The sequence below is a fragment of the Falco rusticolus genome, chromosome 4 (genome assembly GCF_015220075.1).
Source record: "Falco rusticolus isolate bFalRus1 chromosome 4, bFalRus1.pri, whole genome shotgun sequence".
Taxonomy (NCBI): Eukaryota; Metazoa; Chordata; class Aves; order Falconiformes; family Falconidae; genus Falco; species Falco rusticolus.
The window spans coordinates 22,555,761-22,627,849 of record NC_051190.1 but is presented as its reverse complement, the minus strand read 5'-3'; the positions used below and the strand labels follow the sequence as shown (position 1 = coordinate 22,627,849).

The 72,089-nt window shown below is 41.5% G+C and overlaps 1 long non-coding RNA gene across 1 annotated transcript; it reads right to left on the bottom strand.

Annotated features, from left to right (window-relative positions):
- Window positions 1-50,651: 50,651 nt before the first annotated feature.
- Window positions 50,652-53,695, bottom strand: LOC119147633. Its single transcript, XR_005104095.1, has 3 exons — window positions 53,485-53,695; window positions 51,503-51,610; window positions 50,652-51,396 (listed from the first exon to the last, which is right to left on the bottom strand). It is a non-coding gene; the product is annotated as an uncharacterized LOC119147633 (long non-coding RNA).
- Window positions 53,696-72,089: the final 18,394 nt, after the last annotated feature.

Below are 72,089 nucleotides of genomic sequence, written 5' to 3'. Positions count from 1 at the left end.
TGACTAACAGCCAAAATATTCAGTGACATGTTTTCAGAGTCAGGGTTACCAAAAGGAAAAGCCAACGACCGGCAAGCTAAAACAATGCAGATAGTGTGACCAGCACATGCCTCTGCCAGCATCAGCTGATGGGGCTGTGTGGGTTTGGCACAGCGCTCTGCTGCAGTCGCAGTAAGTCACGGCAGCTGTAGTTAGATGTCAGACCAGAACACCACCAAAATTCCTACAGCGTGGCATAAACCGTTTAGTACTGACTATTATACATTAATTTGCCTTAGGGGTAGAATAGGAATATATACCTTGAGCATCATTAAACGTGCCATCTGGGCACCTGCTAGTAATTATGCTATATGGAAATTTAGGCAGGGTGTAAATAGTCCAAAAGCTACAAGTGGTGTGACCCTTTCGACTGGTGTAGCTGACGGCATCTCAAACAGGCTGAGTTTTTGATCACTCATTCACTGAAAGCAGTCTCACTCCCAGAGACCTAGTCAATCCCATAATTTCTTTTACAGCAGGTATATAATATTTCTGCATTCCTGTGTGGCACACAGAAGCCAACAGAGAACTTAAGATAACAGTAAAATATTGTCCCTAGCCAAAATATATACAGTGCCGTTCATGGCAAAATGGTTTAAAATTCTAACAGAAATTTGGTGGGCAAGCCTCATTTTTCAGAGGCAACTGCTTCAAAAGAAAATTGATTTTCTTTTTTTCTAATTTTTTTTGTTGTGTACAGGTCTTATCCCTTAGCACTTCGTATCAGCAGTTATTCTAATTAAGTTTCCCAAAAACTCATTTCAGGATTTTCATTTGATTCAATTCTTTCACTGAAACAGTGCCAGCTCATGCTTTTAAAACATTTATGAGCACCTCTGTGAGATCCTTACACTAGCTGTAAGCTGTGCAGCTACCTTAGGATTGCTCAGTCTAAACACAAATTCTTACAAAAATTCATTAGCTTATTACAGCAATTAAAATGTCCAGGCATTTTATTATACAGGATAGTAACCTGCATGGCAATTAAGCAGCAATTAATTAATTTAAAATATATTCACTTGATCACTTGAGAACAGGATGAGTACCTATTTTGAATTTTAAACACAAAGCAATGCTTTGAAGCAGCGCAAGGTGGCTTCAGCAAACCCTTTCCAATAGCTCCTGTGACACCAGGCCCAGCTCCCCAGTTCCGGGGTTGATGAGCACGTGGCCATTCCCTTTCCTCATGGAAAATAATCAGTCTTGCCAAGCTTATTGCAGCGATGCTCAGGAGCATCAGGGTTGGATAGCAGTTGTCATGTGCAGTGCTGTACAAATAAAATATAACCCCTGCATCACTGATTTTGCAATCTAAATTACAGGATTTATGTTTGTAGACAAACTTTCATAGATGGAATTAACATTTTATATCTTATTTTTTATCAGTGGTTTTGCACATTATTATTGTTTATGAATGAAAAAGCTCTAACTTAAACATTAAGATAAATTTTAGCAGACCGTTTGAAAGCTCTGAAAAGTGTGCCTGATGTACACAAGGCAAGTATGTCATCTATCTTACTATTACAGCTCTCCTCTCCCTACTTATTTTGCATTTAATTTTCTTCAGTAAATCAAATGGGGCCATAATAGTCAATCTCTGGGAGTAAGCAAATGTCCTTTCTATCAAGTAAAATACATGCTTTTAGATGAACTTGTTCTCTCTAGATTAGTTCCTCCATAAGCAAAACCACAAGGAAAGTCATGCTATCAAATAATTCCCATGGATAAGAGAGAAAAAATGAAAGGCAGGCTATCTCAAACTATTTCAAGATAACTTTACAAATAAACTGTGGCTTTTTAAAATGATGAGTTAGATACTGGTATTTCTATTTAGATTCTGACTTTTAAGCGTTTAAACTTCCCAGCCCTCACTTTGTATCCCTTCATTAAATAATGTTAAAAAGGATTTTCCAAAGGCTTTAAAAAATATTTGAGGGAAACAAGAAAACGGGAAAAACAGTCTACCACGTGCACATAGTGCTTTTTTACACCATTTTCTCTCCATAGCTTACTATGATCAAAATAACAGCCACTATTGCATCTTTCAGACTGCAAAGAGAACTCATTACACTAACACATTTGCAGTATCACATTACAAAGACTTATAAAAAGACTTATATCTGCATTTATATTGGAAATTAGAAAAAATGCTGTTGACAGCTAGGGAAGAAAAATGGGAAGTAATTTTACCTGCACAAAATTCAGGTTAAATTATAAAACAGGTATGTTTACTCCAGTATTTATAAATGCAGACGTACATCTCAGGGGAGTTTTGTGCATGATATAAGGCATGCTTAAAACCTGGCCATCAAATTACTATGTTTTGTTGTCTTTCTGTGGGGCAGTGAAGGAATAAAGAGGCATTTTGTCTCCATATGAGCTGTGAAATGGCTCTATGCTTTAGTGGCTCTTTGCTGTCTGGTCTGAGCAAAGGGGTTAAAGCAGCTCTGCTCTTTTAGGTCTAAGTGCATTTTCACTACAGCATGTTTGTGATACCCTTTGCTCCCTCTTAGATTCCCCGGTAAAAGCTCTCCCTTCCCTCATTACTCCAGAACAGGGACTCTCTATTCCTGTTTCCCAGCCAGGTGTTCTTTCGGCAGGGGCTGCCCAGCAGCTTGCACGACATCCTTGGGCTGCCCTCCTGCCCCAGGTCACGGGCAGCGCTCAGCCAGGAGGACCAGGCTCGCAGAGTTTTTAGCAGCCAGCATAAATCCAGTGAAGATGACATTTTCAGACTTACCTGAAAGTGAATTTGAATTTTCCAAGTCTGTCTTTTTTTGATTGGTTTGGTTTGGGTTGGGTTTTTTTTATGGTATCCGGATATTCAAGGGTACTACAGTCAACTGCAGCTCTACACTTTGGATGCTTTAAACTAAACTCAGTTGATGACTGATATCTGAATTTCTGGTGCTTGCTTACGGTCAGTTCTCCACCTTCTCTCCCTTCACATCCCACCACCCAGTCCCCAGGGCATCCCACAGGTGCTTTGAGGAATCAGTCAACACTGCTTGTGTACTTTTCATATCTTTTTGAAGGCCCACCGATGTGAATACTAGCACATGCACTGCTGTACAACAGCACCATTCCTGTGCTGATGCTACAAAATTTAAGTTACTATTATGCCTTTGAATTCAATTATATGACTTTGCAGCGACAACTGCCCAGCAGAGTGAAGGGCATACCTTGTGACAGAAATCAGAAGCACGCTTCTTGCAAATGTAATACACAGATGGAAAAAAAAAACCAAAAAACCAAGCATCTCTCAATCCCCTCCCTCCCCTCCAATACAGTAGATTTCATTTTGGCTGTGATGTAAAGCCTTGCAAAAGGAGCAGAAGGATTTTCACTGACCTCTGGAACCTGTGCATCCTCCGGCTCTGCCGGGCGAGCGGAGGGGAGCCGTAAATTCTCTTTTCAGGCCACTTGGCAGAACTAATCTCTTTTAATCTGCTCTCTTTATGGCATCTCTTGGGTCTGACAAAACTCCAATTTATTGACTGTCAGGAAAGACCACGAGGCCTATATCTTTCTTCAGTAGTTCACTTTCTTCAGCGGTGTTGAGTTGGGGGTGGGGGAGAGAATTTAAAGGAAGCATTTCACTTGCTTAAGCCTGATACAGTTGATTGGTGTTACATCAATAGCCTGTATTATTCTGAAGTGATAAAAACTTTACATGTTTTGTTTGACAAAATTAATGAAAAATTAGAATCAAGTGATACTCATCTTCCTATAAGGAAGCACAGGCACAGCGTGGAAGAGAACAGCATCTGCACAGTGAGGTCGCCAGGTGTTTGTGCACCAGCAGCAGCGAGCCCCAAGGCAGATCGCGGGGCAGCACTGCCCTGCCTGCATCGCTGCCTTTTCTGTAAAGCTTATTAGAATTATTCCCATGAGACCCAGGTTTAGTACCTTCACCTACTGTCAGGGTGAAAAAAAAGAGACATCATCTCAGGGCTTTGTGACAGTTTAACTGATTAGTCCCATGGCTCTGACTTTATTGATTCCCTCCCCAGCGTGATCTCTTGGGAAGAAGTGTATACATTTTGTGAAGCAGTTAGATTTAGAGATTGAAAAGAAAAGAGGGACTTGAGGAGTCATAGGATAAAAATAATTACCTTTGATCCCAAAAATCTATTTCTTTTTTCACCCAAAATGGCAAGACTACATCAAACTAATTAGTTAAGGCAAATATTATTTATATAAGGTTAGTACTTAAATGTCTTCAATAAGATATTCATTGGCATAGTATTGTGAGGGGAAATAGCTAAATATTAACTGTTTTGGCACAAACAGATCAGAAAAATAACAACAGCTATCCTGACTTCACCAGTCAAACCAAATCAGAGCTAGACCAAGTGATTCACCCAAGGTCACCCGGGTAGCCTGCAGCAGGAGCACCAGCTGAGCACCAATTCTTTGCGTACCGATTCAGGGCTTTAACCACCAGCTCATCCTTCCTCTCCTAATTCCCTGAACCTGTTCGATCAGAGACACCACAAGACAGAAGTTGGAATTTAAATGCAGTTACCATTTGCATACCCCGTTTACCATCTCACCCCAAAGCATTTAATCAAATTAATCTGGAAAAAGCTATTCACATGCATCCAAGTATTTACAGAACTGGTCCCTGAATGAGAAATATTTTAAAACATGTACCCTGCAAGGGGAAAAACATCTGGACCACTCTTTTCTGCTGTGTGTATATGTTGCATCTGTAAATCGTAAACATAAGGTAAAACTACTGCAAAGCCTCGATGGAGCTCAGAGTTGAAAACGATCTGTTTTGGTCTGCTGGTTTGAAAATGGTTTTCTTGATGAAACTCATGAGTCCACTGGAGACTGAGACACAGATGGATGAGCTGAACATATGATAAACCTGCTGCATGAGTTTGCAGTTAATTGCCCATCATCTTTTTTGTCTCACCATAAAAAATTTCACGCCCACCTTGCACAGTAAAGGTAACCTGAGTGTCATAAACCATTTGTCTCCTGTGCTTTCTTTGCTGCATTATCCGATCGGTCTTGTTGTTAGAGTGCTGTTGAGACAAGACAAATTTGCTAAGCCTTTTTATAGATGAAGCACGCTGCATCTTTTATCAAATGATCTCCATTCTCTAATGAGAAGAAACACCTTCTAGAATCATTTGCATACTAATATCTTTATTTCTAAAACAATAAGCAGGCTGTAACTCACAGAGCCCTTAGTCAGAACAGAGAAATTTCATTTGCATGAGCAAAGTGCGGAGAGCTCGCAAAGAAAGCTCCTCGGGTACTTAGTGCTCAGCAGAAAGAGGGGCTGAGGGGGCTGGTACAGGCAATGTTAAATGGGTGGGGAGCCCCTGAAAGCAGCACCACTGTCCTCCCCCTGCCTTCACAGCTCCTGTTGGGAAAACAGCCCCTGCAGAAACAGAGTGCAAGGCTGGTAGTTAAGCTGCAGGACAAGAGGGCTTGAAAAACAGGAGCTGATACCGCAGATACCATCGGTGCTTCTCAAATGTGTTTATCACTGGTACTTTTCTCTCTCTCTTCTTTTTTTATTAGTACTTGGGGACAAAATATTGCAGAAACAGGTCATTTCAGGGCAGTACAGTAGTCTTACTCTGGGCAGTAAGAAAGACAAAGGGCTGTCTAACCATTGCACTTCTAAATCTGCTTTCAAACAAAAAATCTACTTTTTTGCTTGGATGTCACAATACAGAAAGGCTGTTCTTCCCTGCAACAGCTCGAAGGCAAACAGTGTCATTCTGCTGGGTGTGGGGTCTCCTGCCTTCCAATGCCTCTGCTTATCTGGGCTGAGTCTGATGGGCATTATCCAGTAAACAAAGGGAAAAGGGGGGTGGGGGGTGGGGAATAGAGAAAGTCTTCCTTGCACTGAGTCACTTCAAAGAATATCGAAACCTTTTCTCAATCCTAGTGGTGTTGCCTAACTGGCCCTCTAGAAAGAGTCAAGATATTTAGTGATGTCAGAGCCGCCCCAGAACACAGCTTTTCTTCAGCAACCAGATATTTTAAGTAGGAATGAGCAAAGTCTAATGGGCAGTTAAAGGAATTAGCCCCGATTTCCCTATTGTGCTTTACAGTTCACAGCCCTGATTTAGAGAACTTAAATCTTTGGCAAATAGATTTTCCCTCTTCCTCTCTCTGCCCTTTCCAGTACGAGCAGAAAGAAGAGGAGTTGCCAAGACAATGTTCATTGCTTTTGAAAAGCTTCTGGAAACAAGGAGGACTCTGCTGAACACCTAATTTTAGAGTGCTGCATATAAGCAGAAATGTCTCATAGAAGAGGAACAAATTCTTCCAACAGCCACCATGTAGCCTACGCTGAGGCATTAACAACAACGCTGGTAATTGAAGTGGGACCTATCAGTCTAGGATGGTGACTATTTTAAGCACTTCAGAAGTAATGAAATGACTAAAAATAGTTCTCTATAGAAATAAAGTCTAGAACTGAAATAATCTTGTTAGCATCAGGAAACATCGCTCTCGTGCAGGTTCCTGTGACCGTGCGTTACAGATGACCGTTTTTCCCCATCAGAGTGAGAGAAGCCATTCCGCATTATCTATGTTTCCTTCTGACTGTATTAAAACAAACATTAAATGAAAGGTGTATTTTCCCATATCTTTCAAAAGGCTGCCACCATATGGGGGATTTATTTTAATACAAGGCTTAGTTTTGGTTTTTGCAAGTAGATCTCCCTGCAGCACCAGCGCAGCTGGGAGCTCCGGGTCCCGCGGGGAGCTGGGCACCGCGCAGACACAGCTCCGCAGCAGGAGGGTTTAGGCTGTGATCACCTTACTCTTTAACAATCTGTACTTATACGAAAGGTGCATTTATCCATTTGTGTTATATAGAGTTCTGTGTGTTTTGAACTGTGTAATTTAAATTCTGCTGCACTGTGGCTAAAACTACCAACTTTCCCTCTATGTACTTTATAGGATAGCTGCCTCTGACACATTTTCCCATCTTGCCACTTCAACATCCAGAACGTTTGTCTACACCTTTTCATGGCAAAGGTCTTTTTTTTTCCTCACACATCTTTTTAGCAATGATGTTGCAATTAGCATGAATTATTTTATGGACATCCTTATGGAACCCGGAAATGTTCCTGGCATCAGTAAGAGCTGCCCAGCCCCAGGCTCAATACGTTGCTAGAAGAGAACACGTGGCTCAACAGCCCACGAGGCTGGATGGGCCCTGCCCCATGGACCCTGGTCAGGATGGTGCCCGGCACACAGACCAGGCATCTTCTGCCACACTCCTCCAGCAAGCACAAAACCTCACCATGCTGTTCACATCCCAAAAGTGAGGAGAGACACTGTTACTTCAGTTAAAACACTCATCTTAAAGCTGCACGTAGCAATATGTGTTTTGCTGACAGTGGTAGATCACATACATCCAAATGGCAGAAGGAGTCTGACTAAGGTAAGCCCAGAGCAAAGCAGAAATGCAAAATGGATCTTTCAGAAATGTGAAAGCATTAAAAAAAAAATTGTTTTATGTTTTCACTTTTAGCAGTGACCAGAATAATGAAAATACAAAGAGAAACATTGAGCAGTTACCACACCGTAGTGTTTTCTACTTGCCTCATATTTGAAGGCATGTTTTGAACGGAGTATTTTATAAGAAAAACTCCCCTACAGAAGTTTCATTCCACTGAACAACACAAGAACATTCTAAGTGAGGTTTGCATAAGCTCCTGGGCCAAGCTGCAAACACTAAAGATATTTGTAACAAATTGAGGTTTTTTAGGGAAAAAAAAGTACAAAAACCTTTCCCACTTTTCTTCTTTTCTTACAAAGATGTGTATACAAAGGTTTGGCTTCTGGGTGTTAGGAATTTCAGCATGGTGGTATCTGGAAGAGGATACCCCATGGAGAGTCAGCCAAGTCATGACAATCACACCAATATGGCTACATACTGTGCTCACTTTATTAAACAAACAGGTCATATTTATAACTTAAACCAACCGCTCACCCGACTTTACACACAGGTGATTGGATAAAGGTCTCTGGCCATGTGGGGTCCGTGTCGCTGACTGGTGGGCATGCTGCAGGCGCCTGATCAGAGTGTGCCGATGAGAGTGTGTTTATTCTGTGGTTCCCAGGACTTGCTCTGCACCTGGCTTCTTGTTTGTGCATAGCTTATTTTCTTTCTCACCCTGCTTGTTCCCTGCACAATTTAAAGTTGCTCTGCAGCTTCAACTAACAGGCCTGGGTTGTCCAACCTGGACAATGGTAACATATGTCATCGGTCCTTTAAAAATCCCTCTACAGTATCTTACTATCTTTATGCCATAGGAGGGATTAAACATACATTACAGAAAGAAAACAAGTGTTGATCTATACAAGGAAACAGGAAAGACGACAGTAAATCATCATCGCTACACCGACAAAGTTGCAAGAAATATCTAGAGTGACAGCACTGCCTAAACAAAACTGCAGGCTAAAGCCATCAACAGGCTACAAAAAGCAAGCTGTTTCATGGCTGCATAAATATCTCTTCACTGTGGCGAAGCAGGGGGCAGTTTGTCAGCACAGCCACTGGCACCTGTGCTGCAGGGGCTGCCAGCACTGCTGCGTGCCACCCAGCCCCCCGCTGGTGGCTGCCACCTTCCCTACCGGTGTTTTACCAAGCAGCTGCACAGAGAAAACCAGCTGAAAACTCAGTGGAACATGCTGTAAGGTAACGTAACAGCAAGGTTATGTTGCATGAGTGGCCATCCACCTGCTATGTGATAAACTGTAGAATCCTGGAATGGTTTGGGTGGGAAGGGACCTTAAAGCCTACCCAGTTCCAACCCCCTGTGTGGGCAGGGACACCTTCCACTGGACCAGGTGGCTCCCAGCCCCGTCCAGCCTGGCCTGAGCACTGCCAGGGATGGGGCACCCACAGCTGCACTGGGCAGCCTGGGCCAGGGTCTCACCACCCTCACAGTAAAGAATTTCTTCCTAATGTCTAACCTAAATCTGCCCTCTCTCAGTTTAAAACCATTAACCCTTGTCCTAGTGCTAAAGGCGCTACTAAAAAGCCTGTCCCCATCTTTCTCATAAGCCCCTTTAAGTACTGAAACATCCCATGCACAATCAGCTCACCTGTGCAGCTCTTATCAAGCATCGTCGGAATTTTTTCCAGAAGCCAGGAAGATGAAAGTAGTAGTAATGAAGAAAGGAACATGGCTGAAAATACAAATGTCATATCGCACCTTCTCGAGTCACGTAGCTGTGGACATGAAAGTACACGCTCACCTGTCCGACGGGGTGTGTGAGCGTGACCTGAAGTTAGATCAGCAGCACTGCATTTCAGTCCGTAGGCAAGCTATGGGCGAGATGTGAAAGCTCTTACTCTGCAGCCCTGCGGGAGTAAACATAAACCGCAGACGGACACAATTTTTTTCTGGATTTCTGTTGGAATTGAGAATTAAACTAAAGAAAATGAGAAGGTGGAATAAAAGAAACATAAAGCCTTCCCTTTCATCAGAATTTCTCCACAAGATCTGACACTGTTGCACACCAGAGCAGCTCTGTTGAGAATCCTGCAGTCACATCTGATTACATCAGCTGAAGAAGTAAACCCTGAAATTGTACATGAATTTGATAAATAAAGATAATTCTTCATCTCTCAGAGGAAGCAATCAATCCAGAGATTCTTCCTTCCAGGTCACAAATATTATCTACAGATCAAGTTCCAACCTAACACGTGTGCATATTCAACAAAATACTGTCGCACCTGCATGCAAAGGTTAAACAAAGTAAGAACTTTCAAATAATAGTATTCTTAAACTTCATTCTTCTTGCCGAAACACTTCAAAAGGACAAATAGAGACAGATTACGTGCTTTGTGTGGACTATCAAAGCAATGTCCTGACCACTCTCCCATGCTACTAACCCACATGTTCCCTTTGCCTGACAGAGGAGCAAACAGTCCAGCACTGACTCGCTGAAGAACGTGCAGCTCTGTAGATAGATGCCACCTCCAATACAATTTTCTGATTTACCCAAGCATTTATTTTACAGTTGGCTTGAAGATCCCAGCTGTGGCATTCGCATGGATCTGAAACGCAGGAAGGGGAGGAGGCCTGCGCGGCGGCTGGCTGTGCCAGGTGGATCCTCAGCTGGACGCACTGTGGTGGAGGGCAGCAGGCAGCGCGGCACCGGGCTCGCTCAGCACCGGCAGCGATGCTCTCCAGCTGGAGTGGTGGCCTCCGGACCAACTGCTGGCCCACCCCCACTGGCTGAAGTCACGAAGAGTCAATGAGGCTGCAATGATTTTGGGGCTGGATGCTGCGGCTGCTGTTATCTAGTATGACTCTAAAGAGCTCATGTACACAAAGTAATATTGGAATTACACTGCGTTTAGAGCAAGGCTGGGCACCCGGGTCCAGCACCCTCCCTGATCTCCAGCAGAAACCAACTTGCCACTTCTAAATGGGATGTGGAAGTGCCACAACCTTTCCTTTGTCTGGATCTGTACAGAGCATTGCTGAAAGCCAAAACTGGAGTTGTCCGCCTGAAACGGGTCGTTGCCAGGGTTATTTGCCCTTCAGAGCATGCATCTCTCTCTGTGCAGAGCAAATGTCGGTGCCTGGGGCTCTGTGCATCTCTGCTGTTTGCAGAGCATTGCTTTGTAACAAGAATTGCCAGATTGCATCAAGCCAACAGCCTAAATAATCCAGTCTCAGGTAGTGTCTATATATTTTCAAAGCAAGACGCCATGAGGCTTTTCAATAAAGACACCACCCTATATAGAGAGTAATTTAGGAGGAAGCACAGCCTTTATGAATCAAATTTCCTCTTCTTTATTGTTGTCCCAGAAGAGTCACTGCAATTTTCAGATAAAGATGAGGAAGATGGAGTTGGAAGGAGGAACATGTAGAGCTATAGGAATTGCCTTCACAGGTGAGGAAAAAAAAGTAGGGTCACATCTTCCCTAGGTCAGTCACAGAGCTGCTCAGGATACAGAGTGAGCACAGCATCACCAGAATAAAAATGATGGCTTACTCTAAAAGGTTAATTTCTTGTGCCATGAATATATGAAAGGGAAAGTATTTATTCCTGGCTCTCTTGTTTGCCCAGAATGCTCTTGAAATACGGTATTTTTAATCTTACTAGGGATTCCTCTAGCTTAAATACTTTAAATACATACAAGAACAGATGTTCATCTGATTATTTAAATAAGCATATCCTGTACACTTCAATGCATCTATATTGATCCATACTGCCAAGAATCTGGCCTATAGATCTTAAGTTAGTCTTCCTCCAGCCCTGGGGGTGCTTTAAATTATTTTATCCTAATAAGCCTTTTACACAGGCTTGGGTTCTATACCCATCAGCCCCTTCTCCATATATAAGTAAACTGGAATTTCCACATTTCACTGTTTATGGTCAAAGGAAAGCACCACTGTTGCAGAGTGCTGTGGTTATCTTTTTAAACGTTATTGTATTTTAAACGCTTAACACATTAATAGTGGAAAACTTGAACAGAAGCTCCTAGGATCAATAGCCAGATTTATTCCCCAGGGCGGAAAGTGACCCCCGCTGCTGGACTTACGGCTAAGATGACAAGATAGTGTTTGAAGGATGGAATAAATCTTGGTGCATCTTTGCAGAGAAAATAGGTGAACTGGTATAGCCGAAGATGAAAAAAACCTCACAAATTTCAGAACACAATAATCACCATTAAACCCAGAAATGTTAATTCCCTGTTACAGGTGTGTTGCCATTAAATTATAAACCAAGATTTCACAAAAATTTGAACGAGTAGTCTATATTCAGAAGACTTCCTTCCCTCTGGTTCTTGCTATGAAATGCTGTAAGCGTGTAATATCAGTGCATCACATGACACATACTGGTTTTAAAGAGATTAAACTCTGCAGCCCTTTTCTTCTGAGCATTAGGAACAGCTAAGGAGAAAGATAAAACAAGTTTCAGACAGAAAGTTCCTCTACCTCAGCCACCCAGCGCTCCACCACTGCCATCCCATGCCCTCAGCCAAATTCTGCCACCCATTGTCAGTGCCTGATTTGTTAAAACTTTGTATGCTTTTAATAAAAAGGGGGGGCGGGGGGCAGAAAAAGCAATCAAAACAAATTTCTACTAAAACATGCCCAAACAGCTCTGAAAGCATGAATTTAACAACTCGCCAGCTGACTCTGAAGGCCATGAACAACCGCCACAGGATGGACGGGCTCCCAGTCATTTCCAGGGAGCTTTTTTGGCAGTCAAGAGTACTAAGAAAAGAAAGATGAAAACTGTCTTCAGCAAAAGTTTTAATTCTGACATTGATTTATTGATTTATCCATAAGCATCTTATGTAACAGAATAGAAAAAAACAACCACCCAAACCACAAACCAACCCACGCATTTATCCAATTAATCCATTAATGATAATGAAAATTGAGACAAGCACATGGCCCCCCTCTGCCTTGGGCACTTTCTGCCCCCCTGGAATCGTGTCACGTAAACCCATCCCTTTCTGTTCGTGCCCGGGGAGTCCCACTCAGCCCACAAACAGGCTGCCCGCTTGGCCCTTCCAGGTGCTGGGGGGTGCGCTGCCCCACGCAGAGGCTAGCAGTTTTATTTTATTTCTGTAGTGCCACTGGATTTTACTAACAATGATATTCCGACCTGAGATTTTATTTGCCTCATAAATTCAAAGAGTCTTCTTTATTAGCTGTTACGGAGCTCGTGAGGACTCCTACTCTAGAACAGCAGAAGTCAATGAAAGCAATAAATCAAACATACTGGGTCAGTATTCCCTTGGTCTGGCTCTACCGGTTCCCTTGAAATCCTGACACCATTGAAACACACTGCTAACGCCCTCCACTACCGGGTAAAAAAAGACAGAGAAATCAAATAAGAGAGGTATTACTCAACCACAAGAAATTACCCGAGTGTGCACAGCTCCATCTTGAATTCCAGCAGCTTGAAAAGAGAACTGCAAAATATTTTGGCTGCAAAACAGTGTGGCGTATGTTGCCTTGTACATATGGACGAGGATTTTACCTGGCCATAGACCAGATCTCTTGATGCCAGGGAAGCTGAAAAGACAGATAATGAAAGAAAAAGTCTTTACACTTAAAATTTTATCATTAGCAATAACAGGTTTTAAAAAAATGTCATAAACGATTGCTTGTCATGTTCCCCTTACATGGCCTCAGGAACTGGCAACACATTCTGTACGTTGTCGATTGCTGCAAAGTGACTGGAGCTTAAAAGAGGTTTTATCTTTAGTGTTTATTTCACTCCCCATAAAGTAAAATGCATCACAGTTTAGAAATGGTGTATTCAGAGCCCTGAATATTATGGTGAACCCATTATTTTTATTGCCTGCTGTGTAAAAAAATATTTCATATTTAGGTAACAGTGGTGTTACAAAATAAATAAGTAGGTAGGATGCTGCATAAAAAACCTAGGTACAGAATACACATACAATTATGTGCCTAAGCAACATAGAAATACATTGTAACTGCTCACATAAGTTTTATAACTGTGAGAATAATCACTTATTTGCATGTGCAAGTACTCCAATTGCATATGCAATTACATTAGCTGTCCAATTACATCAACTGTTTCTCCAATGAGCTAAAAGGAAAAAAAAAATAATTACACATTTCTCTTTGCTGTAATAAAAATGCAATTTGCATACACAGAAAAAAAAAAGATTTGTGTTTTCTGGGATATGAAATTAGACTACCTTGGGGTATTGTGCTTTTCTGTTCTTGAATAAAGGTAAGGACGTATGTGGTATTAAAAAAGGCTGGAGCTGTTTTATGGCTTGGGACTTCACAGTAATATGTTCTCTTGGGCCAGTATAATTACTGTACAGTATTCCATTGTCATCAGTGAAATTATTTTATATTTACAATTAAGAAGATACAGCCTTGAGGTGCCAGAATTTTTAAAGGATTCTTTTTTTCTATAATGATCATTAGGAATCACATTTATTTAATTTCTCATAAATGTGCAAATAAATGAAGAACTACAAACTCCAACCTAGAATTTTTTTTTTTCCAGAATTAGCTAACATCTGCTGTTTCTAATAACAGGTGGCAGAAAATCCCTTAATCTACTCATCATCAATTTAGACTTCTGAAATGATAGCATCTTAAAGTGCAGAAATAATCAGAAAAATATAAAAGTGGTACCCTGGATTCTTTGAATGTGGGTAGCATCTCCATGATTTTCAGATCTTATTTCCTCAGTTTAGAAATAAAGTTTTACTTATTTGCTTCACTACTACCACAAAAATCTGTGTACCTTCCCTGTGCAGCATACCCAGAAATGGAAAAGTGGCCATCGCTGGAGCTGCGCGGCAGTGAAATATTTACAAGCCCCTCGCCAGATTTGCCCTCTCCATCCTGCTGCGTGGGTTGTGCTGCAGCCCAGCCCCAGCCCGGCTCAGCCCCTGCAGTGGCGCAGGGCAGTGGGCACAGGCATGCTGTGGTCCCACCATGGCCTGTAGAAATCCCAATATTTGGGGTAAAACCACAAACAATTTAAGCAGAGCCGGCAGCGTGCCACCCATGCAGATGGAAGCCGGCGTGTTGAGGTGTAGCTAAGGCACCATACAAAGGGGCTCCACCAGGGGATGCTGATATTTCTGCCCAGGCCATGCTCCCATGTCTGCAGTGCTAGAAAGATGATATTCTATCTCTAACCCTATATTAAATGCTAAATTTAAAAAAATAAAACTATTTTTTTCTGCTTAGATAGAGGAATATTTAACCCAGAGGAACCAGAGTCTGCTCTCTCTTGAGCTTAACAGCAACAAAACCAAACCAGCACCCGCTCTGCCCTTCCCTTCCTCAGAAATGGATGGAGAAAAAATACTGTGTAAGGTATGAGCTGGGTGTAGGTGGCAGCTATGTCAGTTAAATTCAGATTCCTGTGGGGTTACATTGTCCTAACAAGGAAAGACAGGTCCTCCCTCATTCTCTAGTTAAGAAAACAAGAAAAGTAGTTTAGCATTGATGACAGACACTTCATAGGCTTTTGCACTTTTTAGACAAATAACATGAATTAAAATGGCATAAAAGTACTGGATCTATTTTTGCTTCAAAAGCTGACTGCTGTAAAAATTAGAATAGCTTATACCACTTTTACGTAAAGTCCAAAATCAAACACACACAAATACATCTGTCATTGAAGAATAACAACTGAAAACATTTGCCTCATGTTAGTTGTTCATTTTCAACCTCTTTAAAAGTGACCCAGTCCCTGGGTCAGGGATCTTCTTCTCCTGGCCAGCCTGCCTTGGGCACGTACTGCACCGTGTCTTTGTTTGCTATTAAAGATAAAATAGATAAAGTGCAATATTACCTTTAATATTTCTTCATTTCAGATGTATTTTCTACTACCAGTGATCTTCCAAACCTGGCTATTATATCACAGCATGAACTGGAATTAAAAGGAAAGCAGAAGAGTCTATCAAGTGGATATCAAGGCTCAGCCAATTTCCAGTTCAAAGCCATTCCTCTCTTCCCTCACCCAGCAGGTGAGTACTCATGAGCTCTGGTCTAGAGGCACTATTTATTCAAATCATGAATTAGACCTTAGGAGAAAGTTTTCAATGAGGGAAGATTTTTTTTTTAAAAAAAAAAATAACTTTCCTTTTATAATGAAGCAATTAAAAGTGGTGTGATCAAGCAACTACTGCTTACTGTCAAGAAGATGGGAGCTCCTGGTTGCCACGTGTTTCAGATGAGTTATGGCTATGGAGTTTATGGGTACTTCAAGGTCATTTTTGCACTGCATCTCTGATAGAAAGGTTTCAAAAGAGCAGTTCATTAACGGTGAGAGTCTTCTTGTGCCCTCCTCAGACAGGGAGGATGGCGCTTACACGCCAGCCGCTGTCTGCCGCCTACGGGCTCGCTGGGACAAGGCTGGGTGCTGCAGGTCTCGCTTCACCTTAGGGACAAGAGCAAACTCAGTGCAAGAGAGTTCTTGTCAGTGCATCTTGGTCTGCCAAAGATCCCAAGAATTAAAAATCAGCATATATGCAACAAAGTGGAGTTTGGGGGGTGGGGGGGTCCCCCCACTTTCCTTCCTTCTCCATAAAAAGGTATGGTTGGATAAATTTCTTAAAACAATTATTTTCCTTTGCGATAATATTTATTCTTGCCCTCCCTCACCTTTTTTTTCCATGTGTGAATATGTGTGTAATTGCGTATAGGACTGAGATTTCAAACATAAACAGAAAACATTATAAATAAATGCCTTAACAAAATAAACAAATGCAAAGCAAAATGCTTTAATTTGTATTTGCCGATTCTTGAAACAATTGCTGTGGGATGGATGCCTGGCTCTCCTGTCAGTGAAAGTCTATGCTTAATTTCTCAGCCCAGGAACAATTCTCCACTCGGCAAAACAGCTTTGGGGTATTGAATGTGCAACTGCACATCAGTTTTACAGTCAAACATTTACACAGACAAGACTAGCAGGATTATTGGATCTTTGCTTGGAAGCAGCTTGCAATACAGGGCAGCTGAACACACAGGGGAAACCTGCCCAAGTGCCAGCAACCAATAATTATAAACATTGAAGCACCTGAAATGAAATAAGACCTTAATGCACCATTTTATTTTCATTTACCTTCACCGGTCTAACGCTCCTCTTCCCTTGTTCTTTAAAATCACCAGCTGCTCTCCTCCAAGCTTATTTGAGTTCCACACCAAGTCTGTGTTTGAACCATTCAAACAGATCGGTTAATTGTGTTTTAATTGGTTCCCCAGTGTCACAATACTTCAAAGACAGACTGGAAACCATTTAGAGCTCTGGGACAAGAATAAGGTTCTTCTTAATTTAATTTTAAATTCACTTTATGGGCAGAAATATAGAAGGGAGGTATTTAATAACAGGGCTTCTCTAGACTTTAAACCTTTTGCTCTGAGCACATTAACAGGTAAAGTTTTGATTGAAACCTCTTCAAACAGAGCATTGGGCTTTCCACTGTCCACAGAGCAGTTGCGAGTATGTAACTTTGTCATTTCAAACAGCACAGCTCTTTGATATCCAACCTGCACTCATATTTTTAATGCCTCTCTCCTAAAACAAGTATCAGTGTTTCCCCCTCTTTAAAAATACTAATCTTCAAGGCCCTGATTCAAAGGATACACTTCAAGGTGCACTTAGATTCTTAACCAAAAATAAATTTCCAATTAAATTTGCATTATTTACCAAAATTTCAAAATAATTCCTGCACAGGTCATCCAACTCATTGACCATATATTCAAAGAATATATATATCTAATATATATAATTTTTATATATATATAAATATTTATCTAATATATCTAATATTTCAGTATTATAGCTGACCAAAAAAACCCCCAACCAACAACTAAGACACACCTTCCTGATTAGAAAGCCAGAAGGAAAGGATTATAGTCTCAGAAACGGCTGCACCTGAAAAATGCAACTTGTTCAATGGGTGTATTACAGACTGGGGCACCTTCACACCAACCACTTTCTGCATGAGGCTGAAGACATCTTCAGTCTTGTGAAATTTCCTGCTGCAAAAAGTAGGGATGAAAAATTACTGTTCCATGCAAAACTGAAACGGGTATTAACGTCCATCTCCAACACTTCTGAAGAAAGGAGGTGACACTGGGCTCACCAACAGGCTTGTCCCATGCTGCCAGGCACCCACAGCAGCCACTCTGAGATGTGCTGATGGGGTCCAGTGGAGGCAACAGGACATGGATTTACTGACTGGAAAGCCCAGAGTCTTTCCAGCTGCCTGGGTGCCAGATTTAAGTAGCACGTACTGTCTTGACGAGGGGACAGGAATGAAGGAGCACGTTCAGAATGGGGCAAATAGTCCTACCTGGTATCTGGTTTTATAACAGAAAAAAATTAACAAGTAAATATTATTTTTTCACCTAGAAATAACATGAAAGAGCTACTTTACGTATAGTACAGCCAGCCTGGATAAAGGCAGCTGAGCTATCTAGACAAAGCAGCTGGTGCTGCAGCTCCTGAACACAAACTGAGCTGTCTCTGCCTCCAGCTCAAAGCAGCAGACACTTGTCCTCTGCCCTTTTGATTTGCACATCAGGTGACCAGCGCATAAGAAAGTTCAGTGCTAAAAATGATTGATAAAGGTGACAGAAAGCTGTGCATTTAATGCTGTGGAGTACTGGTGCAGTAAAGACTACAAAATACCAACGCATTCCTACAGAATACCATGATTCACATGTATATACAAGGCCTCTTAGAAGAGCAGCTAAAGTCCCTTTAAACTTCAAAAGCAACTCATGTTAAGTGGGGGAGGCACTCACTACCACTTTAGCTTTCAAAATTTCTTATTAGGGCTCTGCTGATTTCTTTTCTGAAACTTTGGGAACTGGTGGGAAAGTTCTAGAGGAGGCAGAAGGTCAGAACAGACTGCAGAGCTGGCGGTGAAAGCTGGCAATGCAGAGCAGGTTGCAGCAGCAAAGTCCCTGGAGAAATGAGCTGGCACTGGGAAGGATAACAGGTGCTGTTAAACACAGACCTGCCCAGCAGATGCACATTTTGCCTCCAGGGCTGTTCCCAAAGAAAGAACCCAGCAAAGCGCAGGCTTTGGTACCACCTGTCTTTTCCAGAGGGAACATGTGCTGGTGATTAGCCGAACCCTTGGCCACATGCATCACCTGGGACACCTGCCCTGCACCCTGTGCATGATGTTCCTGGCAAAGGCAGGCGGCCTGATGCTAATCATCAACACTAATCTTTGCATGCTCCCCATCGCATCAGCACCTCAGTTTCTGTTGAAAGCAAATCCAAAGTCTATGGTAAACTTTGACCCGGTATGGTAGAACTGGACTGATATGTAAATACCAGCATTTCTACTGATGGACTCTTGCTCTGGTACCTTCTCACAGCAGCAGTTGACAGTGAGATGAAACAGAGGTTTAAAATCAGCATTATTGTATTACTTCATTTCATGTTTGAGACTCTAACAGGAATATTGTTCTAAAACACATCCTGGAGATACCGACAGCAGTATTGTCATCCCAGAGCATAATACAAGGGAATTCATGTAACACAATTTGTGCAAAAAAGTCTTGCAGTGAAAAATTATATTCATATTTGTCTTATCAGAGCTAAAACAAAGCACTCAGAAAGTTACCTACCATCATACTGACACTGCAGCAAACACCAGTGATGATTATTTCAGACACTACTGCAAACCCTACTGTGAAGCAATAGATTCGGTTTTTTAGCAGCAGTTTGGCACCCTTGGTGGGATCGGACTTACACTGCCATCCACCCAGAGGACTCCAGATGCTGCTCTCCTCGCGCCAGGGCTGAGCCATCCCTGCCTGCTGCTTCTGCAGGTAAAAGGAGGAATTATCAGATATTTGTACGGAACTACTGCCCACAGAGTTGAAGTTAATTCAAAGAGGGAACAATGGCAAGAGGAAACATGCCACTGGAGAATGTCCATGATGTACTGGGAGGGAAAGGATTTGGGCTGGGAATGCCAAGTTGCTGCAGGAGGGGAATTTTCTAGGAGAACAGCCCCAGACTCCAGGGATCTCTGCGTATCCCTGGACCAGGAGTTCCTCCAGCTTTTTATCGATTCATTTCAACATGGGACACCAGTAATCCCTAATATTGGAAAGGGACTTCCCCAAGGGTTACTCCTCCTCTTGTAGTTCTCAGACTGTGGAGATGGGTGGGGACAGTCTCAGCTAAAAATAGAATATATTTTTTAGGTGGAAAGCACAGGTGAATTCAGTTCAGCTATGCTGTATTTGACAAATCTCTCTGATCCACTGTTGTAGTGGGGCTGCACTTTGTGCCATCTAAACCTGATTCTACAAGCTTCCTATATCAGCAGCTAGATTGCCAATTAGGGTGGATTTCTGTATTACCATTTTTTTTTAACTTGCATGTAAAATATCCCAGTTATGGTTACTCTGGAATATCTAGGTCAAATCCATCTTCCAGGTCCTGCCAGTCTTAGTTTTCATCTATATTCTCTCTTCTTGGCACAGAAAGGGGAAAGGGGGAAAGAAGATTTAAAAAAAAAAAAAATATCAAAGCAGCCCTGTTGCACCTGACCCAGTTCCTGGCCCATTTGTTTCCTTTCTTACAGAGTAAGTGCTAGAGGAGATGAGCACTCTATTGTACTTATCCACAAAACAAACAAAAAAATAGTAAACAGAAAAGTTGTGGTGTGCACAGCACAGCTACTTTGAGATGTAAGGAAGCAGAGCAAGGACAGCTATTGCCCATTCCTGCTCCTTAATCCCTTAAAGGCCTGATAGATACCATCATCAGGCCAGTGCCTCGGGAGCAATGGAGTCTAAGGAGATTCTGCTCATAGCTGCAGTTTCTCATAAACCTCTGTGTCCCCATGACAACTCTCATGCCTTCTCGCAATCCAATATATTTTTAATGGCAATCCTCTACCCTTCTGCTCCTAAGCAGGCTGCAGCTGAGCTGCTGATGGAGTTAGAGGAAATCACTATTAGAAACTAAAAAGAAGCCTGAAAACCTTGGTCCACACCAATTCAGAACCAAATGGCTACAGGCTGGGAGATGATGCCTGAAAGCACTGCTGGATGCCTCCCCGCCTCCCAGGACAACTGCTGCTGGCCACCGGACTGAGGAGCTGCATGGCTTCGATCTGACCCCTTAAATCTGTTCCTGCCTTCATAATACCAGCACCTCCAGCAACTCTCTTCTGTTCCTTAAAATGTTTCTTCCCAGGATGAGGGGGCCTTTCCTACCCCTGCACAATTTATCTGCACTTTGATACTTCTGAAAAAGAATACGAAGAATAGAACTGGACTGACATGTAAATACCAACATTTCTACTGATGGACTCTTGCTCTGGTACCTTCATCACAGCAGCAGCTGACAGTGAGATGAAATAGAGGTTTAAAATCAGCATTATTGTATTACTTCATTTCACATTCAAGATTCTAACAGGAATATTGTTCTAAAACACATTCTGGAGATACTGACAACTGAAAGTGGAAACTTTCTTGCATCATCTCTACACCTGTTTTTGTATTTCACTGCTCCTCACACAGCAAAACAAACTAGAAGTCAGTTGTGTTTTCAAGTTTAACTGAACTCTGTTGTGGCTTTAGCTTTCATATATCTGTAGTCCCTATGAGAGGGAGTGAAAAAGCTATCCAGGCCTTTCAGATATTTTCATTGTAAAATGAAATCAAAAGGGAAAATTCCAGAACTCTCATCCTCAGACAGATGGTACCTGTACACATATACGTTCAGGTGACACTTGACATATGTAAATTCATCCATCTTCCAAGCTTTATAGTAAACTGCTCATGAGATGTCCTTTCTAACTTTTTGTCTGTAGAGCTACAGAGCATCATTCTGAAATATCTCAGTATAAAAGTCTACTAAGCCAAGTTCTTTGTTTTCCTTCTTTTTTTATTTCTTGATGAAAGATTACATCAATGCCCACATTATTAATAATTGCTCTGCATTCCTTACTCTAGCCCAAGGACGATCTGGTATACAGCACTTTACAGAAAGTGCCAATATGACGAGGGTGTACTGGGATTTTTTTCTTTCCTTTACACCCTTTGCATTAAAGACGAAATGGCGTTCTTGTCTCACTTGCAAAGTCATTTTTTCCAAGGGAGAGAGAAAGACACACCACGTGTAAGTTAAATGTTTCCAGTAACTTAAGGAAAGCTAACTACAGGAACTGAAAAAAGCAGGTAGGTCTTGCTCAGCAACCAGCTGGAAAAATCAAGAGTTCAATATTGGACATTGGAAGTTGTGCAGCACCGAAGAGGAGCTGGGATTCAAACACAGAACAGGCAGGTCATTTACAGCTACATGAACCAAGCTCTTTGAAGATGAAACTTATTTCTGACTTAGCTTCACCAGTACTACTAAATGTTACTTAATTTTGTTATTTGTAAAAAGAAAATGAGTTTTAAATGCTATGAATTAAGAAATTACTTTGACCATTCCTTTTGCTTGTCCTCTGCCTTCTGAGATCACTTACTGAAAAAAAAAAAAACAGATTTCCATTAATAAAACACATTTATTTCACTCTGCCTGTTAAGCAAGAAAAAAAGCTCTGTGAACTGCCAGCTGTGGCTCTGAGATACTGCTGCTTCCGAGTTCTCCTCCCTATTTCTTGGCAACCTCTCCCTCATTAACATGCCAATTTTCAGTTTTCTAAGGTCAGAGTGTCTCAGTGTCACAGTGCTACATGGGCACTGTGCAGGGGTTTTGTGAGCGGTGTGGCAATAGCGAACCGCAGCTATTCTCAGCAGACACAATTTTTTAATTTTTTTATCCTCAGAACTACTCCAGGTAGTCACTGAGCTCAACAAACTGAGCTACGTGCTGAAGCTGTTGTCAAAAAAAAAAAAAAAAAAAAAAAAAAAAAAAGAAAGATCATCAGGAAAAACTAAAGAGGCATTCAATATGAGCCCCAGGGGTCCATCAAAAGGGAGGAAAAAGCCTTTCCAGTTTTCATGCTTCTGAGGCCGTTACCTTCTTGCCTCTGGCAGGAATCCCTGCACGCCCACAGCCAGCGCCCAGCACGGTGCTGCCAGCAAAGCTGCTGGTGCACGTGTGTGTGCGAACAGGACCGGACACAGCGGGAGGGAGGGAGGGCGAGCCTGAGAAGTTGCTCATTATTTCTGATCATTTTTTCTGTGCAGAGCAGTGGGAATGGAACAATACCCGATGATCCGCTGTACGGCTCACCTCATGCTGCTGCTCAGCACAGGTGAACAGATACTACTCAACCCACCTCCGACTTGAACTGCTCCTTCGTCAACTGCCCCATAGCAATTCTCCAGGCAAATCCCAACAGAAATTATGAAAATTGCTTCTCCTACCACAAAACAAGGAAAGTCAAAGCCTGTCCTCTCCCATCCAACAGCCTGTAAACATGCAACTGGTAGTGACAATTTAACATCCAAAACTAAATCATGAGAAAAGAGGGAAAGGAAGAACCATCAGGTTTACTTACATCAGTGCTTTAAATTTTGGCTTACAATGATAACTTTTGCCCACAAAAAGACACGCTGCATCAGCCAAGCCCATAACAATAATTTGCAATTCAAAGCAGAGAGACACAGAATTAAGTTTTCTAAAAAACTGTGATGGAAGCCTGTGTCCCATCCCATGGCCCGCAGGAAAATTCTGCTCCTGCCCATCGTCCAGCAGTCATTGTTTTATATCAGTGCTGAATACCGAGCACACAGAATGTGAGGCAAAGTCCTATAAAACTTATTTTCCATCTACAAATGAAAAGCAAATGAAAAATAAAACCAGCACACCTAAATTCATGTACAGCCCAAGGCATGTCTAACAAATATTATGATGAATTAATTTTATTTTATTTTATGATCAAAACCCACCAGGATTGAATTGGTATCGTAAATTCCAGCTCTGAACCTTTCAAAGTACGCAATCTGAAGAACAGTAATTGAAAGTCTGTTAAATTCTCCAATGCTTTAAAAATAAATCTCTCAGGGGAAAAAAACCTGAAAAGTCAGGTCAGTACTTTGATAAACCGAAAAATTATATCTTCACAGAAAAAAAATACATTAGTAATTTCCATTAAAATTGGAAAACCCTTTCTTCAGCCACTTCCTCTTCTAATGAAACTCTGTGAACTGAAAATTAAATTATCCTGTTTGGAGTTCTGGTTTTAAGTGAGCCCTGACACTGCCCTGTATATGTGTAACTTTACTCCATGTCTTTTCCAAGTGAAATCACGAGGGCCACTTAAGTATCCAAAAGCAGTTTCAATGAGTTTCCAACAGTGGTACCTATGAGATAAATTTAGAAATAAATACATTACCTGGCTTTGACATAAACTGACAGGATATCTATCTGGTGCAGAAATGAACCCAGTTTCACAGTCTTATTCAACACCTGGCCTTCACCTAAAACAAGAAATGCCACCAAATTATTATGTAATTATTATTTTAAATATTATTATAATTATTCCAATGCTGAAAACTAACCAGGAATATTTTCCTGACGTACTGCACTCAAGCTTCTTCCACTTTTCCTTCACGGGAAGGTACTTGAGCAGAAGTTAGCAAATACATAGGACAGCCGGTGCAACGTGGCTCAGCCACACAGGCGTGCCTGCTCCTCACTCATAACTCTGACAGATGCTGGATCCGAAGCTTGCAAAAGGACAGATCATGCTTCAGGGAAGCCATTAACAATTTTGGCTATTACTTATATTCACTATATATATATTATATGGTAATAATATAGCAATTATATAATTATATGGTAATTATATACTACTATATGTATGTTAGATTTACTATTATATTATAATACAAAACAGATCGGGAGAGAAGTGGGTTCGTCACAGCCTTTTGAAGCCTATGTAGAAGGCACGTACAGTAACTCCCTGATGAGCAATGCTAACGAGCCACTTCTGGGAAGCATTTTTGCCAGGGTGGCTTAAGAGCGAGCTTTGAATCCCGACTCCCGATGGCAGCAAACGAACCCCTGTTAGCTTGTTGAACCACAGGCTTCTGCCGAACAAGAGCACAGCAAATGAACAAAACTGAACCATCTTGTTTACTCTGCAGATTTTCAAATTCACGATCTCCAGTTGATTCCAGCTACTCACATTTGTAAAATAAGTGGAGTTATTAATGAGCTTTTTATGCAATAAGAATCACCAAATCTGTGTTCATGCAGACTAATGTTAATTTAACTACCAGGTCTTCTGGTAGTCTTCTGGTAGCAAATCATATATTTTTTTCATTGGTATTGCTAAAGTTTATTTAGTAGGGAGGAGGAAAAAAAAAATACATAAAAAATGTGATTATTTTTCCTGGTTTCAAACACATATACTGAGCTGTGTTCATTCAGCCAGGACACCTTGTGATCTTTACTATCAAAATCAGTAATTTCTTGTAAACAACGGAGGGATCAGAAAACACTCAACTTCGTTAATTTGTCTTTTTATGTAAGCGCATTGCCGGTTCCCCGCCCCCCTGCTTTAAATTAGCAGTTTAGCTACCACAGTCAATGTGCTTTAGCAGCACTGATTAATTCAGCTGAACATACAGACTCTTCTTGGTTCACTGTGATTTGCAATTTAACAATACATATGCAAATGAAATTAGTGCTGGCAAAAATAATTATAGTTGCTCATGGGAGGATTAATAACTAAAGTCTGCCCTGCTTATGTTGAGGTTTAATTTAATTCTGTTGCATGTATTAAACGAAGAAACTAATTCTGCGTTCAGTATTGTGTTTGGCAATTAATATGTGCTCACATGAATGCACGCTTGTTTAGATGGAGTGAAAGGGACCATGTGTGGAGGTACACCCGCATGTCTTGCAAGGATACAAACAGTGATAATTAGTTGGTGGTTGAATAGCATAATGTTTTTTTTTCCAGATATGCCAAAAAAACCCTGCCATTCATCACTTGAAAGTGATGAGGATTGACTTATTACTGTAAGGTGTAATAATGTTGTATAAACTGTCCCCTAAGGCGATGAGTATTTAATATAAGAACAACCACCTTTCTATACAGTATTCATGCAAACAAATCAAGTTTAGAGCACCTCTATAAATACCTCCCTCCACCACCGGCTGGCTCACTCAGCCTCGGCTGGGCTGAGCAGTGCAGAGAAGCCATCCCATCCCATCCCATCCCATCCCTCTCCTCCCACGGCTACTGCCTGCCTTCATCACCAACACCAAACTGGGCAGGACCCGCGTCCCCCCTCGCTGCCACAGCATCCACAGTGGTGCAACTCCACACTGGGGCTGGTACAAAAGGGTTGATGAACCCCCCCAGACGAATGAAACAAACATGAGTATTTCAGGGTTATAAGCCCCTTACAAGATGAAATCCCTTCTAAATCGTAACATCATTATCTGGCTGTTTACAAGACTTTTATGAGTTGGATTAGCTTTATTGAAGCCGGTGGATACAACAGCTGTCTTTCATTTAGGATTAGCATAAAAATCAATCAAGCCCCCTTATGGAACTAGCAGGCTAAAACCGTAAGAGTTCCAATAAAAACAAAATACAAATGAAAAATATGAAAACTTTATGAAGCCAGAGAACACGTACTTGGGGTTGGACATTACCTGTCAGAGATGTGTGCTCACACTTGTTTGAAATCTACAGTTTTGCTATTTAGCCCTTACTCTGGAACTTAAGTAATGCAAAGGCAATGTTATCTAATTAACTTTTAACTATTGTTTTTAAATTTATGTAAACTTTTAAAAACCTAAAGCTTTCCAGCACTTCAAAAGAGATAATGTATTGCCACACCAAGCTAGTTTTCTGCTGCTGGTATTTATGTGAATTCTTCTGGCAAAACACTTATTAGAGTTTAGGACATCTAATTAAAGCCCATGAAAAGGGGGCTCAGAAACATTCTGAACATATGTGCCAAATACACACCAAGCATTTCAGAGCAGTTCCAAATCATTGATTTGGGCTTTTCATTATGGTCAACATCATGGTTGAAAAAAAGGGGGGAAAAAATCATCAATAATTTAGTAATAACTAAATTTACTAGTAAGTAAAGCAGCTAACTGGATGCTAATTGACAAAAGACGTTTATACAGCCAGATTCCAGTGTAACAGTATTATATTAAAATCTCTGAAAAAATTATGCAGATGTCTAAATGACTGTGATATTAACCTGATTGGATTTGTGCTAACGTACTATAAAGCTAGAGAAATTGGAACATTTCACTTGAAATGGAGGGAAAACTCTTAGGCGAAGTTCACAAAATCCTAGCAAACATGACACTGTTCTAAAATCGTATTAAACTTGCACAGAGATTGCTACAATTTACCCAAGGTTCCCACACTCACAGCTGCCCAAAATTACACAGGCATTTGCTAAGATGTTTTATGTAATCTGTGAAGTTTCAGATTCCAATTGACTGCTACTGCACAGGAAAAGCAAGAGAAAAAAATCACTTCCAGTAATGTTAAAACTTCTAATTTTCCCCCCATAGGTAGATTTAAAGTAATTGACAACTCACAGGACTGTAGTTTTATTATTCTAACACCACTAGTGCCTTGAATCCCCACGGAAAGATCCATCTTAAAGAACACCAAAACACAGAGAACCACAGAAATCTGTTTGCTGCCGTGGACACTGTGGTTATTTATTGTGTGTGTGCCTAAGTCACGCAGAGACGCTCATACACTTCCACACGAAACAAAACTTTGCAAAATTTACTGAATTTATCGGCATGGAAGTGTGTTCTTACTTAGTTCTTGTACAGCTGCTATAGTTTGTACTAAGATAGCTATGACTAGTTTCATGCCCCACATTCAGAGAATCAGCTGTTTATCCTAAGATGTATTCTGTTTAGACCAACCAATATTTCATACTAACTCCCTTTCCTGCCTTTAACTATTTTTAAACCAGTTTAAATTCAATATTTCCTCTTCTACCTTTCTCATATAAATACTTCTTGAACTGGCCCTTCTTTTCCATAATGGCCAGCATTATGAACTCACCTGTTACGCACACTTGTAACCATAAGTGACACACTTGTAACCATAAGTGAAGTTGTGCACTTGTTTACAATAAGCACACTCTTACATTACTTCAGGATCATTTCATACAAAAAACTCCAGTATAAACTGTGATATCACTACATACAATGTAATGGCCTAAAGAGAAGAAAAGATTCACTATGCAATCCTAAACGATCAGTATCAAACAGTACCTTCGGAAGCATGGGTAAGGCTCCCTCAGATCATCAGTTAAACAAAGTTTGCTTAAAACTCAGCTTGTGCAGAATCACCGCTTCCTCGTGGTGATGCGCTATCTGATCAGACTTGGAAGACAAAAATAATTTGTGTAAGGGGCAAGTGCTTAAGCACATGGGTGGCACAGATGCAAGTTCATCAAATTTTAAAAGTTATTTGAATCAGACACTAAAACCCCCATCTGCAGTTAATTTGACTTGCTTATTATATACAGGCATAGATATTGTGAGATGGTCTTTGATTTTTATTTTTTCTAGGCAGGCAGAGTAATTGCACTCAGGAAAGTAAATCCAGTATGATGGTAATTATCCATGCACAAAATTAGTTTTTGTAGGAACTAGACTTGTGCTCTTTGCTTTCTAATTGGTGCATGGCACCAATCAACATTTAATGTAACACATCTCGGCAAAAGAAAGCACGCAAAAAGTTACGGTTCAGTACTACAGAAGAGGAGTCTGGTTGTTATTCTTACTCCTGCTCCTGGTCCAGGGCTGCAGGCAGGGACGAGCATCCTCACACCACGCAGCACGCCAGCTCAGACCAACGCAAGGCTGCCTGCCTCAGAGATTAAACTGTCATTAAGATTGGTGGGGAGCCCCTTTCAGACACGTGGGTAATTTGCGCTGCTATCCTATTTCCAAGAGACATTATTAACCCACATGCAGATCATAAGAGAAGCAAAGGAACCTGTTTCCACCTCCCGTATTTCATTTGTCGGTCCCATTGTCAGATTTCCTGGGAGCAGCACCAACTGTGCTCATGTGGGAGAAGCGTTTCTCACCGGAGTCACGGCCCGGCTGGACCCACGCCAGCTCGCCTCTCTGTGCGGGTGTCCAGGGGAGGAGAACTGAGTGACGGTCCATCCCCAGCACCACCTCTGCGGCACAGGTTGGGATTCTCTTCCCCTTACTCCCGTGGATAATTAGCCCTTCCCATTCCCGGCCAGGGAGTCGCTCGCGACACCAGCCTCGTGGCAGGACCATCACTCCTGGTCTTGGAGGTGGCACGTCCCCTCCAGCTGCCCTGCTGTGGGCAGGCAGACAGCCATAGTTCTTGCTTACTTCTTCCCTTTTCCCTCGCTTTACATCCACGTCCCTCCTGACCGTACCAGAAGCCCTGCTCACCAGCAGGTCAGCGCCAAAGGCAGGAGGGCAAGGCCAGCCAGCAACTGCCATTACCTTGTTCATAGGCAGTTCATTCCGACAATGCAACAGGAGACACCTTTCATCGCTCATTTAGCTGTAGGTGTTTAATTTACTTTGCCTTTATCAGTAATATGAAACTGCTTCAGTTTTCACCGATATTTCTTAAAGAGAATAACACCATAGCTTGTATCTTTTGTCTTAGACTTACAGTTTGATTACTGAAAATTAACCTGGCATCTATTTAATTTGACAGCACTACTTAATAGCAATTTCTTTTTTTCCCTCCACAAAAAAAAAAAAAAAGTTTTCCTCACTTTACTGTTTAAAACTGGAACTTAAAGGAATCCTATTCAGAACATTTCAAAATCATTTCATTGTCACCGATCAGTACCTACTGCATGTCAGGAAGGATTATACTGGTTTTATTCCATTTATTCATTTGCTAACTGTCAAACAAATGCACCTCCACAATAAACTAGCTTTCTGCATTTATAAGGCCAAGCTTAAAAGTATTCCCACAGTTTAACACGCAGCTTTTCTCATGACAAATGCAGTCAGACTTTCAAACAAAACATCTGCATTTGTCTCCTCTGGACAGAGAGACTGTGCTTCTCCAGCCATGAATAAAATAAACAAAAATGCCCATTTCTATCTGGAGAAGATGTCCATCACAACACAACTTCCGTGCTGTTGGAAATGTTTGAAGAAAGGCTATTTTATAAATCAAGTGAACTTTTTGTACTGTAATGTGAGCAGTAGGCCAGGCTGGTGAAAAGGCTGCCTTTGATATTATCTGAGGCTGCCTCTAGATAAAATGCTCTGAACACATGCCCAAAACGGGCCCGATCCTGGATTTACTCATTTCATTGCATAAATAGGCTTCTCAGGAGCATTAGCATATGGAGTAACATCTACAGCATGTCCCTGTCGTTTGCTGTTATGTCACTACAGTTCTCATTGTGAGAGTGTTAAAGCCTTAAAAAAACCAGATCTAATGAAGACGTTAAAGTAAGCTGTCGTATGGATATAATTGAGGACTATTACCAAGAAAAGCATTAGCGTCAGAAGATTATAGTATTTTTTAGTACCTTATTAAAATTGAGGACTGTTACCAAGAAAAGCATTAGTGTCAGAGGATTATAGTATTTTTTAGTACCTTATTAAAATAGTCAGCATGGATGTGAAAATTTTCAGTGATGTCTTGCCACATAAATAATTGTACCATTACTTTCATGCATTGTATACTATGTAAAATGTTAATAAGCCTTCTAAAATAGCTCTACATTATCGAAACATATTTTTATATTTCATAAAATATTAGGAACTAACTTAATCACAACATTTTTGATATTTTTTTCCTGAAAGCTCACATAACGCAAAATGGACACAGAACCACCAAAATGAAAACCAAAATGTTTTAGGTGAAGCTTCAGATATAGAAGGCAAAAGAGCCGTGCTCATATGCAGCATCGGAAAGGTCACCAAGGACTGGGAAAGGGTCACGTGCCTTCTCTGGAGAGGGTAAATCCCATCTTGCTGATTTTAGAGCACGTTGCGGGGTCAGCTGGGTGGAGAAAAGTGTTTTCTTCTTTCCAGTCCAAGCTCACTTCAGATTATACCAAGAGCAGGATCAGAGACCTGGACTATTCTTTATTACTGTTTGCAAGCTGAGGGATTTCATATTAAAATTAAGGATTTTATCTACATATAAAATAGTATAACAAGAGGCACAGATGTTATTTCTCATCAGATTTCAATAAGAATAAAAACTTCAGCAGAAGGTTTATTTCTTGCAACGTGTTGCAAAATTCATCAGACAGGCAGTATTTTCTATTAGACTACAAAATAATAAAGGACAGATCATCACACAAAAGTTAAGCAAGCCCTTTATTGCCCTTTCTTTTTGCAAACAGGTAAGCCAAGCCCCGCTAGTGACAGACTAATCATTGCAGCTGATGTGCCCACGCAGAACAGCCCCCGACAGCCCATCAGGGACATCAGCCGATGCTGTTTAAAAGCACCAGAGCAGCTTGCAAAGGAAATCAGAAGTGTGACCGTAGCTGTGCTACATGGAGCAGCGGCTCGCAAGTGGACCCAGCCCGAAATTTTCAATAGTGTGAAACCTGTTCCAGATGATTGTTTCACAAGAGATAACGTTTCTCAGATAAGAGGTATGAGCCCTAGACAGGTTCAAAATATGTGCTGTGATTATCAGAAGCAGTCAAAGAGCAAACCAATTCAAAGTTTGGGATATTTCTTGTTTGACTCAGCATATGAAAGTCGTTCTACTTATCTGATTCTTCTGAGAAGGTAAATAAATCAAATATAAAAGCCCACAGTAAGAGTGTTTCCTCCCTATGATGCTATAATTTACAGAAACCATTCAAGGTTGCGTACGTCATTGCAATTTGATTTAAGAGGATCCATAATCCGTCGAAACCAACTAAAAACTCTGTATGAGCTCAGCAACATTTGGAATAGCCCCTACTAAACTGTTCAAAATCAAATTTTTGAATTCCAACGCCATGTGAAACAAAACCCAAAGAACATTTTATTCTTCAGGGACTTTCTTATGGGATAAAAGAATATGTATTTTATCTCAGACAGCTGACCAAAATCCGCCACATTGCTACAACCATGGAGTGATTGTGCATTCATTTGTTACCAGTGACACCTCACGAATGCCATCGTTGATATGCCTGACAACCGCACAGGTTCAGGGCAGAAAAATATGACCACTCTAGAACTACAAACGATTATTGGAATTCACTGTATTATATATTGATCTCCCTTCATAAGGCAAGGTGGGAACCGCAAACAGGAAAGGTATATGCTGTTAGTAGGAAAGCAGCCCCAGGTAACTTCTAGGTATCACTTACTCCCCAAGACAGCAATGCTGTTTTCCCAAGGAGGTTGTGGAAAGACCTGTTACAGACCAGTAAAGGGCTATTTATCACTGGTACTTACTCAAATTTACTGTAGATCAGCAAGTCCTCCTTTCTGCTACAACACCTTCGGAGAAGGAGGGTCCACTCGGGTGTGAAATCATCATATGAAGTAATGCTTTAGAAAGGCATGAAATCCATGCTTCCCCCCCCACCACCACCCACCTTGAAAAAAAAGACTAATACAGCCAACTCAAAGCCAATAAAGAGAGCAGATTTCTCCATTCAAATTGTCCTATTCTGTACCTGTAAAGGAATGAATATGTATGTTCATTAATGGATGTAGTAAATACAGGAGGAGCACAGGGAGCCTAGGATCTGCATACTGGTTTGTGAAGAACAGTCTCAGCCGACTGCAATGTTTATGTACAATTGCCTCCTGCTCTTAGGGGCTGAAACAAAGCTCAGGCTTTGATGGGGAAAAAACATCAGGACAAAGCCCAAATTTTGCTCCAAAGAAGGTAATATCTTTTAATTACTTTTGAGAACATCGTCTGTTTATTTTCCAACGAACATTTGATGGAGACATAATCATTCATGTTCCATGTCAGTGGACCTAAGCAGTAAGTAGTTACAGCCCTGGTATTGTCTAGCTGGGTGCAGAAGGCATTTAACACCTGCTTCCACCAGCCAGGGAATGCTAAGTGAAGCTGGTGGTGGTTTTGTTCTGTAAAGAGACAGCAAACTCTTCAGCTCTCACTTCCAAAAGACATGGAAGAAGTTTTGTATCTTCCTTTTTTAAAAAATAAAAAAATGCCTTTTCTGACATCTCCTTTTAAGGTCCTTAAAAACTCTCCATCAGCTCAATTAAAGTGTCTTGCATGGATCTGGAAGCACACCCAGGAGACAGGCAATGATATAATTTATACCGCTATTATATACTCTCTGAGTCATTGGTAGAAGTTGCTTGTTAGAGAAGGTAATAAAAGCCAAACAGCTAACAACTATACTGTAGTGAAAATGTTTAGCAATTAAATTAAAATGAAAGATCTTTTGTATGTGTCACATTTGCATTCTCCTACCAGGCAACTCAAATACAGAAAACTAAAGAAAATATTTAAAGTTTCTTTACAAAGTCACAGTGCTGGGAAAAATGAAGTCTTGGATACATGGTTTTATTTATGGGACATAAGAAACTAAAGGAGAATCTAAAACATTGAGGAAAGTATTACCTAAGCCGTACACCATGACAAGCTTGTCCACTTACTGAGGTTCAAAAAACAAATTGAAATTAAAATTTTAAAGTTAAGGTAAAATGCATTAAACACTTCTAACTTAATAACGTGTAAGGTAAACAGCGAATGTAACGCATGGAAGACATCACCTAAAATGGACAAAATTTGAAAGCACCTTGAACGCCCATCACACCTCCCGTTCACACCGCATGATTGCAGAAGAGCTCTTCTTCTGCAGCATTCTCTCGTGGCAGGCATTGAAATTAATGTGTAACTATCACAGAGAGGAAACATTAAGAAAATGTAGGCAATCTGTATTAGTATTCATAAAAACTGTGTTAACTAATTAATCTTGACAACAAACTATTTCAATCTTAACTCATAAGAAATTAAGACTGGCAGGAAGATATTTTGGAACTAACAGCTTTTTTGGATAAATGATGATAACTTCCTTGACACTACCTGCCTAAAGCCCGCTCAGAGGTACGCGCTGTGTGTGCTGGAGGTGTACGTGTTTCCACGTGTGCAGTCCCACAGTAAGAGGTCTCGTTCGCAGCTGCCTTGAACTGTGCAGCTGAAAAGAAGCAAAGGAGGTGAAATGTTATTAAAGCAGAGGTCAGTTACAGATGAATCGGAGCCAGAAAAGTGATTTATTTTGCCACACTGTTAGAGGCTCAGATCACAGGCTTTAATTATTTAATTTTACAGACAAGCATGAAAGCCAACTTAAAATAGCATCACATTGTACGACTCTCATAGCCTCAAAGGAGAATGTCACAAAATCTTTTTCATTGGGGTCCTTCACATGAAGAATGAGAAAGCCTAAAGGCAGAGTTATAGTCTCACACGTCAGCCCCCCAGCTCCCCGCGCTGCCCACCTCCCTCCAGCCACACGCACTTTCCTTCAGCTCCTGCCTTTCCCACAAAAATGCTCCTCCTGACAAGAAACAACAGAGCTCATGCAAAAATCAGCAGGCACAGACATAACTCTACTGGCACAAACAAGGCTTTGACATTAGTAATTATTGCACTTTACTGGTGTTTAGGAGCAGCGAGCGCTGGGAGCCGCAGAGCGTCAGTGGGCGCAGCCAGCCATGCACTCTGCCCTGCCTTGCCAGATTGTGCCTGATACCCCTGGGCTGTGACTCGGGCACGTGGAGGAGATGCAGCCCTACAAAAGTGGGGGCTTCTGTGTCACCTGATGAATGGCAGCCAAAGAAGAATCAGCTATTTGCTTGACTACCTGAGAACGTGCTACGCAACTGCAGGCTCTGTCACAAGAAGGATGCTTGCAGAAGAATGAACAAAATTCATAATTTGAATAATTGGATTTTTTTGGGGGGGTGAGTGGGGCTTTTTTATTGTTTTCTTTTAGAAAAGTGACAGCTCCTGTGTGAACACCTCATCATTTGAATCACTTCACAAGTTCAAGCACATGCAACTCACAGCGGAAGGCCAGACTCGCACCTTTAAATCATACAGATACGCAACAGACAGTGAAGAACTGCAGATTTATGTAATGTCCTGCAGAAGTTAAATAAACGAGGAAGCGTCTTGCAGACACGCTGCTTGCCCTTGCGGAGTTGAACCTGAGCAGGCACACGGCGCCGCGTGGCTGCCGGAGATGAGGGGCAGCAGCAGCCGGCGGCACAGAGGGTGAGGGCAGGGGGCTTACAGCCCTTACAGGCCCCAGGAGGGGGAAAATCGTACAGCGAGAGGGGCTGTATCTAAATATTGCCTTTGAAAACAGATGCTCGCTCACATTCAGATCATTAGGTGTGCCACCTTCAGATTATCAAGCAGTGCTCCTGGGAACTCCGGCTCTCGACTGAAGGGAACAGGCACTCGGAGTGGGTTGGATGCACTTGCAGGATGGGTACGGCATGCACTTGCAAAGCTGTATAAACACTGTGACATATGAAGGTTCACCAGCATTAAAAAAATTTGAGGTCTAACTGTCCTGGGTTGTTCTTGGGAAACCTTAAGGTTTGTACAAGCTCCAGGAGCAACTTTTTTCCCCTGTAACTAGCCAAGATCTGAATGCTCTGAAGCCTCACATTGCCTAAAGGCAAAACTGCAGCCTTAAAAACTATGCAAGGTCCTCCAAATGGACCTTGAAATTCTACCAGCATCAAAAATAACATGCAGCATCTGTTAGACACAGGTTGGCAAACTACTACATACTAATGAGTCCCTAATTCCACCCCATGGATAACTGAGCAATTTTACTTAACAGTACTGAACTACCATACAACAATAATAAATAGATTATTTTTTTTACATTATTTTTCTGCCATTATAGGAGGACTGTATTATATCAGTAATATGCAATATTTATTAATGGTTGCTGATTGCAGTGTTTTTGTCAGGGATAATGAGACTTTCAAAAGATAATGTCTTCCCTAGAAGAGACACATACTGCTAGCTCAGAAATATTCCTGGTTTTTACTGGAGCTAATACTGAATTTAGTACAGTCCACCCCTCTTTCACGCTTAATCCAGGAGAAGTCATCAACTTTAACAGCCTTTCTGGTGTCGTAGACTATTTATTGAAATCCTTCCAATGTTTTTCCTAGCATAGAAAAATACCATCCTGATTGTTTTCTCAGGATGAGCTGAGCTGCAACAGGTTTGGGTACCGTGTGCTATGTCTAAAGTCCATGACAAAGAGAGCAAAGCTCTTCCCACAGCATTCCCTGCTTAGCCTGTATTTCAGTAAAACTCCCGCTGAAACCAATAAGCATTTTGCAAAAGCTATGAGGAAAGGCTTATCACCAGTAAAAGAAAAACCCTTATCTTACAAGCACATCATTTTAACTTTACCAAAAAATTACATTAGGGTTCCTAGAGCAACACCTGTCAGTTGATACCTGCCAGTGACTGTATGGAGTGCTTACTGATGGAAAGCAACACCCATCATTTGCTGTACATACTGCTGGTGCCTACCAGGGACCCTGTCCAGTGGCAGCAGCGGTTGTGCACAATGGAAACCACAAGAATCTCAATTTTTTTTTCTGAGACAGAAATAACAATAGCAAATTGGAGCTTCATCAGAACGAGCTCCTTGCAAAGTCGTTCTTGCTTTCTAGTCCCAAAACACACGGCAAGAGCACGTGCAGGGGTAGGAATACTCCACCACTCAGCACGTGTATGTTGAGTACATACAGTCCCTTCCCTCCCCACTGCGCAGGGCAGAAGGGCAGTCACGCAGTGACATAATCTGTACATAAATCTACATATACATACACGTATGCAGCTTTATCACAACAGTGTCTTGCTCATAATACAGAAACTCCCAAGTGACTAGCTGGAAGCCAGCTAGTAAAACAGGGAAGTTATTCATCAGCAGCATCTTAGAATATAACTTCATGAAAATGTTCCTCCTCTTCACTGTGGAAATTGCTCAAAATGTACCTGTGTATGAGACACCTCACATGTGAATCCTTTTCTCTACTCAGGAACTGCTGGAGACATTTTATTGATTACCCTTTTGCAATTATAGAGCACCATAAACCAGAACAGTGACAAGCCTTCTGGAGGAGTATTTACTCATGGAAATGCATTGAGACAGGATTATAGAACATCACGGTATAAGGCTTTAGCCCTTCAAATTACTATTTCATGCAATGCACTGCTGAGGATTTTTTGATTTGTTCCTTGAAAATGTGCTTTGACACAGCATCAGAGCAGAAGCTTCCTAGTGATCTGTGAAAATCAGTCAGCATATTTTAAATAGAGAGGTCAACAGTTCTGAAACTCATACACAAGGTCAAGCTGAATTTATAGCTACATATACAAGCATTATACTGGTAAGTGAAAACGGAGTTTGCCTTTTGACTTCTAAGTGAAATGTGCCTAATGTGAAAGCTATACATTAAATTGTAAAAGCTGCTGCAATAGTTACATCCCCTTTTCAAAATGATCTGGGCATTGGTGAGAGAAGGTTCCATCCAATTTTGCAGGCATTTGGGCACTTCTGAAATTATGTTACTGTGTCATTGCTATTCTACAGGCTTCCACTATATCACAAAACCTGATCTCAGACATCAATAGCTCTGAGAAATAATTTTCTAAAATATATAACCCAAGCAAACAAATAAACAAAACCCAAATATTTTTGTTTGGGAGAAATAGCCCAAGTCAATCCCTTGTCGCAGCAATAGACTGATCCAGCTGGCAGGAGCAAAGCTAGCAGCTTCCAGCCAGGCGTGGGGGCAACAGAGCTGCAAATCCCCACTCAGGGAATGGCTAATGGAAATTGCAGTAGTAGTACCCGTGGACTAACCTTAAAAACCTCCTAACAGTTTTGACCACAGTTCATTGCATACACGATGCCCTATGGACGTGAACTCTCTTTCTAGCTCATGACGTCAAGACATCACACCACACAAGAAGTTCCTTCCCTTCCCTGCACAGAGAGTAAGGCTACATCAAAGCCCTCTGCAGATGGAAATAAAATCATGCTGGGATTTCAATAACAAGATGAAAAGGTAAATGAGATGCAGTTCCTTCATGGAGAAAAACAAGAGTATGTTGTACTGTGCTCTACAGCTTTCGAAGTCAAGACAATCTGGCCTAAAAATCATGTAGCTGTCACTAACCTCAGCAAAAAACTGTCTACATGCTCTGAGCCACACCTGTAACTATAGCTAGGGATCTCACAAAAAGTAGGCAGGACCTCAGTTTTGCACATCACCTCTAATAGATGTTCCGTGTGAACAAGTGCTCTCTGACTACACAGGAGCATTTCAGGGCTCTGAGCTGCTCTGCATATCCCACTAAGAAGAGAGGGCAAGGGGGGGAGGGGGGCGAGGGGAGCATCACATTGCTTTCTGTCCTTTTAATTTAGAGTTTGCAACTCCAACTGAGGAAGTTCAAGCAGCAATCACCTGCCCAGCATCAGCAGCTGGCAACACTAGGGCCAGCGAATGGAGAAGAGGGCAGGGCAACATGAGCACCAGTGATGCTCCCCGCTGTGACGGGGGAACGGGGCATGGAGGGTGCATGAGCTGCATCCATGGCCAAGCTGAGGATTACAGACAGAAGAACCCAAGGCTGAAGGCACTGCCTCTGAGCTCATGGCTCAGGAAACTCTTCTGGTCTGGAGCTTGCAGATCCCTGTGAGATGGTGCAGAGCTGCACAGCACAGATGTGCTGGCGAGACAGATCCCTGCGAGGGATGGACGTTACCTAAACCGTGCATGTCACAAAATACCTGCTTTCAGTCATGAGTTCCTCAGGGGAAAGGCATCAAGTTTTATAACTAGTGGAGTAACACACCAAACAGTTAATTGAACAAACATATAAAATATTATCTAAAAGGAGCTGTTATTATATAATCAGGGCTTGGAAACTAACACATTTCTTTGCCACGATGGGTTCCAACTGACGGTACTTTTCTTGAGGCTCATTCTAATGTGACTCCAAAGAAAATTATTCTTTCCAGAAGTAAAGAGTGCAAGAAGAAAGCTTTTAACTATTTGGATTTCTATGCCCAAGGGTAGTTAATTTATATGCCAAGCAACAATAATTTTAAAATCATCATTACTGTGGCCTTATCATTAACAGTCATGCAAATACTGAAAGGAAAACTGTGAATATGTAGCTTCCTGCAAGCCAGCTCACAGCATGGCTTGCGTTGGACCTTCTCCATGGCCAAAACAAAGTGGGATCAGCCTCCCCAAACCCAGCAAAGCCCTGTAGGGGATGCAGAGGGAGAACAAGTGGAGACCCAGAAATTCCACCCGGCTGCCCTTCTGTGATCTGTAAGCAGTGCCTCGTTTTGGCAGCTTCGGCTGGAGCTGACTCATTCTCCCTGCCCTGCCACAGACTGATTCCCATATGCACTAAATCTTCTGTACATGGTTTGACTCCGAGAAATCAGGTAACAAGCGGGAAAAAATTCTGAAAACACTGACTGACCTGCCTACAAGATACTCAAGAATAGGATAAGCTTCTGGTTTCCAAAGAAAATCAAGTTACAAAAGCATATGGTACAGATGTACACCTCTTACTGCACTGCTTCCCCTGTACCAGCAGCAACGTGCACTTCTGTTTTTTCTAGTTATTTCCTTGCAAAGCAATTACAATTGATTAATAAACAAGAAGTTATAAATACAGAAACGCCTCTCTGTTTGACCATAGGCTATACTTCATAGCAGTACACAGTATATCTACTTCCCTTTTCCTTCAGCCTTTTCTTCCAGAGCATTAGCCATTACAAGCGTTTATGGATGATAAGGATGGAAATTTCTTACACATTCATATTCAGGGCTGCTCAGCATCCACTGTATCTTTTGCTGCCTGCATCAAACCATAATCCTTGCTCTTGGTCATTTCTTTTAGTGCATAATATAGGATCTACCTTGCAACACCGGCCCTTAGCAGAACAATTTAAGTAGTCACTTGAAGTACACGCTTCATTTTGGCATCCAAGCAAATGGTTTAATCTAAGCACAGGCTTAATCTTCCCTACTTGAGATCATAAATTATTTGATATCACTGACAGTTTGATAGGATTGCAGGAGCTAATTGTCTAGCACTGTCCTGAGAGGCACTGGGACTGGAAAAGGTACAAAAAAGGCAAAGACTTCATGTCTTTAATGGGAACAACTCCTGAAACAGACAACTTACATCAGGACTGCACAAACCCAGCTGGTCTTTTTTTACAGACACTGACCACTGCTAAAAACCTGAAGTTTTGAATTATGGATTTCCACAGCTTCAGGCTGGCCAAACCGCAGCTGACCCAGGCAGCAGCTGAGGGGTGCTGGATGCACGGTGACCCACCTCCTCGCACCAGCATTTGCCTCTGCCATGCCGGTGGCTTTGATGGCATCCCCTTCCACAGTCTGGGCGCACATCCCTGCCAGGTTGCATTGCTATCATCATGCATGAAATCTTTCCCCTATCCCTTTCTTTACCTCCTGTTGCTTTTTGTTTCAAAACTTCTGACATCTTTCTGGTCAGTGGAGCGGATCCTTGCTCTACCTCCATCACCTCCTTGATGGCTTCTTTGCAGCTGGCAACAGCTCTGTAGCCTCTTCCTACCACCTTGCTGTATTAGAAATCTGGCCCCAAAGCACTGCCCCACAAGTTCACTAGGCTCAGGCTGTGCCTCACCCAAATCCACACCAGATAGCAGATTTGAGAGTGTGCATATAATACTTAGTATTAAATAAAATTCAACATTTCCCTTTTTCATCCCCTCCTACTTTATAGAGCCAAAAATGATTATCTACATTCCAGATGTCGTGTGAAGAGTAATTGATGTCTGCAAGGCATTTTCAAATGAAAAGCCTTACATAAATGTAAGGTAAACTATTATTCTTACAGTTCCTTTAAGCTGATAATACCATTACTTTCTCAGGGATGCTGGACATCCTCTTATAATGAAGCATTCAGCACAATGAACAGCAGAGTTATGTCAAAGCAACAGTTTCCTCTTCCCCTTGGACTAACTGCTCTTTAAATGGTGTGCTGAGCACAGCCCTGCAACGCTGAACAGCTGGTCCTGCACATCCCACCCCTTCACAGGACACGGCTGAGGCTTGCTCTGGTTGTCTCCACGACAGACACACGTGCTATTTCTGGCGGGACATCAGGTTCCAGGAAAGCAAGGACTTTCACAAATATTCAAAATCAAATGAAACGCATTATTACCTTTTCTGCTTTAGATTATCCTCTGAACCATGTTATCAGAAAATAATTGTTTTGTTTATGGTGAACTGTACCTAGAAAATGGTGTAGGGGTGATATAGTCAGTTTGTATAAACTAGAGGTACAAAAGGGCGTTAGCTACAAATTTTAAAACATAAATTAATAACAGGAAAGAATGAAGAATACAAGAGACAGCAAAAGCACTGGACTGCAACAAAAGTACAGGAGCCTGATCTGAATACCCACAAAGCCAAGCCTTCCACCACCTGTTTTTGGGAACCATCAGGTGCTTACAAAACAGAGGCCACTGAGCGCCCATCAGCCACCCCAAAGTTTAATGAGCTCTTTGAGGCATTCCTGGCATCATCTTCCAGGCGTAAGAACTGGAAACTTCTGCCTCCATATTACTGATGTACAAATAGCTTGTCCCCAAGATCTGTCTAAAGTAGGGAGTATTTAACAGAAGTTGATGAAAACCAAAGTGATGCAGATGCTGGCACCTGACCTGCGGGCCAGAAAGGCTTATGGAAAGCCAAGCCATTGTGCACTCCCAGGATCACCAGCTGGAGCGTGTCCCTCCTGGCTGCCGCACGTTGCAACCACCCAATTGATTTCCTGTAGTATATTTAAAATGGATGGCAGGCTGGGGCAGCTTGCTGGAAGAGGTGCATGCACATCGCTCAGTGACTACCACAGGTCACACCTGTGTTGAGAAAGAGGATCAGATGAAGATGCGGATCAAGATTCAGCCACACACCAGGCTCCTGGCTTTGCTCAGGGAGACGGTGCTGAAGGCAGAAACTCATGCTGATGCTGTCAGATTTATGGCAGGCAAAACCACTGACTTCAGTTTTCTGCTAATTGACAGAAGAGACTGAAAAGCAGAAAGGAGCTGTGTTTTTTCCCCCAGGGGGATGTCATTAGTGGCATTCTGGGTGATGTGTAAATAGATTAGAGTATTTCATCCTCAGTCTTCACTCATTAAATAAGCTGGTAAGTGGGTGCCACCCACCTGGAGCCAGCGGGAGATGCCCTCACTTGCACGGGAGCTGAATGGGTGAGGAGTTTCAGCTAAAAGTTCCTGCAGCACAAATCCCACGCTGTGTTAAGCCTGTACCACTTTTAGACACAGCACACATTTGATCCTAAGCAGTATTTCCATACAAAGGCCAAACCTGCTAATCATGAGAAATTAAAGTAGACCCCACAGCCAGCCCATGATGAATATCAAGCCATGAGAGGTCAGACACTCTGCTTTCCTGCTGTCGTTTGCAGTGACGTCTTGCATTTGATCCTACATAATTACGTTGTGCTTTTTCCCAGCTGGAGGTAAGTGACTTTTAAATTTAGTATGCCTCCGCAGAGATTTATGGAGTGCTTACCTCTTGCAGGATTCAGCAAGACTTAACACCACCTCATAGGACCTCCACACAGACACCAGGACTGTCAACAGACAAGTGATGATGACAAGGTTTTTACAGTGGGAGGCTAATCGTGGGCTCCTCCAGGAGACAGAAATTAGAGAACTATGAGACTATTTGGTCTGTCTTTCTGCCATGCCATCCCTCAGCCCTGCCTTCTGAGGCACAAGGGCACAATTTAGCACCTCTGGCTCCAGTGCTGTGTGCAGTCGAGAGAGAGGAGCACCATGGCTGAGACTCACTCCTTTTCTGATAGGCCTTACAGCGAGAAGAGTCCAAAGCTGACATGTTCTTCCATTCCATTGCTTCTAACTGCACCCTCTGTGCTTACATATTGCTCATTTAACATTGCCCCGATCAAATACTGTAAGGAACAAAAGCTTTCCTTCAGTGACCAGAGGGGGAAGAAAGAAAAGGGAAGCAAATCAAGCATGACTAAAAATATTTTGTGACGAATGTACTGGACAAGTTTTCTAGCTACATGAAATTTTGGACTTTGTAATATTGCTAAGGTCAGAGGGATAAGGTTACATTGGATTAAAGATACCAATAAATTCTTCTTCTACCTCGCAGTCATTAAAATTTGTGCATTTAGATATACCGCACAAAGATCTCTGTAAGTAAATACATTATTGCCTTTGTCTCCAATTTCTTTTTCCATTGCCCTTTTGGATGCATGAAATAATTTTCAGATCATTAGATACAATAAATCCTTCTAGGTGTTTATGTCATCGTCTAGAGGGAGAAAGCTTACGCATCCTTACATTAAAAGAAAGAAATACCTTCCCCCACAATTTTCCTTTATTCAATCTGAAATCTAAATCATAAAAATAACAACCATGAATGGCATTAAAATCTCATCGTCTTCTCTGCAAAATCCACAGCATTTAACTTATTTCTCTGTGACTACCTGCTGTTGTACATTTTCCCCATGGAGAACTGACTAAAAGGTACATTGCAAGGATTTTTGGTTTCGTAATAGTAGAAATGCAGAGTAAAAGAGCTATAGAAAGAATTGTGCCCCTGAGACCAGTCCGGTCCCCGAGGCAGCTCAGCTGCCAGTTGTATCATCCCGGTACCTCCCTGTTCAAACGAGATGTACCTCCAACCTCCCAGAAACATGGGATGGAAATTGTCCCCAAGTGGACAGTATGCATATGGTGCCACGCCAGCTTTCAGCATGACAAATCTCAGAGAAAAATGGCCAAGAGATTAATAGCTCCCTTTTATTAAAATGCACTTTTAAAATCCTATGAAATTACTTCAAGGAAGTAAAAGTTAAACTGGATCTTCAGCCATCGCAAGCTGAGTTTTGATCCATTAACTTCATGTAATAAAACATGATACAAGGGATGTCAGAAAGAAAAACACAAAGGAATTATTTCACAGTTCACAAAGCCAATTTGAGACCCGGCTAATGACCAGCCAGCCAGTGAGTGTGGGGTCACTGGCAACTGCTTCTGCAGAGTCCCTTTGATGGGATCACACAGCCCTTAGTCACGGCAGCGAGCACAGAGTGATTTCTACTCGGCATTTTGCCTTCGCAGCACTCTGTGTTTCTTTATGCGATTGGAGAGCCATATAAAAGAAGAGCTGCCTGACATTAATAGCTTTATGATGCAGCTTTCTGGTGGGGCAAGAATTTGAAGTCAACAAGCATAAAACACAGAAGCAGAATTCCAAACTATCCAGGCACAGCAACTGCTGCTACCTCCTTTGCATATCTCAAGCCCCCAAAGGAGTACATGTATAAAGACGATGTAAGGAGCCATCAAAAAAAGTAGGAGATATTTCAGAATATGTGCAAAACCCCAAATATGACACCCATCGACAGCCATTATAATTTTGATAAGGCGTGACAACTATCATTTAAATCAGAAGAGAAGCGCTGACACCAGATGTCACAAACCCTAGCCCTCTACTGATTACGGTATTTAGTGACTACAATGCACACATGATTGCCAGCAAACAAAACAAGAATTTGGTGTGTAAAGGAAGGGGGATTGTATTTTTCAACACAAGTCTCTCATTTCATGCAAATTCCATTCTCTTCATGGAATTATTGTCACAGGCACAAAGACGTACCGTCTCTAAAAAAATAAATGTCAGTAGGATATTAAATTAATTTTGAATATGGATGAAATCAGAGACTCTGCACTGCAGATTTCAGAGCCCAAGCTGGTTCTGAGGCACATAAGCTTAGCAGCATTACTGTACTAACACAGATGAAACACAGACTGTCAGTGTACCGTAGGCCACTAAAATACCTTACTGTACAAGCTTCGCTTGCACCTGCACTCCCTCTGCCTGACTCCAGCACCTTCCCATTTTGCTGCTGTTGGAGCAAAGCGCTCCAGTTGTTTTAAATGTGTTTATCCTACCTTGCTGCAGGCCAGCACTCCTCGGTATTTCCTTTTTCCTTGTGGTACCCTGACAGAGTTTTAGGATGATATCTCAAAATTCACCTCCTCTGGCTGCTGTCCAGTGGCTCAGCACAGCCCTTCTGTGCCAGTCTTCATCTGCCAGTGCTACAGATGTCATCTGCCATTACCACACGCTATGCCAGCCCCTCTCGTTGTCTGCAGCTGTTTCATAGGTACTTGCTAGCGATGAGAACCTGGACAAAACCAGAAGCAACAATTTGCAATAACTGGTGGACTGCAATTTGCAAAATGCCAACAAAGGTAGCTAATGAAGTTGGCAAAGCGTGAGTTAGCAGGCAGCAAAGCCTTCATAACATGAGGTGCTCAGTATTTGAAAGAAATTTGGAAGTGAAATTGTAGCCTCTTTAACTGTCCAAAAAGGTTGGTATCAGCATCTAACGTACTCTCCTGCCAGATAGCCTCAGGAAAGCATCCGATGGGCACCTTTAAGTAGAAGTTCTTAAAGAAAAACTTTTGCTGATCTCACTTTAACCTTTTACAACAGATCACAAGCTAAGCTTAGCACAGACCTCAAATGAAAACACAACAGTAAGTCCCACAAGGGGAAGCACACCATGAAACAGCTGCGTACAGCTTTGTACTGCACTCAGTGGCTGCTGTAGAGGTCAGCACCATGCTCAGCACCACGGATGGTCAAACTCAAACTGCATTTCACCAAGTTACATCTTCCATCGCAGCCTATCCCACGAAAAGCACAGAATTCTGATAATCACAGGAGAAAATATACATCACCTCTGCTACTCTGCTTTAGCTGCAGGTGCTTCCATTCCTCAAAGTCTTATGTGTCTCTTCATAAGAAACTTTATACTCAAATATCTCCTCTCCATTCTGTCTCACTGGCCTGTGTCAAAGAGCCATTAAAGATACTTTGTGCATCCTTGAAACAGCCATTCCTTTACTTTGCTCTGTCCTCTCATGGACAGCAATTTTTTTACCTGAATTATGTAGCAGTTATAGCATCAGATGTTGTTTTCCAAGACAGAAGAGGAAGAGAAAAAGTGAAAAAGGGGGAAAAGGGGAAATGAGAATTCCTAGTCTTGGTCATTACATGCCAAATTTCTACTCAGAATAAATTTTCACAATGGATCATATTGAAAATGCTGACAGACTCTTAACTGGTGTTCCACAGAGCGCCATACACAGCTACATCACAATAATTTGGAAATGTCTTGTTTAAAATACATTTAGGCTATTCAAAGCAGATATTGATATTCACTTGTAGTATGAGCGTGCCAACAACGCCTTGAAGGCATCTCTCAGCAACAGATCTTTTTCAGCAGCAGGTGGGATGAAATGGTGACAAATGGGATGGAAGGCAGCACATATGAATAAACTATATAATATCATATTTGTTTCCCCAACTTGGCTGCTTGCTTTGCTATTTTTCATAAGCCGGCAGTGTGAAAGCAGCCAAAGCACAAACCCATTCGCGCGCCTCAGTCCTGCGGAAGATTGGAAGCAATTTCTGCTCAATATGCTATCCCCAGGAAAGCACAAAGCGTCTGTGGGGAGACTAAGAGAAAGCAGCACTGCCTTAAGCGGTAAGCACTGATGAATGAAACTCTGGTCTTCTTGCAGAGTAGATTTGCAAGGAGGGTTTATTAACAATAACACAATTGCAATCTCGGAGAGGAAAAACCTGCAGCCCGAGAGCTCCCTCCAAGCCATCTCGCAGCGGCTCCCCTGGGGGTGCATCATGTTTGTTTGCACATAAAATACAAACGCCCTCTTGTTGGTGCCCAGACCTACACCGCTCTTACCAGGGGTGAAAATTACTCCTCGAAGGACTGCTTGAAACTATATCGTGTGTCATCACATCTGGTGAAGATCCAAGATTTAAACCTATTTCTAAAGCAGAAAAAGTGTCAAAGTAGAAACCTGGTTTTCCAAAGCCTGTAATCGACAGATATAATGGTTATTTTGTTATACAAATCTTGTTTGGGACACATGCAGAAAGGACTTAAAACATCTAAACAATTTCTATCCAGGAGAATATGCTCTTTACAGAGATCTGATCCTGCACGTTCAGACTCGGTGGGAGCTCTGCCAGTTTCTTTGTTCTGCCTTACTTTCGGCCAGGCAGTGGGTTCTGTTCATCATTTATCATTATGTTGTCTTATCTCATGTTGCTTTACCTATGAAATGAGACAATAAATATTTACTTCCCTCCCACAGATGAGGGAAGGTTTGGTGAGCGCCTGCTCGCTGTCTGTCGCACTAAGTACCGGTACTGCCTTTGCCTGCGGAGCAACGCAGCAGCAAATGTAAAGCCCTGCCTAACACTCAGCTCAGTTAAACTGTTCTCTTCAAGCAATCATTGAAAGGTAGATTAATCTGTGCATGTTAAATCATGCAAAAGGAGTTCAGCATCCCCATCACTCAAAGAAAACAAAGATGAGTTTACTACAATATATACACATAAAGAAGTCAAGTATACATTACCTTCAGTGTGGTATGTTCCTGAATGTAAGGTAATCTCTGTATTTCAGTGAGTTGGTTGTTTTGGGTTTTGTTTGTTTGTTTGTTTGTTTGTTTTTAACAGAAATACATTAAGACATTAAACACTACATGCTTCCCTGTAACCCATCTCCCTGCAATGCAGGGCACGGTTGCCCTGGCACATTTGGGGTCCTTGGAGGCCAGCCACAGTTCACAGCATGCCCATGTCCAGTCCCTCTCAATCCTGTTGGCAGAAATGCTACTCTCTGCCAAAAAAAGAGAGGTAAAGTTACACCAGGATCCTTACAAATAGATTCTACCTTTTTGTTACATTTTTCTCTTCCATTTTTCCCTCTAAGTCCTCTTGGTGCACTGTATCTCCACTACCTGAATGCAGAGAAGATCTACACACTTCCTCATAAAGGCTGGCATTCTGTGGATTTGCTCAACATGAGTTACCAAACAGCATTTGTTACAGTTCCTGGAGGAAATATTTCCATTCTCAGGTTTGGGGGAGGGGGGGGATGGGGGACAGGACATGATGGACATTAGGCATCTTAACTGTTCCTGTAGGTACACTGAAAAAATTAAGCTAAGAAAAAACTTAAGTATTTTTGGTGAATTTCCAAAAGGGAGTTATAAATAATGCTCTTTGAATTCCAAGATGAAAAGTGACTGAGCACAAGCAGCAGGATTCTTCTGTCAAGCAGGAAAGGAAACAGGGAGCATTCATCTTCTCTGCACTGGATACACAGAACACCTCATCTTTAAGGAAAACATGGATATATTTTCACCTTACTAGAAAAATATTACAGTGAAAATACCTTCAATGTCCTCCACAGTCCTCATAAAAAACACATGAGCTGACACAGAAAAGAAAATCCCACAGGTGCTGCACACCACCAGGTACCCACAGACTCCAGCCCTCCCGTAACAACTTAACACTAAAGAGCATCACTATTGCTTTCACTTCCAGAGTAATTAAGCCAGAATTTATGACTCAAATATCCAAAGAAGCTATTTCACAGGTGATTTGAAACCATGTTTAAGCACAAACATTCATAACATTCACAGATCCTTTATATTTAGCATGCCACAGTATAACAGACAAAATCCAGAGTTATACATTAATATATATTTAATGTACCCATTACTGACAACCTCAGTTTTTAAATTGAAGGGTTAAAATGTCTTCAACCATTACTTCACTTGTACACAGAATATTAATGCTGCCTAGGAACAGATAACACTTATACTGTCGCTATTGCAGTTTTTAAGTATCACTATAAGCATTTGATTACACTACTATACATGCATATAATGTTCAAAATAACCTACAGTTTTCTGAAATAAAACTACATTTAAGTTCAGTTGTTACATATATAAAGTGTTTTTTTGTTGTTGCTGTGGTAGAAACGCTACTCACTCAAAGGAACTTTGCCTTTGATGGGAGCAAGGACAGATTATTCCCAGACGCCAGCATGCCTTCATACAGAATCCAGCTAACCTGGTGCCCATGCATTTATAGTCAACCTCAGAGAAGCATGCTGTACTTTGCAGGATAATACAGTTCTTTGCAGCAAAAAACACGGGTCTAAGTGACAAACACAACTTAATCAAGTGAAAATCTATTTCAAACAGAAAAGAAATTGCCTCAAACCTTGGTAATTATCTCCCTGGGATTAATAATCAACTCTAATTTAGTAATTGGTTTAATATTTCCTTTTTGAAATTTTCAATAATTAACCTACAGTCTCTTAAAAATAACATTCCTAGGCACTTCACAGAATTGTATTATTTAATGAAAACAAAGCTAGAAAAACTGTCATTGGGGGGAAAAGAAACCCTAACACAAAAGAAATCAAAGCACAAATTACGATCCTTAGAAGGCTTTCACAACACAAAACGATCTTTGACAAGATGGGTATCATGAGTGCTGTCATTTCATGTGCGCTGCCCATCGTGAAGAGTTCTGAAGAGGCCAAAGCATCTCCCAGGTGAGTAGCTCACCCAGCATCACCCCCTGCCACTGCCTGAGCAGAGTTTTAGACACGCAGGTCCAGTTACAACAGATGTGGCTAACATTGAGGATTAGACTTGCAAATCACAGAAACAAGAAGTTCCAAAAGGAAACATTCCAGTCCTTCCTGCTCAAATTCTCTCTCATTGCCAAGCCTACAACTTTTCAAGGCAAGTCTGGAAGATTCTGCTTTTCGCACAAACCTAAGACACTTGATCTGGGTATCTGAAAGCTAAATCAAAGCACATATACTTCAATACAAAGACAGATTCACTCCTAGAAGGTCCAAGGGTCAGCAAAGAAAAGTGCAGTTCCTCACTGCCAGGAACCCGAGAGCTGTTATTTAAGCTGTTATAAAAGCTCCCAAAGCCACCCCCACCCCCCCAAGTGTAATTAGGTTCCTTTGCACACATTCAGTAGTTGGTCTTCCATGAGAGCCTACTCAGTGTTTTCTCTTGGTCAACTAATGTGGTACATTATGAAAAGGTTTCTAAATATTTGTCTGTAAAAACGTTCCCATGCCACAGGAATGCAGGCTATGCCAAAGGTTAGAAAATAACCAGGTCATGTCAGAAAAGCGATGGTGCTTCTGCACTAATGTCTGGACATTTTAAAATAAATTTGCGGCTGAGCTACTTAAGGCCGTTAATGTACGCTTCAGTCTTTTTACCTTCTTATAAATGGGTTTAAAGACATACAGTACCTTACATATAGAACCAAATTTGATAAAGCTTTTAAAGATCCCTAGCTCAAGGCAAGACCTGAGCAGAGGCATCAGGGACAACCACCTCCAGCGTTTGGGGGCTGACCTGTTGCAGAGGCTGGGGGGCTTCTCCGAGATTTTCTAGATCTGCCTGATGTTGATTTTTCTTACATCTGTGGAGACTCCCATATGAAAGGCTTTTGTTCTACAGCTTTTTCATCTACTCATTTTTTACTAGAAAACCACTTTGCCTGGAAGCAAAATACAAGGGAGAAGTTCACTGTGTCTTTTCTGGTGTCATAGATTAATTTTAATTCTGCTGAGAAATGGGTTCTCCCTTCATAAAATAACAATCCTCTCAACCAGCATGACATGAAGTGTTTTGACTTCACATAGCCCTGAACATGCTTTTCATTCCTATTGCACAGAGAGCTTCCATGCTGTTCCTAGGAGATTGCGAGCTCAAGTTCAGCATTCTTTGTTGTGCCAAAGTGATGCAAAAGGTATATGGGGGTGAGGGGGTGTTAAGTTGCAATAACAGTGTCTTCCTCATACTATCAAAAAGTAATTGCAAATCTCAAAACCTGAGGTGGAAATAAGATGCTGAAATACCACTGAAATCTCTGACCAAACTCACCTGTAGGGCTGAATTACCCTCTCTGTCAGTTTTGCAAAATCAGACCAAACCAATGTAATTCCTATCGGCTTGGCTGTATCATGTTAACTTTTTTCCCTGGCTCATTTCAAAGAAGTTGTGCCTCTGAAGTCAGACTAACTTTGGAAGTTTAGCATTACTTGCAAAGTTAAAAATGTACTGGGTAGGGCAAGTCTGTTCATCTGTTTTCTAACACCATTATGAAATCTGTTAGCAATCCAGAAATCAGTTACCAGTAATATTATAAATAGACAACATTTTTTAAAAAATCTCCATGTCTTTTAGGATCTGTAGGTATCTTCTAAACCTATCTTCTTGTCCATAACCTTCATTCAACAAAATACAACAGCTCTCCTTTGGAGGAAGCCGAGGAAGCTGTTGTACTTTCTCACACCTCTGCAAAGTCTGGACCCTTGCTCCTTCAATTTGCCCGTTGGCTGCTTTATTACTCTTCTCACTTAAAGTTTCCTACTTTATTATTAAAGTTTCCTTTCCCTTCTGTTGAAGGACAGCATAGAAAGCATGACTTACAGCTTCACTCAGCTGCTCCTTTTAACTTTCCAGCCCAAAATGTTAATTCTGTTCTCATCTTCCTTGCTGTGACTCACAAACATCTTCATGTGTTTCACGGGTCATCTCCTACTCTAACTCACAAGAGAAAAGAGCAAAAACCAATCCATTGCCCAAGTTAAAAGAAAAGTCCTTCGGCACAGAACACGCTCAGGTTTTCTGGGGAAGGGCAGCAGACAAGCAGGATGCCTGATTGTTGCTGGGGCAGGCGCAAAGGAAACTCCACTGGTGCAATGGTACATTGGCACTTCTCCAGCATCACGGAGTCCAGCCCCTGCAGGGGCACCAGCAGGAAAGGTCTTGCTTTGGTCTCTAGTGAAACCACATTTTCTCTGTAGCTGTAGGGCTGAAATTCTCAGTTACATGCATCCTTATAGCCTCTGGTGTCACCCCACAGAAACCAGCCCAGTTTCTCCCAGCACACAGGAACCAGGCAAACGAGGACTTCAAATCCAACCTGTTACAAATGCAAATAATTCCTCTGAGAATGCCCATCAGTTATTACTGTCCCTATATCTGCTTTAAACTCTCCTGTTTAGTTCTTTATATTATACAGCACTCACTTTGAGCAAACCCATTTAATATTTCAGGATTCCTCATGGAACTACAGTTGCTTTTTCATATTTTTTCCTCTTTATGTTAATTTTCCTCTTCACATGCATTTGCAGTCTCTGAAGGGAAAAGGAGTGGAGAAGAAAGGTGAAAATGTTTTTCTAGACCTATAGCAATCAATAAAAGCAATGCTACAAAAGCCAGAGTGTTCCCTACTGCATTGCCTGCCCTTGAAATATTGATACTGTTGTGGTAAATCTTTTTTCCTTCCTCCTGCTTTTTGAAAATACAGGTAATATAAATGTTCCCATTAGCAAGAAATATGTCATATCAAAATCAATGGTATTCAGCCAATAACAATGCTACTCGCTGGCTGTCAAGTTAACTCAGTTTCAGGTTAGCAGAGCAATTCTGCCATCCAAATCTTATTCAGAGACAGAGATGAATTAAGGCAATTCTCACAGGCTATACAGCCATGAAAAGTGTGCCCTAGATCTGAGTGATTAACTGGGAGCCTTTCACTCACAAAATACCCTTTTATTCCAGTGCTGGGCAAGATTCTGATCCCAGTAGGAGATCTGCAGTGGCTCACGCCCCCAGGGCAAACCTGGCGAAACAGGAATGAAGTTACTTTGCACTATTTAGAAAGGATCAGAATCTGTTCCATGTAATGTTTGATCATGACTCCTTGCTTCACTTAAGTTTTAGGTCTTAAAAGCAGACCAGTGTCTTCAAAATAGTCATTGACCCCAGTACAAAAACCTTTTTATTGAAATATTCAACAGCAAGTAAAATACTTGTTAACACAACTCAGATAAGAGATTTATTTTTTTTTTGCTTGCCTTTTTTAAAAAAGTGCTATCAAAAGATAAAAACATGTTAGCAGTTTCACTGAACTGAAGCAAGACTAAAACTCAGGTATCTGTTACAACCTCCAAGAGTGACATTAAATCTTTATTATAAAATAAGGTTATAGAGAGATCAATGCTCAAGGGTGATTAAGTGACTAAATCATTCAATTATGAGAACCATATGTTTCACGGACTAGCAGTGGACAAAGGGAATATGAAATCAGGTTGGAAGCTGAAATGCCCACAGTGACACTGGCATAAATCTATATTTATAAATCTTAAATACTCTGGGTACAACAACAAGAATAGCACCCTGTTTGTCTGTGGTTATGCTCAAATTTGTAACGCCAAAAGCGCCTGCAATGCAAAGATCCAACATTAACGATCATAAAACATAGCTATCCATGCTACGACCGCTTTAGCTCTTTCATAAAGCTCCCAGTGGGATTCTGAAAAGTGCCTAGGCACTTCTGTTGATATGATTAAATAAACACTTCTGGAAATTATGCAGGTGCCTACATGCCCTTAAAAAATAAGTTTGCTGGAGCTGACTATGTGGAGAACTTGATCAATGCTATAACTTGTAGTTCAATCTAAATCTCCCCTCAGAATAAGCTCCTCCTCACAAGGGCTATCCTGGCTTAAATGTTACAGTTTAAATTCAGTCCAGAATTTATACCAGAAAACACCTTTCTGCGCTTAGGAAACAGGTTTGTTCTTTCCTCTAGCTTCAACTTTTTTGGCACTCTAACTTTACTGTGGTCAGAGTTTCCTCCGGGTCTGTCGTTGAGCTGGGAGCTCTTGATGATTTCTCTTAAGTTTCAGTTGGCAGCTCTACCTGTGCATCTTTGAGTCATGCCAAGAAAAGGTATTTTCTCAGTTTCGCTCATGTTCATCAGTACCAGTTTCCATTATCATACCAAGCAGAATTCCTAGGTCAAGTACACCTATTAAAACCTCAGAAAGGTGGAGCCTGACAGAAAAAATATGTTTAATAATCACATTTACTTTCTCTTGTGTACATTTGTCTGAAGATTATTGGAGTTTTGGCTGGGTTTAAATCAGTACCTTGAATCCTTTCTGCAAGAAATTCTGTATGGTGGGTATTTGTTATTTCCCTCTGGGGGAAAGGACTTTGTTACCTTTTCACTTTCACTGGAACTTCAGAACAACTCCCGTTCTGTGTCACAGAGCTGCAACTCTGCAGTAACCCCTGAATTACCCCCGATTCAGAGAGCGTAGCCAAAGCCAGCACCCGAGGGCATGGTGATTAGCTGCAGTCGCAGCGAAACCTGGAAAGCCGTGACACTTCTCCACTCGGCTTGCTGTAAACCTGGTCTTTTTTACTGATGTTCAGCACTGTAAAGACAAAGAATTATTCTTACAAGAAGGTTATTATGAGAAGTTTAGCATGATGCATTTGAAACTGTATAGAAAATAGGACTAAACGTATAGTGAAGATAATGTTTCACAGGTATGCATATAAAGAGGGCATGGCTTATTAACCACTGTATATCACAGTTTAATGGCAAAAAAAGCAATATTCCATCGGCATTGTACTGTGACAAACCAAATTTTCCTACCATACTCATTTTGGAGCAGGTAGTGTTCATCGCATTCAGACCTGAAGTCAGTACATGGCTTATTTAGGAGTCTCACTGCCTACACGCATGGATGGGAATTACAAGTCTACTAAAGAGCAAGCAAAGGAGAATGTGGTGAAACCTCCTTGTTATTTGCTAAGGTATTGAGCAGTGAACAAAATTAGACAAAATCTGACTTTTCTTTCTCAAGTATCTCCTATTAGGCCAGCCATGAATAAAACAACAGGACATAGTCTTTGGGAAAGAGATCCATGCACAAGCAGAAGAGCAAAATCACAGAAACTGATATGATTTGTGTCAGACCACAGGGCAAACTACATGCACAGAGAACTCATCCTTTTTTTTACGTCAACTAAGTGATGGCATGTGAGCAGAAATTAGGGAAAGAACAAAGAAAAATAAGGTGGGTCCTTGGACTGCTGGCCTCTCACCACTGCCAGGTCCCAGGACACCTATGGTCTATGGCTACATACCCAATACTCTCCTCCTCTACTAGACCACTCACCTTGCTCATTTCGCACATTAAAAACCAAAACAAATCAACCAACCAAACAAAAAAAGCCAGGGAACACAGAGAGTTTGCAGACTTCCCACTCCTGCTTAACTTACCATTTTTTTCCTCTAGATGGACAAGACCAAGTGTGGAGAGAAAACAAAAAAAAAAAAAACCAACCAAACAAACAAAAATATAATTAATATAATTCCCAAAGCAGAGAAAAGCCCAGTGTCTTCATATGAGCAGAAAAGCCACGTCAGGTAAGTAGACATTGATACACGATACTGTGCACAGTATTGGAAGTGGAGCAGGAGGAGGAAAGGATGCTTTCAGCAGTAAATTGCTTTTTTTATATATTTTCCTAGGGAGGTACAAGACAGAATTCACACTGCCACCAGACATCTGTAGGAATTCCTCACTGTCAGTAATCTAGCAGACCCTCAGTCTTCTACTATGGAAAGTAAAACCCTATAGGTTGTAGCTACACAGGTATGGTATGCCCATGCATCTGGTCACAACCCCATCATTTTCTTATGTTCTTTTTCATGAAAGGAAAGGAAAGCAAAGAAGTCCCCAGCTTTTCAGCAGTTTATCGCATCCGTCATTTTATACAGAGATGGCAGTTCCAGTCCTGGAAATCACCTGTTGAAGCCCAGTAAGAAGTCTGAGAGATGGTTAAGCAGTAACTATAAAACAACCCAAGACACATTGTATCAACCTTTTTACAGGCACTGGTTGAAGTGTCCTCTCCTAGCTATATATATATGAATTGAAATCAAACAAAAACTATTGCCAGGAGAAACTAGTAAACTGCTCTTGTTTCTAAATTTGAAATTTGTCTACATCACTATTTTTTTCTTTAGGATATATTTTACAACTGCCTTCATCACTGTAGGTAGATGCATCTGTTCATACACATGTATAAGAGTGGTGGAACTAGACCTTTGTTTATGTGATGATACAGCATTCCATGAGTCACCAAGAAATGTTGGCAGATGATACCAGCTGCACAGCAGCAGCCTCACAGCTGTTCCAGTACCTGCAGAACTCCTAGAAAGGTCCAGCTTCCCTCCCTTTCCCTATCACTATTCTTAAGTAAGTAACATAGGGCAAGGAATTCAAAGACTAGCCTCAGGGTTTCTTTCTCTGATACAGGGGAAGAGGATATATTTGTTCAAGCCTTATTTGCACTCGTGAGCACCAGCTCAGCTGTGCTTGGCTCTGACAGCCACCACCATGCTGAGACCCCACGCAGTTTAGCCCACTGGCTACCGAGCATCAGAGTCTTGCTCTTGGAGGGGTGGCATTCATACAGCTTTCTCTCTCCAGCTACTAAAACCTTGTCAATCACTCTCCAAAAATTATGCAAAAGAAATGTTGTGGCTTGGCAAGATTTTGGAGGGCATAACAAGACCAGACAATGAGGATAAAGACTGCAATCTGCCTCCACAAAAATGTTCACCTTAGCGAAGCATGAAGCGTTCTGGATACTCCTCACTGACATCTCATTTCTGTGTCGTCATTGCTTTGGAGCTGACGAAGTACTACTCCCAAGATTTTGCGCCAAATGCAACAGGTTACCAGAAGAGCCAGTTCTGCAAGAAGACTCATGATCAACAACCACATAATAAGCATCTTCCATCCATCTTCCAGTGGAAGATCATGTTATTAAAAATTAATTCAATGAATTAATAAAACAAAATCTGAAAGCAATGGGTTTAAAGCAAAGGCTCAAAGCATCTCTTCTTGATGTTCTCAGATTCTGCTCATCTTCAGAAAATTCACTACCTGAAGGCTCTCAGAGTACATTACAGCCACATCTCCTCTACACAAGAGATACATGCCAGGAGGTAATCCCAGTGAGCGAAGCCGTCTCTTGTGATCAAAACTCTCCCTATAGCTTTCATTTTCCTTTGACATACACCACAGCATAGACAATTCCACTCCTGTTTATGAGAAAATTGCTCCACCAAGCCTTGCAAGCAAGAGTAAAAATATGGGGGGAAATAAATAGTACATTGTGATGAAGAAAAAACAAAATTATATGTAGAATTGCTGTGGGCTCAATAAGAATTTGACAACTACCACTAGAGAGTGATCTTCTAAGACAAGGGAATATCAGAACATGCAGACTTTCTGTTTTGCTGTATTTCTACAAAAAGAAAATTACTTTTGATTATATGCTCTGTAGGAATCTATTTTTTTCTTTCTCCCTTTCTCCCCTTCTTTTTTTTTTTTTTTTTTTTTTTTTTTGAGGGGTTTTTGTTTGGTTTGGTTTGGTTTAAGTTCACATACACTCTATTCAAAGAATGACAGTTACATCAGGAACTGATTTGCAGCATCTCTAAATAACACACTCTGGTAAAATAATCCTAGAAGCCAAGAGCCAATGTGAGAGGTATACGTGTAAACTATGTAGCTCCTAGTTTTACATCTGTAGTACAGCATATACAAAGTCTAAGAGAAATTGAATGATAATTTCATTCTTGTCAGCCATTGAAGAACATTTATTTTCATACAAAGAGGAAAAATACAATGGGCATTTGTTTTATGAGCCACAAAACAGAGACCTGCTTTCTATCTTAGACTAAGATGACTAGTTATGTGCAGATATTTTTTTTTCTGCTGTGATTTTATTATTTAACCATGACTGTTTCTTGAGTAATTGTTCACCATTTATGACCTGTTTGATTGCCTGTCTATGGCGCTACACACTTAAGGATAAACTGAACTTCATACATAGATGACAGTGGGGCTGGGCTTGGAACCGAGCTAAGCAATCAGGTCAACGCTTTGGAAGATCAGTGCCCTTTGTGTCAAAACACCAGTAGATATCAGACAGCTGAGCAGTCCTCCCAGCTGAATGTGGGGCAGAAGTAGCCTTCATAACACATCACGAGCAAAAATTCAAATACATAAGGCATACTCGCCGATCTGAGTCACGTACTACAGCACCAAAAAAAACCCAAGTTGATCAAATCTAGTGGCACCCTCTGTCATGCACAAGGTCCGACAACGTTATCACAATAGCTCCTTCTGATTTTAAAAATGTATGACAAGATGATAAAGTGGTTCTCAGAGAAGACATACTGACATTTCAAGAAGGGCCATAAAACTTGTTCAGCGTGGTATGGTGTCATATATACCCACTTCTAAAATGATACAGTAAGTATTAAAACAGTATCAAAGCTGCAATATACAAGAACTACTTCCTGATCCTGCAGCTTTAATATTTTATATTAAGATCATAATCAGCAAGGTACAGAGCACCTCTACATAAGACCAGCTTTTCTTAGATGCCAAGAAGATCAAAATTAGTTAAAATCAGCATGAAAATCATTAAGACTGAAATACCAGCCCCATAAAGAAAGTAGAAGTTTCACAAATTATTTCTTTTCAGTCAGAATTATACTGAACTATTAAAATATAATATACGCATATCCTGTATGTTGTACATTACATTTCTACCCATGAAAACTTTGTTGGCGTAAAAATGTGGACTTCTGATTTTTGTTAGCAATACAAGGGGAGTTAAGACACTGCAATAGTGTGTTACATAATTTAAAATATTTTTTCATTGTTGTATTAAAACTTTGAATGAACTGATAAAGCAGCTCTACTTACTCATAAGCCCAGTAGCCAAAATCCTCACAGTGGCCAGCGAGCAGGAACTCTTCCCAGTAGCTTTTAGTGCACCACTTGCCATGCTACCACTTAAAAATTAACTCCATGTATTTTCATACGAAATATTCACAAACAGACAATTAATACTTCCTCTGCTTAAAATTGCATGGCCTTGTGAATGTCCTCTAATTTCAAAGCAAAAACCAGAGTTAGATTTACAGGAAAAAATGTTATCTTTAATACAATTTTTTGAAGCTTTTGGATCCTTTAGCTTTGAAAGAGATGCAGAAGGTTGTCAGATGGATCTGAGTCCCACACTTTCCTGAAGGAATCCATTTCTCTAGTTAAATATTAGTACAAGAGACTGATAAATTTCCCCGAGTTTAACACATCTTTTATTTCAATTAAAGCCTGAGTACATTCTATTACTATGGTGACCATTTCAACCCTTTCTCCACTTAACACAGCTCTAGGGTTTTATTGGATAACACTCTTTATGTCCGGACACAGCCTCTGGCTGATGGCAGGCGTGCTGGGCTTCATTTCCAGGCCCAGTACTAACATTAACAACTTACTGCTCTCACACAAACCTTAAAAGCATTAGAAATCTCTGTTTCATTCTGTCTTTTTGGAAGGCAGTAGCTGATGTCAGTCCAGAAAGCTGCAAAATGCTTTAAACTCCACTGCACACAACAATTGAATAATCAGATATGGTGTTTCTTTATCCCTAATTTTACCTATTTACTACCAAAACCACTCACCTTCTCTCTACCATCTGTTGTATCAGTTAGAATTGTTTTCTTGCACATCTGACCAGGGATACAAGGAAGATGAAGCAGCCTTTAGTTTGCCTTCCTGGAGAATCACTAAGAAACAAATGACTTCAGGCTTATATATGCTCATTAAAAAAACTTGTTACATGGGCACACCTGTGTGTTTTAACTTCACCAGTTTTCAGTCAGAACACTTCATCATACACTGCAGTTTTTAGATCAACAAGGTCTAAAAAAGATTCACTTGAAAAGAAATTATATGAAACACTAATGATTGTATTTGTCTGGATTTCTAGTTTTAACCTCAATAATTGTATTAATATTACTCTGACAGACTTAGAGGCGACAACACATTATAGACAAGATAACTGTTCGTCAGTGCCAAAATCAAGCAAGTCAGAAATAGGCTGACCCAGGTTTCTTACAGGGAGGACAAACAACCACATCAGCCAGTTTATTTCTCTACAAGTCTCTATGGCTTATGTATCCAAAGTTAATGTGTTTAAAAATATCCTGAGTACCACTGAAGATTGTACTGCATGTTTTAGTGGACAAACTGCTCTTGACACTCATAAGCAGGACACGTTGCTCCCCATTCACCTTTTCTTGGATATTTGTTTTACATAGGGACACCGTATTTAAAATACTCTCATAAAACCACGTTGAAATATTTCATTTTCTGCAGGCACTCCCTTCCTTGCAAGATAACTCTCAGCCAACATATAAGTGTAAACTGGCTTGACAGTACATGCCCAGCTATGCATTTTGATCCTTTTTGTACAGTTGGGGTAACAGCAGAGCTCCACAGCAGCTAATGAACAAAAGATAATGACTGGTACTATTAAGATTTACTATGTACAAAAAGTACCCCGAAAACACCACACCCAACCAAAAAAAAAAATCCTCCACCGTGGTTAGTAGAGCATATAAGGAACTGCAGGTTTGCCTAAATGTGAAGCAGCACCAACAATTCTGCAGCCAGAGAAAATCCTATACCCTTTCAGATGTACAGCAGTACATCTGCTCCATGTACAAGTGCTCCATGGAAGTCAAAGGGCTTCCCGTAGCACAAAGCTGTGCACTCTGAACTGAGCCTACAGTCTTTAAATAGCTTCCCTGGGAATTGGTTCAAGGTTCTGTAACAGCCAGTTTATCGTCACTGCATTTTATGAAGGAGCCAAACACAAACTGATCCAAATGACTGGCTAGCAATGGCTCCAGCCTATTTGGCAAGCTCATTAGGAACAACGCTGGAATGAACCAGAAGTTTGTCACTTTTTCACTTAGCGAAACACTCCAAATGGGATAAAAGATGCAGTCTCTCTTGCTGAGCTCTGTGAGTGTGAGTTTTAATGCCTTTACGTACTACTCTGTTTCATCTTAAGCACATCTTTTATCCAGAGGTATTCAGCAGTAGGCAGGAGAGCCTAAAGAAGACAGAAGGCTGACAGTGATCTCATTCCTATCATGAAGGAATCCTTTTTTAAGGATAAGCAGCTTACACCGACTTTTCTGTGGCGAACCCTCTCCCGCGCATCTCTCCCAAGAACACAATAAGCCACGTGCACGGGACAGTTTGCCAGCCGCAGGCACCCAGCTAGCGGCTCACTTCAACACCCAGCACCTACCAGCCTTGATTTACTCACTGCACCAGCACCTGGTCTCGTTAGAAAGAACTTAATGCATACAGTAGAAATGTCCTTGCTGTACTGCCACGGGTTTTTTTACGTGCCACAATTCTACCCATTTCCATTGGGATTACCCTTTCTTATGCTTTATTCTGTTTGTTCTTTCGTTGAATTGTAAGGTAGAAAAAACAAAGGCCATTCGTAATTCAGAGCTGCAGAGAAGACATCATCCTAAGGGCTGCAAAGTCTAGACAGATAACAAACAACATTTGGGCAGCCCATTCTCTCCTAGCTGTGTTTATGGATCCATTTTCAACTCCTTTTTCACCAAAATCCCTTTGACTTTTGTACATCTTTAGCTCTACTTTCAGAAGGTTTTCTGTAACTATTCCCATCTCAGGAGAGATTCGAGTCTCAGAGTTCTGTTCGGATGGTACTGGAAAAATTTGGAATGCAAACCCTCAAGGAAAGAAACGTGGCCAGCCTAATGGGCACCATGGCTGAACCTCCCCAGTGGCCTTGGGTGCTTTGCTCTGCCATGGACCCATCAGTATCAGACCCTGCCTAGTGAGGAAATTCAGCCAATTATACCTATACCTCAGTAGTACACTAGGTATAGCTAAAAAGCAATATAACCCTCACTTGTGGACATTCAGAACTTGATATAACTAGAGTTTGCTTTCCTGAATTATCTGAAGATGCTTTTCAAAAAACCTAAGCTAAACTGAAAAGACACTTTTATGCCAGACAGAGAAAGTTTACAGAGAAGGTTGTGTTTCTATATCAGCTGCAATTTACGTTTTAAGGCTACACCAAAAATATTTTTCTGAACAAAAAAGGTTTTAGTGCAGCACATAAATAGTTGAAATACAGTAGCTATTACAGAAATGGAAGGAGGGCTACAAATGCCTACATAAATTGATAGGTCCATTTCTCCATGAGATACACAAGCTGGTGAAATAAACCGTGTATTACAGTAATGGGAGAGCGTGGGAGCACCTGAATAGATCCCTCTGTAAGTAAGAAATGTATATGAACTTGTCTCTCCCATTTCCCAGAGCAGAAATAATGATTTACTGTTGAGTTTCAAAAGACACATCCTCACAAAAACGAGCCACCGGGGAAGGCTCTAACATTAATTCATCAGCAGCATTTTTATTTATACGAAACAGCAAGGTAGCGCTTCAGAAGGGCTGAGCTACTCCTTCCAAACAACAGAGCTGGACAGCACATGGGAGGCGTGCGGGGGTAAAGGAGCAGGTTCTGTCCGATTCTTCCAACCCACGTAACAAGCACCGTTATGCTGAGCTACCAAATCAGAATGTTCACCTCTGATGTGCTGTAACATACATCACGTTTCTATGGTTAGCGTACTGTTCCTCAGGCTTTTTTCCCGTTATAGGATAATATTTTTCTGAACGACATTAACTGCACTAAGATAAAAATGCAGTAATTAACATGTTACCCAGGACTGCGATGACTGTAGAAGCAATACAGTTGCATTGACGTGCCTCCAGCATACATGCTGTTAATATCTGCCTTATTGACTACAAATTCACTTGTGGACCACCGTGTTTGGGAACTGCCAACATTCCTCACTCACCGGCTTGATAGGCAAACGTTACCAGCTAATCTAATAATAAAGACAAAGAACTATCTGCTCTTGCACTGCTACTTATTTTTATTATAGTACTGCTTAGAAACTTGAACTGAGACCAGGGGCTGATTTATGCTTCCATTTTTAAATGGAAAGCAACTGGTTTTCTGGGTAGTAGACCTTAGTTACATATAATTTATGGTCCATGGTACAAGTGTAAAGGGATGGCGCGCCATGGCTGGGGCTAGCCTCCCGCCAGTAGCCAAGGGCCAGACCCACACTCTGCCTGGGCTGGAATGGGCAGCCAGGGCTGGAAAGAGCCAGGCAAGGGGAAGGGCTCGAAGGCACAATTACTCCAGCCTTTTATTTAACGCAGGATGGGGTGCCTCAACTTCAGCAGCCCCAGAGGCTGGATCTGGGTTTTGGCACTGCAGCGGAGGTCTCTCCATGAAGAGCAACCCACCCCCGTCCCTGCAGCACAGCTTCACCTCTGCCAGCAGCTCCTCCGCTCCCAAAGCCCTGCAGAAGCCGCAGCTGTTACCAGCATCTCACAGCAGTGCCCACAGGAAGGGAGCACAGGAAAGAGGGCAAGTGCTGGTTTGCTTGAGAACAGGAGGATCTCTTAAGACAGGACCTGAATCACACGAGCATGAAAATTTGACTTACCTTGGTCTGGGCTATAGAGTAGGACCAAACAAAGTTATACCTCTAAATTCTTCTGCATACTGCAGCATCAAGTTCAGTTGAATTGCTGTCACGTCCTCTAGGTGCTGGCAAGAATGAGGTGAGTTCTTGTTTCATCTGAGCTGATTTACCGTGCAAAATTGTGGCGAGTATTGCAAATAAACAAGACTCAATGCATTCCGATTTGCTGAAATACCCAGAAAAGTGAATGCCCTTTGGGGTTTTCTTGGTCTGTTAAAAAAAAAAGTGAAAAATATAAACTGTTCTATTTGAATACTTTTTATTATTATTATTTTAAATGCTACTTTCTTGCTACCCCCAAATGTCTGCTGTTCTACATACAGAATATTGTGATGTCTAAATACTATGTATCTACAAATTGTCTGCATTTCTGGGCAGTAAGAACCAGCGTTACATGTAATAGAAAGGCAGCTGAAAAGAGACTGTGGCTTGTTCTGGCAGATTCTATCAGCAGAGCTGCTAACTTGCATCCCCAGATGAGCTTGCCACAGCGCCCAGGGCAGGCGCATCCCACGCGCGGGCTCCACTCCATGCCAGCCTGCTCAGTTTGCTCTCACCACCCCCAGCACGCGGGCCAAGGGAAAGGGGCTGATGGGCTGAAGGAAAGCAAGAAAAGTTTAAGTTCTTCAGTGCCACAGAAACAGACTGCTTCTATCAGGGAGGAAAGAACTACACGGTCCTTCTTTCTTTCTCTCTCTCTCTTTTTTTTTTTTTTTTAATCAGTTTTGTTGCTGTTTAGGGTGTCCCAGTGACTCAGAAGTGGCTGAAAGCACAGGACAATTAAGCTGGAAAGCTGGAGCCTGCCAGGGAGAGCAGCCTGCCAAGTCTGTCCCTGTCAGCAGGCAGTGGAGGGCTGGAAGTCAGCCCTGCTGCAGGCTTGGGCAGCCCCAGCACACATGGATGCACCATCAGAGAAAGCATCACACCAGGGATAAGACCCTGCCCTTCTCCCCCACTCCTCCCCAGGGGGGATGGAAAGAGGATGCATCAGTCTCTGGAGCAATGTAACTCCCCATCCTGAGCCTATCTTTCTCTCATTTGAGCCCATTTCTTTCTGGTGGGCTCAATATAACTCATTTTAGTAAATCTGGAATATCTACATTTTGTTTTATCTATCTATATCTAAAGTTATTGCATCTATTTTTGTAGCATTTTTTGTTATTAATCCAAATCTACAAAACAAAAAGTTGTTTCAAAACAAAACCCCCAATTCACCTAACACTAGTGAAACTTAAAAAAAAACTGAGAAAAAAAAAGTCATGAAAGTGATTGGAGCCATTTCGATTTTAGCAAAGTGACATTTTCATGCCCAGGAATGTTTTCTTACAGATGTCTGTCCTTCTAAACATTTAATGTGAGAGTCACTATTAGAAGTTTACATAAGTTCTTGAGGGTGACCAATTTCTACATTTCCAACTGTATATTATTCATCCCAGTTCAGAACCTAACCATAAAAGATGCAAAAATATCTCAGAAATTCAAGCCCTTTTATTTCTAAACCCTGGGAAATGCAACAACAGTTATTTCAAATGTATCCAGAGAATACAGCGATAATCCATCCTGGGCACCACCCAAGGAAACAATTACAGCAGGGAAGATATTTTACCAGAGTGCCGGCTAGTAACAACTTGCAGAGCACAGGGGCACAGTATTTCTCCTTTGCTCTATTTTCGGTCGGTCTTGTATTGATCTTTTTTCCCCCCATAATATCTTTTATTTATCATTTTTAATCATATTCTAGTGACCTCCAGTTTGTAATTGAAGGAGCAGGACAAACATGACTCAAGAACGAAAAAAAAAAAAGCAATAAATAAAAGCAGGAGAAAAATCTATATTCAGAAGTATGAGTGTGTGGAAGTATTCAGAATATTTTGAAGCTTGTGTTCTCATCTTCTAGTCTGCTCTTCATCTTCTAGATGAGATGCTTCTAAATGCTGTCACCAGCCCCGCTGAAGGCTCCCATTCCTTTGACACCTGCAGAACCAGGTTGCCTGCTAAAACTCAGGATGAGGTAGCGTTCAGGTCTTAACTCCTGCCTAAAGCTTCTAACAAAGATGGAATTGCAATCACCTTCTTACAGCTCCAGTGCAAGCTATCACCACTGCCCATTAGGTATTAAGAAGTAGCAAATATCTGCCAGTATATCCCAGGTATAACTCACCATCAATTTTTATTTTGCCCGTTAAATGACTGGCACCCATTTCCTCCTACACCAAAAGAGAACTGGCCCCCTGTTCCCAGTGGTACCGTTAGACCTCTCACACCTGACCTCGAGAAATTATTTACGAAGTGGTGCTAACAAAAGATGACCAGTGCTCTGCTGTGGGACATAAAATGGACAGGAAAAGAGAGGAGAGAAGAGAGAAGGAAAAAAAAAGAAAAGAGTGACCTGAGGGGGCAGCTCAGACAGATGCAAGAAAGCCCAAGTTCTATAATCATTTGTTTCCAAGACAAAACCTGAAGTAGGAGAAGAAGAAAGCAGCAAATGGGCTTCTTAAAATACATACTTAAAATAAAATATAATGCTGTCAACCGTTGTCTCACTGTGAGCTCAACCACTATGCTAAAGCTGCAAGGTATATTAAGAGTTGCAGAAACCATAAACTCTAACATAACTCTCTTTAATTTATAGTTGCCTGACAGTTTTGTTCTACTAAGCTATTTACTTGATGTATGTCTGACGTCACTTCGAATGAACTGTTCAAAATAGAAATACAATGTAGATGGGATAAACGATTTGTTTAGAAGACTTTCCAAAGTTGGCCTGTAAAATACACCAGCTGCAAAGGTTGCTTACGCCCCATGTGCACGCTGCCATTCCCAGCCATCGCCTCCTGCACCATCCGCAAGCATCCTTACACAGAGAGGCTTTGCTCTGTCAAAATGTAAAATCACATCTTTAGGGGAGATGCATCACCTTTGCATTGCACATAGACACCTGTGCTGGGTAGTCAATCGAGTACCTGTGTGAGCACAGGTCAGGAACTGCACTGTGCCCCCGGCTGCTCCCGAGCTGGCACTCAGCAGTGGTGGGTGCACCTGGAAACCAAACACTGCGTACGGCACAGGACCACGCGGGACACTGGCCAGGAAAGGCCGGGGTGTGAGCATAGGCTGTGCTCCAAAGGGAGCTCAGCAACCAGCTCTAGTCTGTCACCCTCTCCCAGTGCCACTGAGGACTCAGGCTGGATGGTCAGAGCCTCACGTGTGCTGGCACTGCCAAAGCTGCTCTTACGCAGACTCAGTTTTTGCACACAAGCCCAGCAAGTGCAGGAGGACAGCAAAGCATGCTCAGGGGGAGCTCGTTCCAGGAGCCGCACCGGCAGCACACACATGTGATTACACGTGTAAAAATATGTAGGTAAGCACCACACAGAAACGGGATCTGGAAAACAAATCTGAAAGTTACATTAAAAATATACTCCTTGGGAATTCATTACCTGTTTGGAATGAAGAAAAGCCCCCCAAATGAGGCTTTTACACAAAAAGCCCAGGAATATTCTCTGAAACTCCAGATAAATATACATTTGAGCTATCCAGGGAACACTGAAGAGATTTTCACCAAGATTCACTTTGGAAGCTGATAAAAACAACATAAAAGGTGTTAGAAAAATGGAGCCTTATCCCTGTCAAGGTCATGCTGGCCTCACACTAGCAGACCACTTAAGCGCACACATAATTTTCAGCACAGAAATAATTTCCCTGTAAACAGTATTAAAGCAGCTTCTCAGATCAAGGCTAACACCTACACCTTTTCTTACAAAGCCTTAAAAGTACAACAAAACCTATAAAAGCAGTTTATTAACATAACATCTCCCTGAAGAGCTGACCTTGACCTTTTTCATTCTGAAGAGTAAATATGTTTATAAGAATATACAGCAATTAAGTTTTCGTTCTTGCTGTGACTAAGTCACATCATATTACAAAGAAAAATGTCCTTGTGCTAATCAGCTGTTACTCAACACTTCTGCAATGTTATTGCTTGCAATTACCCTGTTCAAGGCTCCACATCTTCAAACTTCAGTCTAAGCATGGAAGTTCAATTTATTTAAGAAGCATGCCTGCTCCTCCTGCTCCGCAGCACCACCTGTGAAGGATCAGGATATAAAGCCAGTCCACATCCAGCCGGGAGCAGTGACAAAGGCAATACCTAACCGCCGCCACCGCAAAATGGTTGTCACCAAGAGCACAGTAGCCCATTATTAGACTGTCAGGATTCTTTGATTTAAAGGCCATAAAAGCTATATTTTATCCTGGATTTTGCTATACCAAGGGTTTTCTAGCCTGTAGGATCCAATTGCTTAAGAACTGAGAACTCTCCAGTCTTAATTGCATTTTTTATTTGTTTACGCTGTCGGCATATGACTCAAGATTCTGTGCACAGCTATTGAATAAGAGAAACAAAGTGTACAGCGCCCACTTAATTGGAACAATTCAGAACGAGCATTGCTTCATACCCTGGTCTCATTGATAAAGCAAAGGTACCAGAGCAAGATACGTTCACGCACACAAGACCAAGGCAAGCCTTGCTGCCTTACCAGGTACAGCGTTCACACCATGTCTGGTTCCAGGTCTGCAGAGATGTAGGTGGGGCGACGCTTTCCTCAAGTCAGGGTGACACTCTTTCTTACAGAGAATTGCTGATGGAGAGAGAACTGGGAAAGATTTCCACCTCAGGAAACCTTTCTTGGAAGATAATCACCTACGAAGAGCCCAGCAGCAGAGACCCAAACAGAAGCTGGACTGCTTCATTTCCAAACGCCTCCCAGCAGGCTTGGCCCTCCCCTCCTGCCTTCACCCTCTGTGACTGCTGCACAAGCTGACGTATTCCCAGAGCCAATTAAGGCAGACCACTGATCTTCTATAAATTGTAAAAGCAAGATTAAAATAGCTTTTTTTTTTCCCCTGAACATGCCTTTTGTAACTGATTTTGCAATACTGTTTTCTCATGTCATGTAGGCATATGGTAAGTATTCCAGCTTTGCAGCAGAAGCTATGACCACAGAACAGTCATAAAAGATCCTTCTGGGTAGAAATATTTTTTGTTTGGGTTTTGGGTTGGACTTTTTTTAAAATCCATAAGGCCTTGAGCACTACAAAGATACAGAGAGTGTTATGAGTACAGCTAATTAAAAAATAACATAGAAGACTCCAAAAAGGTATTTTTTCTCCCTCCATAAAAAACCATACTACAGTCAAACTAAAAAAAAAAAACAGGGAGATGTGTTGCCTTGCAGAAGCTTCCCACAGAGCGTGAACCACCTATGCTCTTGCCTCTGCAGGCTGGGTTCTTGCAGCGCTGATGGACCTTGACCTGCCTGTGGGGCTGCATGCTTGGAGACACAGCTTGGCCAAGGCAGCAGGCACACAGACTAGAATGAGACACTGAGATAAACAGATTTAAAATCCCATTAAGCTGTGAGTCAGTATAGATGAATCAATCTATTTAAACAAATATTTCTGGCTGGAAAGAAAAAGGGTGATGGTATCTGAGGTTGGGGGAGGAGGGGGATATCCACCCCTGGATGTCTGCTTACACGGAAGCTGAAGTTTCACCCAATACTGTTAGTTACCAAGCAAATTTCTAGTGGAAGCCAGAATAGCAGCAACTTTTTTCTAAGTCTAAATAGAAGCTAGGCACATTTGGAATACCATTTGTTTGCAAACTGGCCATCATGATGTAGCCAGTGGAAGCAGAGCAGTGCCCAGAAGCAGCCCCCCAGTGCCTGCTGGCCCCCTTTTCCCCCCAGCAGCAGGCTGCCCTGGGCAGCCCGTCCCTGCCCCATGCCTCAGACCCAGCTTTGCACAGCCCAGTAACGCACTGCCAGAAATGTATCCCACAGGTAAAATAAAAAAGCCTTTTTTTGTCTGAGACAGCAGAAGGTTTTGCTAATCACAACTCAGCTGGAGATTATGCTTTGCACATCTTATAGCAAGGACAGTTGGCCTGTTTTTTATATGTTTGATAATAATTTCCCTGAAAGCAATCCATTAAGAGGAAAAAAACCCCAAACCCAAACATCAACAACTATGCACAGAACAAAACAAGAAAGCAGGGTTAGCTCAAGAAAATCAAACAGCACTACTGTGATGCACCCTGCTGGGAGGAAAGAAGAAATCCTGGCAAGTGGTGAGAAACGCAGGAAGGACCATGGCAGATGATGCCAGTATACAACAGGAGCAAGTCTGCGATCTGAGCAACACGCAACATCTGATGAGCCCTCCTGTGGCTGGAGCAAATTTGTTTCACTCTTTCAACTTGAAGTGACAAATTCATAAAGCACTCAAAAAAATTCCTGTAAGCGTGTACATACCTTAAACAATACACAGTAAAATGCAGAATCTGATCAAACATATCATTAATGATGAAAAACAGGAGAGAGATGCAAATGTACAAAGTAGCTTCATACCTGGTGCGTAGATCTCAATGCCAGCGCTAATATAGCAAGGTTTATTTTGGTGTTGGCTTCCAGTCTTGCCAGGATGAAAGAAAATGCAGATAAAATAAAAAATAACACATATTTTAGAGTCAGAGTCTCAAGAACAAAAGGTTAATCAATATTTTCAGAGAATGTAAAAGAAAACCTAAGCTTAGTGTAGAGGAAAAATCTGAGTTACCCTCTGATTCATAGAAAAGAAAACCACGCACACATATTGATTGCAAGCATCAGGCGGCATGTTGCTGTTTTCAATTTACAACCACACGTTAGTCTTCACAGGGTTTGAACACGGGGTGGGGTGGGGGACAAATAAAATTATAACAGTCAAATAGTACAAAGGACCAACCTGCAAAGAACAAAGAAGAAACGAACCTTCAAACCCATAGAGCAATCCCCAACAGTGAGGGAGGGACACTCGAAGTTGCATCTAAAAGGCAGCCTGGCATTAATGCTCTAAAACAGCAGCTCTCACGGCGTGGAGAGGGGCAGGGTAGGAGCAGGAGCAGAGCCAGGAGAGGCTGGAGGAGCTCGGGATGGAGTGCATGCAACTAGAGCCCGATGCCATGGGATGCAGCAAGGGAAAGGCTTCTCAGATACTTCTCTGAAAGAACATGGAGTGTCCAAGAAGCTTCAGCAATGAATCAGGAGAAAGGATATAGGAAACTGTTTCACACACTAAAGAAGCTTTTGGCTAAATTTGGTTAAATTAAGGAGTGTATAAAGACCATTTGGTTAGAACATGTGTTAATTATACCAGTCAGTGTTCAGCTCACACTCATCTCCATCAGAAAAGAGAGTTCTTCTGTTGACTAGAACTGCACCATTGATATTCTTATGGCATAAAGAGGTCTTAAACTATGCTGATCATCTGATAACTGCTTTAATCGGTGCAATTTTAAGACATGATATTTCTATGAGAAGATAAATATGAACATTTTCTAGATCTTTGTCACTGAGAGCGAGGTGCTGTAATACACCATGAACTGAGGGCTCAAAGCCAAATGTTCTGATGACCACACACTGCACATGCAGCAGGCTGTTCACAAAAGAGTTTACCATGACATGCCCAGCATTCAGAGAATATTCAGGTTATATTCAGATTATCATTATGTGAACTAGCTGATTAAGCTGGCAGCCTGCAAGTCTACCTGCCACATGTATGGTCCTCCACATTATTTTTCCTTAGTTACTGGGTTTTCTGCAGGTTCAAAAATTAAAAAAAAAAAAAGTCTGCTTTCTGAACTGAAAACATAGTGTTCATCTTGCCCACCTAAAGGGTGGGGGGGGTCTGAATTTCCATGTCTGTCAGCAAAGCATCACCTCTTCCTTCAAGCAGTCTCCTGCAAAAGACAACTACTCCGTAGGAAAGGCAGGAGCTGCTTAGTGCCTGCGCTCAGGTGTATGTTGGGACTCAGGATAGACGAGGGACTGTTAATCACAAGCTCTGTATCAATGGCTTCAAGTTGTCAAGTGCTGACATTCCAGGGGACTTGGGGTATCTTATTCCCGAAAGCCTTGAAAAAGCCTTGCCATCACTGGTTTCCCAGAGAACCAGGTAAAACTCCAGCAGATCAAAAGGTGGTTCCGTGGGATTCTGAGGATCCCACAGCTTTCTAGGTTTTTAAAAGCAACTGCAACTTTCCAGCAGTAGACCAAATCACACCTCCCATGAAATAACACTAGCCAGAAGTTATTAGCATCAAAGTAAGTATTTTGTGCTCACCTGCAGCAAAGTAACCTCTAGATGACTTTGCCCTGGAAGGCTGCACTCCAGCTAGTCATGCTGACAGCGAGGGAACGCAGGACGCTGCAAACATACTGACACTGCTGGTATGGAACTGGATGATGAGCGTGACTGAAGCAATGGAACAGCCATTAATAAATAATAGTGATGATAATAGGGGAATAATAAGTTATTAACAACAAGAAATAAAGAAGATTTCCATGGTCTAAGGTGCTACCCAATATTAGAAGCCATTCCAGCCATCTTCTCACTAACAGTTTGTCCCAGTTGCTCCCTGAAATAATTTGAAGGACACATTTTGATTTTGAAAAGACCGTGCTGTATATTATGGCTAACACAAATTTTAGTTATATCTCCAGAAGAAATTAGCAGGTTTAAAACAAAAAAGAAACAACCACTTAATTGTCACATCAAGAACTTCATTCAATACAGGTCACTGCTTGAGGGATTCACTACTGCGCATCTCAATGTCATAACACCCAGTCCTTCCACGGAATGAACAGTTTTGAAGGGACAACTGAATAAATCATAAATGAACGAGTTGTAACATATGAATAAATGCAAGAAATATCTAGGAACTCCACAAATAATAATGAACTATATTTCTTTAATATCTTGGTTAGTGATCATTATAGCTAATAGTAATTTTGCCAGATTTCAGAGCCTCCAACCAGTCCACAAAAAAAATATTTTTTTACCTGAAATATCCATGATAGTTGCATCAGATTTGTGCTGTTTTCACATACTATAAACAGCAATTCCTTTGGTGAGTGGACACGCTTATTTGCTATTTAATAAATACAATTCATATTTGTCATTATTTTTCTTCTAATTACTACATCAGAGACTGTTTTCGCTAAATATATTGCTTGATGAAAAGTTATATGCAATACTTAATCAGACCTAAATAAATTCAAGTTAGCACTGACATCTACATGAGATATAAGTGTTCCTTTATTATATTTCCAGTTAGTTTTAGCTCTATTTATGTCTGTGTAGTAAATACTAGTAAAATTATGCACTATTTAAAATTCCAAATTATAGCTGTGCATAGAGTATGAGAATATTTGCTTGCAACAGCTGGTGGGAATGAGTGAAATTCTTTTGAGGATAATGTCTGCTTTGCTCTTATTTCC